This window comes from Crotalus tigris, unplaced genomic scaffold (assembly GCF_016545835.1).
Source record: "Crotalus tigris isolate CLP2741 ecotype Arizona unplaced genomic scaffold, ASM1654583v1 scf7180000017667.1391209, whole genome shotgun sequence".
NCBI classification, from domain to species: Eukaryota; Metazoa; Chordata; class Lepidosauria; order Squamata; family Viperidae; genus Crotalus; species Crotalus tigris.
In genome coordinates this window covers 839,615-911,703 of record NW_024096553.1, presented here as the reverse complement: position 1 = coordinate 911,703, position 72,089 = coordinate 839,615, and the positions used below count along the sequence as shown (strand labels likewise).

The 72,089-nt window shown below is 41.4% G+C and overlaps 1 protein-coding gene across 3 annotated transcripts; it reads left to right on the top strand.

The window, feature by feature from the left end:
• The first annotated feature begins 12,679 nt into the window (after positions 1-12,679).
• CAV1 (caveolin 1) lies at positions 12,680-65,461 on the top strand. Of its 3 annotated transcripts, none has more exons than XM_039337011.1 (3): positions 12,680-13,031; positions 14,797-14,961; positions 61,116-65,461. In XM_039337011.1, the coding sequence occupies exons 1-3, from the start codon at positions 13,002-13,004 to the stop codon at positions 61,455-61,457; spliced, it is 537 nt and encodes a 178-aa protein (XP_039192945.1). In that variant the 5' UTR covers positions 12,680-13,001; the 3' UTR covers positions 61,458-65,461. The 3 variants fall into 3 exon arrangements, with proteins under 3 accessions (XP_039192945.1, XP_039192947.1, XP_039192946.1); XM_039337013.1 differs by having other exon boundaries at positions 12,691-13,031; positions 14,731-14,961; XM_039337012.1 differs by lacking the exon at positions 12,680-13,031 and adding an exon at positions 13,193-13,372.
• The last annotated feature ends 6,628 nt before the right edge of the window (positions 65,462-72,089 follow it).

Here is a 72,089-nt window from a genome sequence, read left to right as displayed (position 1 = left end):
AATGACAAAGTAAAAGATTATCTTGAAGCATTATTCTTATAATCTTGCCAAATGGTTATTCTAAAAACATGGGCTGCTTCAGCCAGTGGTCTGCTCTAGAGATCTGCCTTGCATGGAAAGACAATTTCATGCATGCAAGATAGAAAGAGCAGGAGAACCAATGATATTGAATTCTATAAAAGAACCAAGCACAACACTTATTGTACCTGATGAACCAAGTATCTCACAAAGAACTAAGAAATTTGTAGATACTCCTTTCTATCCTAGGTGTGCAGATACTTAATCTACAAGCTATGCTCTTATTTTGTGCAATATCTATATACATTTTAAACACAAAAGTGTTCAATTAGCTGTATTAATCAAAGAGCCTTTGATTAAGTTATATAAAACCTCAGTTGAAATGCACAGGGGCAATTAAAAACATACACAAGTTCTCTTATAATTTCCCTTTAATGCTGCAAATAATCTGGCAAACAATTCTACAGTATGTATTTTAAAGATTATTTTTATTAAAGTGATTAATATAACATTCTTTTTTTCTGTCTTTATGGTTGAATATAAATACTGTACTTCTCATAAGAAATATATTACTGACAGAGTCAGAAGGATGTTCTCTTGCAAAAAAAACATTTATTTAAAGTTTATTATAGTCATAGACAAACATTGCAGAAATAGTTATGTCAATTCAATTGCCAAGTGGACTGACTTTTAACAAAGTTACATTAAACCATCGATTAGCAATATAATGCCCATGACCACCTTTACCAAAGTGTCAATGGAATGTTGGGCACCTGTCAGGATCCCTTTTAAACCTGACTTAAAACAAAACTGAATGATTGGGAGAAAAAGATGATCAGATATATTATGATAGGCCAGTGTATGCCATGCTTAGCATATATTAGCACAAGAATCTTGATGCCTAGGCAGTCAAGTTTCATGCTGGCAACATGGATTGTTCTTTCTTTTAGGCAGTTCAATGTCCTGGACAATCTTGTCCAGTCCTAGGTTATAATATTCCTCTTATTTTCACTTGACATCTACTTTGGAAGTGTTGCATTGAGTCAGCTGGCTGATAAAAGCACAGTATAAGCCAAAGGCACCTTGTTTTGCAAATGCTCACGTGTACCTGCATTTACAAATCAAACTCTTGGCACCCAAGTCATGTTAATTTCTTTTAGGACCTGAATCCCCAAGTACCACTCTTTGAGAATAAAAGAATATAGTGACACATTAAGTGATTTATTCTTGCCTTACATGGCACATCAAATTGGTGCTTGAGGAACAATTAATGGGCAAAATGACTATGATTTTAGAAAAAGCAATTTGTGTGGATATCACTTTACAGTGTATTCATACACTGCAAAAAATATGCAGAATGTTTTAAAAGGCATTCGAAAATCAATCAGATTGGATTTGACCTCCAGGTCTAATATAGACATGAAATATGGAGTAATTTGTATTTTCAAAATCCTTTTAATGAGAATATAAAGTTCTCATTAACTGCAGTAGAAGGTTTTATTTATATATTCAACAAAACAGACACCAATTGAAGTTAAATTTTTAACATAGAACATTTGTATACTACACATGCTTTCCATGTGTTTGAATAATGCATATCATCTTTGGTTTCTAGGATAATAATTTGGGAATTGGCAGCATGTCTTCAGAATCGTCCTTTTCTGTCAAATTAATCACTGTCAGAATGATATAAAATGAGATGTCAGCCCTTTAAGGAAAGCCAAACAAAAAATATATATTAAAAAAATCAAATGTTGGTATCATTTCTACTTATGACCCTCTGAATGTTGCTGAACTAGAATTCCAGCAACCCCAGCTAGCAGAGACTACAGTAGGAAATAGTGGGAGATGAAGTTCAGCAAAACCTGGACAATTATACATTCTCCAGTCCTTTGGGGCCCTAACTAAAACATCACTGAGAGTGACACTTTCCTACAGCATGGTGGTAATGTAAGGAGATTGGGAGAAATATGAGCATCTGGTTTAACTTGTTGTCTTCTAGGCCATGAGGAGTACAAAATCAGTGTAAATTTGCTCTGGCAACAACACTGACAGGTTGCACCGGTTGGGTATCATTTAGCTGAAGCAAGCGGATACTTTCACTTAGCCAATGTTGCTGGCCCCTCCCTGTCCACCGTCTACTGATGCACTTGCCAACATGCCACACAAGGAACCTGATATTGTAGCTTCCTTCCAAATCTCCTATGCAACCATTTGACTTGACAAGAGTTTCTGATTCCCAGTTAGGTATACTCTAACAATATAAAGTGAAAGTGAAGTTTATTTGTTTAGTTGCTCCAAATAGAATAACTGGGTTAGTTATAGAAGCACCTTCCAGAATGGAAAGGAAGAGTGGCTGCATCCTTGCCACTGTTCCCTTCATAGGGTTTTTTTTCTTATTTGAACTTCTTTAATGTGTTGTTTATATTTTAATTACTGGCTGGATCCAGTATTTCTCTATTCTAATTTAGTATTATTTTATTAGGCATACCTATCTGCTGAAAGAATGGTATTCATCAGAGAAGAAAAAAGTTTGGAGGGAGGAACTTGTTAAGTGATTTGTTACAGTCTTTTTCTAGGAAATTCTTTGACCTCCAGTCTATCTTATTCTTCTGATATTGCTTGGTGTTCTCCCATCAAACATAACCATACTAATTCTGCTATCTCCAAAGCCCAGACAGGATCATCTAGAACAGTGCTTCTCAACGTTTGTGTGACGGCGACCCCCGTCACACAAACGTTCTGCGCATGCGCCGGGCCGCATGCATGGGGGTGGGGCCCCCACGTGCGGTGCGCATGCGCGGCGCTGCCCCATGCGTGACGGCCCCCCACGTGCGACGCGCGTGCACGGCGCCGCCCCCCCATGCGCGACGTGCATGCACGGGGCTCCCCCATCCGCGGCGCGCGTGCACAGCGCCGCCCCATGCGTGGCGCGCATGAGCGGCGGCGCCCATGCGCGGTGTGCGCGCGTGGTGGCGCCCCATGCGCGGTGTGTGCGCACGTGGCGGCGCCCCATGCACGGCGCGTGTGCGCGACGGCGCCCCCATGCGCAGCGCGCGTGCACGGCACCGTGAAAAATGGCGGATCGCCGCCTTTGGCGACCCCCGAAAAATGGGCGATCGACCCCAAATGGGGTCGCGATCCATAGGTTGAGAACCGCTGATCTAGAATCTAATACAGCTGTATCTAGTAGTCAGTGCTATTAGGATTTCTATTAAGATCCTGACCAAAGATGCACCCTCTCTAAAATATTCTAGGCCCGCATCACTGTTGCTGAACTATCTTCTAAGTGAATTGTGATATAGAAATGTGATAAAAACACAAATGTGGCACCTCATGATTCTACTGTGTTATCTAGTATGCCCCTGTACACCCCAGGGACCAATTCCATGGAGAAAGATTTTTCTGCGGACCGGAGGGGGCGTGGTTTCATGTACTGCCTGCGTCCCTCTGTATTGACACCGGTCCATGGCATGCCAGAAACTGGTATGCGCAAACAAGCAAAGACCCATCCGCGGGACGCAGGCAGTACATGAAACCACGCCCCCTCCGGTCTGCAGAAAAATCTCCATAGAATTGGTCCCTGGTGCCCAAAAGATTGGGGACCTCTGATCTAGTAGATAAAACTATTCTGTTAACTGCATCTCACAACTCTCTGCAATGTATAGCAAAGGGGCCCCAGAAATGGATTTACTACATTATAGCAATTGTTTGACTTTGTTGGATCCAAAGAAGCTGACACTCAGTTTATTGAAGAAAGGACAATCCATGCCCTTAGTCATATCTTATTCTATTTTCAAGGATGTGTTATGCATCTATTATTTTTCCTTTGGTAAATAATTTGTAGAAAAGAATGGAAGCATTTTCATAAAGGTGGTTTTACAGGCTGCCAGTTCAGAGGCATTCTAGATATGAAAATGTGGGTTAATGCAACTATAACTGCAACTGCCTTTCTAGATCTTAGTGATGTATTTCATTTATCACAAGTTGTTTCAAATATCTGCGTTTCTTATATATCCATATTTCACAACTGAGTTTAATAGCTACATTTGACCACTTTACCAGACATCACAATTCCTCCTAACCTGTTCTGTAATTCATCTGACTGAATATAAACTGTGCCAGCATGTATGTGACAAGCCATGAACTGTGTCTTGCAATCTTGCATGGTTATTACAAAAAAACCCCCACACCAAACGAAAAACAGTTACATAGGATTTTAAAGTTCTGACAAATATTGTTTACTGAAGAGACAGATGGCATTGTTATGCCTAGTGCAAATAAGTAAATAGGGAGGGAGGGAGGGAGGGAGGGAGGGAAGGAAGGAAGGAAGGAAGGAAGAAAGGAAGGAAGGAAGGTTTTGAAATTCAGAAATTCAATGACAAAATTAGGATGAATGAAGGTTGCCTGGATCATGTTTTTCCAGGGACCCATCACGGTCTTCAGGGAAAGCACTGGTTCAGATATTCCCTTGCCCATGAAACAGGGCTTGAAATTCTTATGATAAATGATTTTTCAGTATTTATTACTGAATATTTGCATCTGAGATGTGGCAAAATTCTCCTGCTTAGGAGCTGGAAGAGATCAAGTTATCATAAATAAAGACACTCCTCTGGACAATTCCAATAACTTTTTGGGCTAAAACTCTTCAAGTATGAACCTGCCTTTAGACATTATTTTAAAATTTGCAGAAAGGCTCTGCAAACCTAGACTTACTCTCTACTCTCATGATTTATGCAGCTTTATCCTTTTGGGGGTTGGTGGGAAGGATGAGCATAGCAGGGCTGGATGCAATTGAGGTTGGCTACTGTGGAAATACTGAAATTCACAATCCTTTTGTATCCACACACTGGATTCAATTTTGATACAAAGAAAACAGCAGCAGTGAATCTGAAATACCAACACTGGAACATATGAAAGGGAGTGGTCTCCTAAAGAATGAGAATTCTGGAATATATTGAACTAATGAAATAGATATGCAAAATAATTAGTGTGGTCTAATGTTAGTCTTATTATCACCAGACTATTGAAGTCAAGTTTGTGCATGTGTGTTGTTTTGTATGATTTCTATTCAGTTTTGACTCCTGGTGACTACAAGGGTATCCATGTACAGTAGTTTTCTTGGCAACATTTTCAGACATTACCTTTTTCCTGGGACTGAAAGAGAAGGGACTGGCCCCCAAATCACCCAGCTGGCTTCTCCATGCCAGCTGGGTGAATTCACAGTTTTAGACCAATGCACCAACTTGGCTCTCATTACAGCCAGCAGAATGACTGAATCCTTAGCAGCTTGTTTATCATAAGCAAGACCAAATCATTGCCCAATGTATATGCTAGTGTAGAAAGAAAAATCTTCATCAGGGTCCAGTCCAAATTGGGAATAAACAACATGGAGACTGCTTTAGAAAGAAGGTTGTAGTTTATTGAAGAGAAGACCCAGACAGAAAGATAGCTCTGGAAAAACTGACCACATGGAGCAAAATGGTGGGCTTTTATACCTTCTGGAGCTCTTGAGGTTGTTTCCTGTTCCTGTTTGAAGCTTTGTATTTCCTGTGTGTGAGGACCCACCCCACTTTGCATCTTAAGAAGACAGAACTCTTGGAATAATTCTTCCAACAGGAATCCTTTATTAAGAGAAAATGGTTGCAGGCATGCTAGACAGGACTTGGGGTTCAAGCTCTCCCATTCAAGGTTTTAAGGGGTTCCCCAGTAGTCCCACCCAATCAACCCCCCTTCCAGTGATAGTTTCAAGTATCACAATTCCATCCCCTTTCTTCTTCCGTCTGGATGGAGACTTCAGATAACTACATGAAAGGCAATTACTCTTCTTTGATATGTTAAAGCTTAGAGGCCACAATAAACACACATTCAGTCCTTTGAAGTGTGCTGAAGGAAGTGAGGGCCATAAAGCCCCTTTGCTCTCCCCCTTTTCTCCCTCTTATGGCAGAATCCAGAGAAGGCAGAATTGGGAGTTTCTATGTTTGATAATTAAAGATGAAATATAATTGGATTCTGACATCCGGCCCCTCTTAACAATAAGAGAGATCCACCTGAAAGAAAACACAAGTAAAAAATTTAGTTAGGCTTGTTAGGATACTCTGTGTGAAACTTCTTCAATAGCTTCGGGGCTCTGACGTGACGTTTATGGACCCACTCATTTTGTGAGGCAGGGAGGTGTTTCCAGGCAACTAGGTACTGAGTTGTTCCACGATATCTCCTAGAGTCAAGGATCTCTTTTATTTCGAAGTGTTGTTCCCCCTCCACCATGATTGGAGGTGGTGGGGGGGGGATTTTTGGCCGTAGAGGTGACTGATGCTCTCTTTTCAGCAAGCTGCAATGAAAAATTGGGTGTATTTGCCTGAGGTTTTTGGGTAATTCTAATTCTACTGTTACTGGATTTATGATCCTTTTAATTGGAAAAGGTCCTATATATTTTGGTCCAAGTTTTTTACAGGGCTGTAGGGACTTTAGGTATTTTGTAGATAAGTACACCATTTCTCCTATAATGAATGGTGTAGGCTCAACCCTTTTTTTATCGGCTTGTGCTTTGTATGCCCGCCTAGCTTCATCTAGTGATTTTCTGACTATTGGCCAGGTGTTTTGTAGGCTTTCCATCCATTCTTTCAGTGAAGGGATCGTTGGTTCTTTTGGGGTTAACTCTGGCATAGGGTTGAAACTTTGGCCGTTGGCTATTTGAAAAGGAGTGTAGCCTGTGCTGGAGTGGACTGCATTATTGTAGGCAACTTCTGCAAAAGGAAGTAAGTCCGTCCAATCACTCTGTTGGAAATTTAAAAAACATCTCAAATATTGCTCAAGTACCGACTGGCAGCGTTCCGCTTGTCCATCTGTCTGAGGGTGATGGCTAGATGTCAGTCCCTGAGTGGTCCCTAAGAGGGATAAAAATTCCTTCCAAAATGTAGACGTAAATTGCACTCCCCTATCAGAGATGATGCGTTGGGGTGCCCCGTGCAATCTGTAAATGTGCTGGATAAAAAGTTTTGCTAAGGCCTTTGCAGTGGGAATTTTTTGGCAAGGGATAAAGTGCACCTGTTTGGAAAATAGGTCCGTGACTGTCCAGATAACAGTATTCCCATTGCTTTCAGGCAATTCCACTATAAAATCCATGGCTATTTCCCTCCAGGGGGCTGAGGGACTTGCCACTGGTTGTAACAGCCCTGGCGATTTCCCTTGCAACCTCTTTGCTGATGCACAGGTTGGGCAGCTGGCAACATAACTTTCTATGTCCTTTTTTATTGATGGCCACCAAAATTGCCGTTTAATTAAGTGTAAAGTTTTTACAAATCCAAAATGCCCTGCTGATTTTGTGTCATGGCAAAGTTGCATGAAAGTTAGTCTTTGAGTTGTTGGTATATATAACTTTTCCCCTACCCAAGGCAATCCGTCTCTCATTGTGCACACATGTTTGTTTTTCTGGAACCAATCATCTGTTTCCAAACTTTTTCTGAATTCAATCCCAGTTTGGCTGTCCAGTTGTGGTTTTATTTTGGCTTGGGTTCTTGTGGTTACTGGCGCTGCCAGTTGTGATTCTGCCATTATTGGTCTAGAGTCTGTGGTTCGTGCGCTGTTATATTGGGGCATGCGAGATAGTGCATCTGCCAGGAAGTTCTTTCTTCCTGGTAAATGTTTGAGCTTAAATTGGAATTGGTGAAAATGCTGGGACCAGCGGGCTTGTTTGGGATTGAGTTTCCTGGAAGTTTTCAGGGCTTCTAAATTTTTGTGATCAGTCCATACCTGGAAGGGGATTTTGTTGCCTTCCAGGAACTGTCGCCACGTGAGTAATGCCCAACGTATCCCATAAGCCTCCTTCTCCCATACGGGCCAGCGCTGTTCTGTTTCCGTGAGTTTCTTAGATGTATATGCACAGGGTTGCAATACTGCATCATCATTTTCTTGTAATAGCACAGCCCCCACTGCCACATCACTTGCATCTGCCTGTATTATGAAGGGCTTGTCCATATCTGGGTGCCTTAGTACTGGTTCGGCAGAAAAAAGTCTCTTTAGTCTCTCAAACGCTGCTTGGCACTCCATTGTCCATGTTAGTGGCTGGCTAGGTTTTACTGAGGATGTTCCCTTCGTTTTTAGTAAGTTGGTGAGGGGCAAGGCTATCTGTGCAAATGAGGGGATGAATTGGCGGTAAAAATTTGCAAAGCCCAGGAAACTTTGTAGTTGCTTTCTTGTGCGGGGTGGTGCCCATTCTAATACTGCTCTGACCTTCTCTGGGTCCATTTCAATGCCCTGTGGGGATATGCGATAGCCTAGGTAGTCTATCCTTTCCTGGTGGAATTCGCATTTTGAGAGTTTGGCATATAGGTGAGCGGCTCGCAGCTTCTTTAAAACCGCTCTGACAAGTTTGACGTGTTCTTCTTTTGTTTCGGTAAAGATAAGAATGTCGTCCAAGTAAACAAGGACCCCCTTAAACAGGTGCTCCCTTAGAACGTCATTGATTAATTGCATAAAGACTGCAGGGCCCCCTTGTAATCCAAATGGCAAGACTTTGAATTGATAGCACCCCATGGGGCAGTTAAATGCAGTCTTCCATTCGTCCCCTTCCTTGATTCTCACGCGATAGTAAGCTTCCCTTAAGTCTAGTTTAGAAAAAATTTTCCCTTTCGATAGGTGTGACAGCATGTCTTTCATGAGGGGCAGCGGGTATAGGTTGCTTTCACTGATTGTGTTCAGGGCCCTATAATCCACGCATAAACGTAAAGAGCCATCCTTCTTCTCTCTAAAAAGGACCGGGGCAGCCACTTTAGGCTTAGCTGGTTCAATGAAACCTCTCTCCAGGTTTTTTTTTATAAATCTTTCCATTTCCTCCTTCTCCTTTGGGCTCATGGAGTATAATCTGGGCTTCGGGAGTTTTGCCCCAGGCTTGAATTCAATGGTACAGTCTGTGGGTCGGTGGGGGGGAAGCTCATTCGCCCTCTCCTCACTGAAGACTTCAGCAAGGTCCCTATATTCCTCTGGTATTTCTGTTAATCTTTTTTCCTCTCCTATGGATGCTTTTTCTATTCTTGATTCTGGTAGCCTCTCTTGGGGTTTTAAGTCCATAGGGTCCCCCTTCGGGAATTTGATTTCTGTCGTCCTCCAATTTACCCAGGGGTTCCATTTTTTCAACCATTCCATCCCTAGAATCATTGGGCATTCCATACCTGGGGTCACCACAAACGTTAAGTCCTCTTCATGGTTGCCCAGGGAGAGGTGTATTGGCAGAGTGGCTAGGGTAGCTGGCACCCCCCCTGCTATGGATCCATCTAGCTGGCCAAATGAGATTGGTTGTTCCAGTCTCCTGGATGGGATGCCCAGATTCCCCACTAGTGTTGGGCTAATGAGGCAGCGGGTGCAGCCAGAGTCTATTAAGGCTTTCACCTTCACAGCTTCGGGCATGGGGGGGATTAATATAGTCACTGTTTTGAAGATGGGTGTGATGCGTCCACTTACCAGGGGTTCGCCTTCCGAGCTGTCATCTGAGGCATCCACCGTCCCTGTGGTGTAGGCTGGAGTTCTTTCCCCTTGGTGAGCAGAGGTGGGGTTTTCTGCAATTTCCATCATTTTCATGGCTGTTTCTTTTGGCTTAGCTGAATACCCTCTGGGTTTGTTGATTGGGGATCTGTCTGGGTTGTGCTGGGGGGCCTTTGAGCGGCATTCTACAGCTCGATGCCCTTCTCTTCCGCACTTGAAACACCCCATCTGCTTCTTGGCTGTATCCGATGATTTCACCGGTTGGTGTGTCAGCTCAGGCGGGGGGCGGCTCCATTGTTTTCCTCGGCGATGCCTCTTCAATATGTCGATCTCTGCTTCCTCTGCCAAGACGTACCATTCCTCAAGTCGATGTGGGTCTCCTCGGGGCAGGCAAGCATCATATAGATCATAGTTTAGTCCGTCTTTGAAACGGCCAAGGAGGATGTCTTCTGGCCAATTCAGTTTGCTGGCAATGGCTCGGAATTCTTGTGTATACTCAGCCACTGGGCGTTTGCCCTGCCTCATCGTTGTTATTCTTTCACGGGCTTTGCGATCAGCCAGGGGGTCTTCAAACCGTCTTCTCAACGAGGACATGAAACGGTTGAAGTTACTGAGTTCTGGGGCATTGGAGTCATGCAGGTTCACCACCCAATCTGCAGCTGGTCCATCCAGGGCAGATTGCACGATCCGGATGCGGGCTTTGTCGCTGGGGATGTCCTGCCCATATTCCTCCATGTAGCTGAGGACTTGGGTTAGGAAAAACCCCAAGCGTGTTGGCTCCCCTTTGAATTTCACCTCCAACGGTGGACGTCTTGGAATGGATCGGTGCCTCCATTGTGGGTGGTAGTGTCTTCCGTCCAGATTTCCATCTGTGGTCCGGTAGGGGGTGGGAGCTCCTGGATCAGTAAATGTCCCTGGGGTTGCAGGTTCCACGTCCCCCTCGGTGTCTCTCCCTTTGTGGCTCCAGGAACTGGGGCGGGCGTAGGGCTCAGGAATCTCCTCTCCTAGGGAGCTGAGAGTTCTCTTCATCAGGTCAATAGCTCTCTCTAGGATCCAGTCTGAGTACGGCATACAGCTTCCTCCCTCTTCACTTGCGTGCAGGGATTTCTCCATCTCCTGCTTCCATTCTGGTTGCTTGGTTCCCCGTCTCAGGGTCACTTTTCTTGATTCCTTTCCCCACTCGCTTTTCTTTCCAACGCCCATCGACCAGCGAGGCTTGTGGTCCTGTGTCTCCACCACTTCTTCTTCTGAGAAATCTGGCCTCTCGGATCCCAACATCTGGCAAGGTTCCAACTGGGTCAGCGGCTCTCTTTCCAGGGAGTTTTCTCCCTCTCTTGCTTCGTTGTCTGACATGGTAAATTTTTGCAAAATCCCCCGGCAAGGGTCTACCTTCCAGGTGGATTAATTTTGCAAGTCCTGTCTAATGTAAGGACCCACCCCACTTTGCATCTTAAGAAGACAGAACTCTTGGAATAATTCTTCCAACAGGAATCCTTTATTAAGAGAAAATGGTTGCAGGCATGCTAGACAGGACTTGGGGTTCAAGCTCTCCCATTCAAGGTTTTAAGGGGTTCCCCAGTAGTCCCACCCAATCAACCCCCCTTCCAGTGATAGTTTCAAGTATCACAATTCCATCCCCTTTCTTCTTCCGTCTGGATGGAGACTTCAGATAACTACATGAAAGGCAATTACTCTTCTTTGATATGTTAAAGCTTAGAGGCCACAATAAACACACATTCAGTCCTTTGAAGTGTGCTGAAGGAAGTGAGGGCCATAAAGCCCCTTTGCTCTCCCCCTTTTCTCCCTCTTATGGCAGAATCCAGAGAAGGCAGAATTGGGAGTTTCTATGTTTGATAATTAAAGATGAAATATAATTGGATTCTGACACTGTGTCATGTACTTTGACCTGAGTCTGAGTGTGTCCTTTTGGTATTGTTGGGTTAATCCTATTATGTCTCCTGTTTTTAGAATCTGGGTGGGGGGCATGTAGATTTTAGGTGTCTTTGTCTTCCTAATTGCTAGCTTCCTGGCTCCAACCTTCCTGAATGGATTATTACATCTGCATTTCTAAAAGCTGGTTTCTGCTGAGTTGTCTGGGGGGAGGGGGGCTGTTTCTGCCTTTTAAAAGATCTCCATTATTCCTTTGGGAAAATATATTCTGCCTTTTTAATATTCCCCAAAATATTTCTTTCTCTGGATTCTTCCCACACTGGACAACCAGATGTTTGATTAAATTTCCAGGATTTTGCTGGAGGATTGGACCCAGTGCCCCAACTGTCCCGTTCTAAGTCTCTATGTACTTTGATTTTCTATTTTGCTTTCTTGAAGCTCCTTACACTTTATTTTGCTGCCAGCAACCACACCCTGAATTCCATGCTTTCAGTATGAGCAAAACAGTTTGGAGTCTCTCTTCGCTTCTCTGGCATTAATGCCCTTTAAAATACCTGTGCATTACCATCCAACCCCATATGCCCTTTAAATGATCCATTTCCAATACCAATGCAATCCAGGTGGTAAAACCTTTGTAAGGCAACACATTTGCTATTTATGGTATCATCAATAGTTTATGTTTAATAAAACACCATGAAGAACAAATCAGCTCTTTAATATATTCAAATGCATACTATACTAATTATGGAGGCAGGGGTTTTTTGGGGAGGGGAAGAAAGAACCAAGCAAATAAAAACATTTTGAAATGTAGCAGCCATGAACGAAGGTCCCCATGTCGCTCAGAGGAAAGCCCAAGTTTCTCGCTCAGAGGAAAGCCCGAGTTTCTAAACATAGGTTTTTCGCGCAGAAGCTTCGTAATGACCATCAGCTTTGATCCAGCTGGATGGCCAACTCTTTCAATCGTTCCGCGTGATTCCTCGTCTTGGGATAGAAGCCCCAAGGCAGCCCCGTGACTTTTGCACACAGCTTTGACAGCAGGAGAGAGGCAGAACAGTAGAGGACTCTCTCTCTTTTATTTATTTAAGCGTTAAGGAAAGACCGCAACCCCAGTGACGAGCAATTGCAAACAAGGAGACCGTGTTCTTTTGCTTCCCCCCCCCCCCACCTTTAGCCGGAGCAGCAGGATCGCTCAAGAGGTAGAGCCGGCGCGTGGACCCGGAGACTTTCAGGGTTGCTGGGACTGGCCAAAAAAAGAAGCATCGCCTCCGGCTTCCAACTGGGGAATAAAGGGAGGGGGGAGAATCTGTTGGACGTGGTTAGGCTGTCCTGTAGTGGGTGGCATTGCCCCGCCCCGCGCGCCCCCGCATCCTTAGAGTTGTGGCTCGAGACCTCTCAGCTCTGCCCCAGAGGTAGCAGCAGAAACAAACTCTGGCGGGCGGCCAACCCGGCCACTTGGAGATGCTTCCCACTCGGCAGCCGCCTCTGTGTGTGCGTGCGGGTGCGGGGCGGGGGGAATCGTGTGAGCTGCCAGCGTCAGGTCCCGTCCCTCTTCGGATCCTACAATTTATCCATCAGAAACATTTCTGCATCGCCTCGAGCCAGCCCAAGACAGCATGTCTGGGAGCAAACACGTAGATTCAGAGGTAGGAGCTGCTTTGCATTTTTTAAAACTGCTTGACATTCCTGGCAGCCGGTACCTGCTCCAGCCGTCTCGCGAGCCCTCTTGGCTCGCCTCTTATCTCGTTCTCTCCACCTCGGAGCCCCTTCCCGAGAGGGGAGGAAGCCCGGACTTTTCCGGGCAAGGGGAGGTTATTCGTGTCGGTGGTGGCCGTAACTCGATCTCCTTGGCTGGGTATTTCTCTTTCCTCCCCCCACCCCCGGAGCTGGGTTGCTCAGTTTCTTTCGCCCCGCAGCAGTCGAAAGATCGCACCAGCTAGCTAGGGCGTCTCCACCCTGAGGCCAGCAGGCAAACGGCTCTCGGCGCGTAAGTGCGGGGGGGGGAGGCTTTGCTGCTCTGCAAAATCTGTCGGATGCAGGACCCCCGACACACACACACACACACACACACACACACACACACACACACACACACACACACACACACACACACACACACCGCGTTGTGGTTATTAATTAAGGCGGGAGAGAGTATTTTTGGAGAACGCAATTCCCAAGTCCAGCGGCCACACGTCCGTAGAGGGGTCTTTAGCTCTTAGGTGGAGCAGGTCTGTTGCACCCATCCAAAAGAAAGGAGCGCGAGGTTGGGATTGCCTAAACAGAATGCTTCGGGTTGGGCCCCCACCAGAGAATTTTCACGCCTGAGTACTGAGGTTTTGGGACTTTTTTTTTTTTCAATCCTTTGAAGTAAAACCGACTGGGCATAGGAAAAGCCGATTTCCTCTTCTATTTTAGGAACATCTCCCCAGAATTCTGCAAGGTTGCAAAGAGTTTTCTTTTCCCTGGGCACCATCAACCAGGCAGCCTTTCCGACGTGGTCCAGTCTAGATGCAGTGACCACGCTGGCTGGGTGCTGGATATTAGAGTGCCAAGACTTTTTTGACAGGCTCAAAGTTGGAGAAGGCTTGAAACTTCACTTTTCATTGTCAGTTTACTTCAAATCAAATATTTTGAAGTCTCGTTCATCATTCCGCGATGTAATGAATAGTTAATTATCGCTCTCTTCCTCCCAAACCTGCCTGCGGGAAAATCGGACCAAGACTGTCCGAAGTTGTCCTTTTAATGATTGCTACGTGGTCTCTTTGTCACCTACCCTAATTCCTTGGAATGCCCAACTGATGCCAACCTAAGATCCTGCCTGGATAGTCCAAGGAGCCATGTTTGTAGCGTATCTTAGAACAAAATAAAAGGAGACTTTAGGCGATGCGTTTCCTCGAGAGTAACTTTATCAAAGGGGAGTTCATGCACTTTGCAAGATGTCGTGGGCTCTGAAGTCAAGAACCTCCGTCTAACCAAAGGATCGATGAAGTTGTGTCTGGTTTTCTCCCACGGAGGGGTGGGCGGGTAATTTTGGCATTGATCGGCCATTTCGGCGCCCGGAGCCTGGAAGCGCCGGAATTCAAGGGCGAGGTAGCCGCTCCCTGCCCCGCGGAGCTCGCCTCGCCCTGCTTCTGTCGTTAGAAGCCCCCTGGCGGCGCGCGGAGGAATTGCAGCTCAGGCAGGTTCGCGGAGGGGTGTGGTGAAGGTACTTTTTTAAAAAACCCAGCCTTGAGGACAGTGGCCGCATGAAGTTCCTCCTGGTTTGATCAGCTCCCCAATTCAGTCAGCAGCTCTGAATCGTCGCGGGAATTTTTTTCCCACCCCTCCCTCCCTTTCCTTTCCCAGGGACGCTCAGTTCAGGCAGCGCGGCGGACTGATCGTTTTCCCACCCATCCCCGCTTCCCTCTCTAGGGTTTTCTGTACACGGGGCCTATCCGGGAGCAAGGCAATATCTACAAGCCCAACAACAAGGTCATGGCTGACGAACTTAGCGAGAAGGAGTTCCAGGACGTCCACACCAAAGAAATCGACTTGGTTAACCGGGATCCCAAGCATCTCAACGACGAGGTAGTGAAGGTAAGAGATGCAAATCCGTTTCTGCGCTCGACCTCCCCCCCCCCCCGCCGAATCGGAGTGGACGGAGGGAGTTGGGAAATCCACGGAAGGTGCGCAGGCATATTCCCTCAGGGAAATTGATGACGGTTTAGCTCGGGCTTTCATACAAGGCTAGAAGTTTGCATAATGTCGCTCAGGACTCACTTTTTTAAGGGCGATGGGTAAAATCTGATGCACGAGCCAGCAGAGAGATGCAGGATGTACACCTTTATTACAGTTAAACAATTTTGATCGCAGAAGGAATCGGTTAACATGTTTAGAACGAGAAAAGCACTCCACTGCATGCATGAAGCTTCTTAATGTTTACCTTCCTAATGATGCTTTATTTGAGTATATTATTACCTTTTAGAAATGTGACTTATTCCGCAAATAATCATCCAGAAAAGCTGCATGCAACTGATGTGGGTCTCTATTTTCTAGCAAGTTAATATTTGAATGACTTGTTCATCACCTTAAAATGGAAACAGTGCTAGTGATAAGAGTGCTAAAACTATGAAAAAGTAAAGTATCACAAGATACATAAAAAAGAACAGTAAATCTTGTAGAAAAGTATTTTGGTTTTGGAGGGGGGTTGGATATCCTCCATAAAGTTTTTGGTATTCTACATGGATTAATATTTAAGATGCATGTAATTCTTTCATTTTTTTTATACTGGGTAATTTTAATTCGACACTCACTTCTCAGGGCTTATTGTTGAATAACCACTGCATTATTTTGCAACATCTGCTCATAGAAGAGAAAACAAGTTGCTGCCTAAAATAAGTTTGGGAGGGTGTATGTTTAAGAAGAAACATGCATTTGAATATTTTCTCGTTAAACATAACATTGTTCAGAAGAGCCTGCTGTCAGAAGATTGGAATAATTAAAGGGGGGTGAAGGGGAGAACCATGAATCCATTGATAAGCTAAACTAATGGAAAAGATTAGATTGCAATATTATAATCACTTTTGGATTATTTAATTCTAAAATGATGAAATTAGGCAAATTGTTTTTTTTAAAAAAAATAGGTATTTTCAACAACTGTAAATAGGGAGTGCCGCTTTAGAAACTTATTCCACTTTTACTGTCACCAAAGGAAATGCCAGCAATAAGATGATATTTGTTAAAGGGGTAAAAGGACAAAAGGAAAGCAAGGATGTCAGGAAGTGTATTTAGACATTTATTTATTTATTTATGAAATTCCTGTAATGTCCATCACACTTGCATGAATGACTCTGGCAGTTTACAAATAAAATAAAATAAAAGCCACAGTCAAAAACAAAGTTAAAAACAGGAGTTAAAAAGAACAATTGCAAAGTTAAAAGGCACACTTTGAGATGTGTATTGGAGGCCACACATAAAGTAGGCAGAGCCTGCCAAAACAAAAATAAAATTTGAATTAAGTTAATTCTTAGGACACCTTTCACTTCTTCACCCTTTCCATCTGGTGGAAACTTCTGGAGATGGTCTAGAAGTCTCATATAAATTTTTTTTGGGGGGGTGCATATGGTCTTACATTAAAAGCCATAAATATAGCAGTGGTGACATTTTGTTCTTAACCATTGCCCAGTACAAGTAAATTTAGAATGTGATTGCATGCAGATTGGTCTTAGAATAAATCTCACCAATTCTGGATGCACAGTATTAGACTCTGATTCAGTTTTCAAAGGGTTTTCTTTAAAAACCTCACTCAAATGCAGTTAGCAACAACCATATTAAATTTTCTTTTAAGTATAAAGAAAGGGTGGGACTTGTGTTCCCACAAAAAAAATGTCATGGTCTCCATTTTGTTGCTCAGAGATTTCAGTAAGTTTGTTGCTGATTAAGAGGTCTGCAGTTTGAAAAAAATTGTAAACCCATGCTCTAAATCATTAAAGGATGGTCCAGATTTCTTTAACTGAAAAAAAGATTTGAAAATTTATATGATGTGGATTTACGGTTGAAGAAAACACTCTATTTCCTAGCTTCAAGGGTCAGTATTTCTGCTTGTGCAGGCACTGTGGCATCACAGATGGGATAGGGTGGGGTGGCAGAATTAGAATTTGTGGAAGTACAGAAAAGAACAAATCAAACCAAAATAGTGGAAGGAGGGTAAAAACAATGAGAGAGAAACAGGGTTTGCCACAAAGTGGCTTCATACTAATGCCTATTAAAAGTGGCAGCAGCAGACATTTGCACTCAATAGAGTGAGTCAGAGGAATGCTGCCACTGCAAGGGCTGCATGGTCTGTGGAGGAATCAACCAATATGGGTGTTGGGGAGGGGGGGGGCAGATAGATAGGAAGGAGAATAAGGATAAGGTTCAATCTGCCCTTCTTCCTCACTTTTTCTCCTCTGATACCTGAAGCAGCCAATGTACCATATGTCTACAATAATGTCCAGGTCAGACCTGAGGCCATACATTAGAGAAGGCTGAAAAGAGTCTGGCTGGATTCTATACTGTCACATTGTGCTGGAATCCCATTTGACCTGTAATGCTTCCATTATGTTGACCTGGATTGCAAGATGTTTTGCAAAAGAATCATTTCCAACTTCATCAGTTCACACTGCACCTGTAGACATCTTTCCCTGTTAAAAATGTGTCCCCCCCCCCAAAAAAAGAGAAACATTACAAGAAATGACAGAGCAGAAGGCTCTTTTGAATCTGTTGTTGCTTTGGTAGTCAGACTTGGTCCATTCCAACAAATCTGGGTCAATAGAAATTACTGGGGGGTGAATTATCAAAGAGAATTCTGAATATTTGCATTTGGAGATAAGACTATTGAGGGTGAAAGAGATATAATTGAAGTCCTGTTGGTTTAGGAAGCCTGTCCTTCTGCAGTGTACTTGACTTAAAACTGAGACATGCAACAGCTGAAAGTTTCACTTGGCTTTTCGATGGAATGCCAGAGACTGTATGCTGACGAACAGGACCCAAAGGGGGAAAAGCTAGAAGGAAAATGGTTTGGTTTTTTATTTAATGTAATTAATTAAAACCCATTGAAACTAATTAAATATAGTTAAAGTGATTCCTCTCAGTGTATTGTAATTTTAATGTTTTTCCATGAGAAATTGCCATTTGGTGATAAATTTGGGAAGAACTTTGAAGTCTCAGTTAAGGCTGTACAGTTCTATCAGGGCTGAAACCTATTTATAAGAGAGTTACACAGCAGTGTTCCGTAATGTATATTTTGTAAGGGGGAAACCTGAGTTTACACTATTGTTAGAATATTGGAGTAGGCAAGATTTTTCTAGTATTTCTGAGGAAGGTTGATATACATGAGAAAGCTTTGTTGAATACTGCCCAGAGTCACTTTTTTATGAAATAGGCAGCTATGTAAATTTGACAAATAAATAAAAGTTTTTTTAGGCCAACAAGTAACTGAATTTGTGCTTCTGGAATTTAATTTTTCAAGTTTCTATGAAGGACTTTTATGAAATTGAAAGGGGGACTCAGGTTGATTCTGGTTATTTGTGTTTTAGTTAACTTTATAAAATTGTAGGTAATTTGTAGTAGAACAAGAGTATATAAATAGTGACATCTGTGAGGAAGTCAAATAATCAGATGGTGGTTATGTCTACATGACTGAAGCTCCACCACATTTGACATGCATGTCACATCAACACATATACCAAAAGCCTCAGGGCTTTGATTGCAGAGTTATGACCTCCATCTTGATTTCTTTGACTCATCCTGCAAACACCCCTGGTCCCTGTATATATATATGGAGCATCCATTACAATTGAATAAACAGATGCTATATAAAATATCAAAGTAGATATTTTTCAACTGAGATTCAAAATCTAATATGTTCATATTTCATAGGCTTGAAGTAGTTCTTAAGCTAGTTCATATCCTGAAAGGAAATTATATCATTCACAGTGTTTTGTTCACAATGTTTTTCTCACAATGTCTTGCTTGCATTATTACATTTATTTTGTCTCAAAGTTAATTCAGATGTTTGCATAGCACAAGTGGTTCAGTGAACTGGTTAAGAACATATATTACTTAAGAGATTGTATATTTGGATGTTTCTGCATGTTTATATGTTTCCTAATGCCAGAACTCACTTCCCTGAGATTCTGTCAAGGATTTTCTTTTAATTGATTGCCAAATGAGCAATTATCACTGTCTACTATATCTGTATTCTGTAGTGGTACACTGAAGTGAGCCTTGACACATTTCTCCTCTGGGTTTCCATTAATGCTTAATATTTACGAAAAGGATGGGAAACTTTCACTTTGTCCATCAAAGAATCCTTGATATGATTGGCCAAAGGGCCTTCTAATCTAGACCCTTCCACCAGTCACTACAATGTAGGTAACTCTTCTAAACCCAAAATCATCCAGCAGAATTTTCCCACAAGTCAAATATTCTGATTTCAGCCATTGCAAATCAAAACTGAGAGATAATGTTGAATCTGAGACTGTTCTAGTATACTTTTAGGTGGAGCTAAGCACCACTAAATAACTGAATTTCTTTTGAAGAACAACACACTGAATTGGATTTCGGTTTTTCACCATAAGGCAACATTGTCTTAATAGTTAATATTTCTTGCAGAACAGTGCATGAGAAAGTAGCTTAATAATAGCTTTTTTTTAAGTTGGGAAGAGAAAATAGGCTTAGAAAGAAGGGAGCGTTTCGGGAATTCAGAGAACATACTTCCTAGCTTGTTCTTCAGAGCAGCTGAAGGTTACAAAGCAAGAACATCTTACAAGGCTTAGTGATATAAGGAAGGCGGGATGGGATCTACATTGGTCTCTAACAACATATCCAAACAGAAATAGATGGATACTACTGGGAATAAAAGGCAGTTCACACGAAAGAAAAATAAGAGCAAAAATGCATATTTTAGAGGAAATGTTTGCAAACTTTCCTCTAGAGGGAAATCAAACATGTCAGTTACATCCAGTGTGTCTTGAAGAAAAATGGGAATGCTACAAATAGGTTCAAATTATGGATCCATTAAATACAAAAGGTTTTCCTCTCCCATCTCCCTGTGCTCACATGCTACTGGTGAGGCATTTCACAAGTATAGTCTCATCTGCTGCTTTTTAAAAAAAAAAAAAAAAAAAAAAAACTATCGTGTTGGGGGATGGAGGTTTGCAGCATTTTCTTTTGAAGATAATTGTTCTTTCATTCCGATAAAATAGCAGCCAACTTTTCATCACCTTTTTTAGAACCAGATCCAAGTTACAAATATAAACTGGGTGATGTTATGTAAAGCTTATTTCAGATTGCAGTGATTAGGGGACAGATCTAATTTGTGGTAAAGTTTTGCATCCAAATTGAAAGTTGCCATTCTATGCAATTGCATCAGGACAGGAGAAACTTCAAAATCAAGAATAGAATAGAATAGAATAGAATAGAATAGAATAGAATAGAATAGAATAGAATAGAATAGAATAGAATATTGGAGGTCTTCTACTCCAGTCCTCTGCTCAAGCAGGAAAACCTATACCACCTCAGACAAATGACTGTCTAGCCTCTTTTTAAAAACTCAGACAAGAACAACTAAGATGAGCAAAGGCCTGGAGACTAAAACATATGAAGAATGGCTGCAGGATTTGAGTTTGGCTAGTCTAAAGAAAAGAAGAAATAGGGGAGACATGATAGCAGTATTCCAGTATTTGAGGGGCTGCCATAGAGGGGGTCACGTTATTCACCAAAGTACCAGAGGGAAGGACGAGAAATAGTGATTGGAAACTGATCAAAGAGAGAAACAACCTCAAATTAAGGAGAAACTTCCTGACAGTGAGGACAATTAACCAGTAGAACAGCTTGCCTCCAGAAATCGTGGGCACTCCATCACTGGAGATTTTCAAGAAGAGACTAGACAGTAACTTGTCTGAAATGGTAGAGGTTCTTCTGCTTGAGCAGGGGGCTGGACTAGAAGACCTTCAAGGTCCCTTCCAGCTCTATTCTATTCTATCTACAAGTGGTTGCAGACTTACTTTCTGCCCAGTCTAATAGGGATCTTGAAGTAAATGTTACTTTTGAACTGCAATTGTTTGGAAACCCGGTAAATACTTTCAGACCCTGAGTAAAGAACAGAGAAAAAGTTCTCCTACCAAAGTCTGGAACAATAATAGGGCAAATTTGCTGTCTTTTCAAATGTATTTCAATTTCTCAATCTAGCCACAGCTTGATTATTTTCTGATTGTCTCCTATCTATCCTACCAGCAGATACCCTCTTTCAACATTTACCTGTAACAGCTCATTCTGTAACTGACCAGGCCCAATCCTGTTTAGCTTTCAAGCCCAGACTAGGTTAGTTGGGTGTGGTCCATAGCCAAGTAGGTGAATGTATGTAACTTGCTGCAAATATACCCATTTATCTAAGAATAAGCTTCCTTAAAATGACTGGGTTCCAGTTTTAAATAAGTATGCATGGGATCGTTAATTAAGTTAAATAATAATAAAATACATAATTTTTTAAAAAGAAAGTTCTAGCAACTGTCACATATCTCATTGACTTGAAAGGCACAATTCCCTTCTTGTGAGAAATTTCTGCTTATATACATGTCTCTCTTTTTTGCAATTATACTTGTTTTAAATTAACATGGATCTTTAAGGCACAGAGTAGACCCTTATTTGTCTTGTTGTGATGTTCTTGACTTCCTTGAATATTTGATCCCCCACAGCCATTTCAGGGTTATGGAATTACAGATGTGATAATCATTCAGCATGGCCCCTCCAAAAATATGCTTTTTGTTTTCATTCCAATTACAGGGGCAGCTTTTGAAGGTAGTCCTGTCAGTTCATTTTTCATGTTTCCTTCATAGGCATCCATTGTAAGCCACAAAGTTGTTTAACATAAGGGCATGCATATTATAATGCCATGATGAGAAATGATGCAAGTACATCTATTTATTTGAGTCCTTCCTTTATGATTTTTATAAACAATTCAAGGCAGCAAACATATCTAATTCTCCTTTCTCCTCCTATTTTTGTAACAACAACAACCCAGTGAGGTGAGTTGGGCTAAGAGAGTGTGACTGGTCCAAGATCCAACAGCTGACTTTCATGGCTAAGGCAGGATTAGAACTCATAATCTCCTGGTTTCTAGCCCCCCCCTCCCTCCCCTTCTTCCTCTTCCTCTCCCTCCTTTGCAAGATGATATCAGCATTCTTGTAACATTATTTCCTGTCCCTGATCTCCTATCATCCTATGCCTCAGTTCCTTTATTCAGCAAGTGATACCCCTGTTTCCCTGAAAATAAGACCTAATCAGAAAATACGCCGTAGCATGATTTTTCAGGATGCTCATAATATAAGCCCTACCTCTAAAATAGGCCTCTGTTAAGATCATCAGCCAGACGGATGCATTTAGTACTGCATTTCCCAAAAAATAAGACCTAATTGGAAAATAAGCCCTAATGCATCTTTTGGAGCAAAATTAATATAAGACCCAGTCTTATTTTTGGGGAAATACAGGTAGCTTAGCTCATGCTGTAACTTAGAAAGTGGTGTTTGGAATTTAAAAGAATATAGAGCAAAAGTGGCGACAATACTTGGCCCACTGTTTATGTGTTCCTATAAATCATAGAATTGGAAAAGACTGCAAGGATCTCTTAGTTCAACCTTTTTGCAGCCCACAGAACCAATATGATCTTCCTTGAGAAGTGGCTATCAAGACTCTTCCTAAAACCTCTAGAGATGGAGAATCCAGACCTTTCATCAGTACACTGTTCCATTGTTATTTAGACATAAACAATTTTATTTTCTTACTTACACTTAAATGAAATTTTAGAAAGCATAATTCATACCTATTGTTTCTGATCCTAAGTTTCTGTTTCAACAGAAAATATATTTCATGGAAGCACCTTTGAAATCTTTATCATTACAAAGTAATTGTTAAGGTCTGTATTTAGAATCTATTGTTTTGAAGATTGTGCCCCCCCCATCTCATGAGGGATCCTGGGCCACCCTGCTCAATTTCCTACAGTACTCTAGAGCAAAACCATATCAGTCCAGAGGGCATCATAGAAATTTAATAAATAAATAAAAATAAAATAAATAACAAAGGAACCAGTTTGGACTAGTAAGGAGGCAATTTGGTCTAGTGCATGGGTTGGCAACCTGCAGCTCCAGAGTCACATGCGGCTCTTTCAGCCTTCTCCTGCGGTTCCCAGCCTCCTCCGCCATTTCTCTCTCTCTCTCTCTCTCTCTCTGTGTGTGTGTGTGTGTGTGTAAAAAAGAGTGGCCTTACGCTGTTCTCCAACAAGCTGACAAGCTTAATTGGGCGGGGCTCCTGCCTTGGCTGCGTCTCTGCAGGAAACAGGAAGGGCAGGAGAGAGCCTGCCTAATAAGAATGTGTGTCAGCTTGTTGGAGAACAGCTTCAAGCCAGCTTGCCAGGTGAGCAGAAGATCAGAGAGAGGGAGGGGGGGGAGAGACAGAGGGAGAGAGAAAAAGAGAGAGGGAGAGAGAAAGAAGGAGAGGAAAGAGAGAGAGAGAGCGAACTCATGCACAGCAGCCTCTATTTCTTTTTAATTAAACTCTTCAATAAAGCCCCCCCCCACGTGCATGCGCAAGTTTTGTGGTTCCCAGAGTTTTCTTTTCTTTGGGAAATGGGTCCAAGAGGCTCTTTGAGTGTTTAAGGTTGCAGACCCCAGGTCTAGTGATTAATGCACCAATTTAGAAACCAGGAGCTGTGAATTCTAGTCCAGCTTGAAACATGAAAACTAGCTGGGTGATTTTAGGCCTGTCTCTCAACCCAACCCAACTCACATGGATGTTGTAGTAGAGAAAATAGGAGGAAAAAGTTATGTTTGCCACTTTGAGTTATTTATAAAAACAATAAAAGCAGGCTAAAAAATATATGCCATATAGCATTGTGAGAATTATAAAATAGCAGCCCCACACCTGCCTGCTACCAGTGACCCATGGTCTGTGTCAATAATGTGTTCTCTTGGGTGCTTATGAGCCAATATTTTCTCAAAGATGCCTGTGCGGGTGCCAGGTCTTTTGCCATGCAAGTAAGCTTGTTAAAATGGAAAGGGGTTTCCAGGTTTTCTTGTATGCCTACAGGGGAAATGGGAAATCAAGTTATAAAGAATACATTAGATTAATAATGGAAGATATAAATATGTAACTACTGCTAATAGATTTACACTCTTCAAAGTCACATTTTTGCATGTATGGGATTCCTGGCTTATTCCAGTTAATTGGTTTATTTTATATTCTGTGCATTGTAGCCATTGTTAGGATTTTTGCGTTGTGTTTTCCTAATAGAAATAGCACTTAGACTTATATACCGCTTCACAGTGCTTTACAGCCCTCTCTAAGTGGTTTACACAGCTAGCATATTGCCCCCAACAATCTGGGTCCTCATTTTACCAACCTCGGAAAGATGGAAGGCTGAGTCAACCTTGAGCTGGTGAGACTCGAACTGCCAAACTGCTGGCAGCCAGGAGTCAGCCTGCAGTGCTGCATTCTAATTATTGCACCACCAAGGTTCCCTAATGTCAACACCTACATAGAAGCACAGCCCAATACGGACAGATGATTAAGCAAAAGCCAAGGAATCTGCTCTGTAAGCAGTTCTTTACATGGCTTCAGTATTGTTTCACAAAGTGCCTCGTAAAGTTATGTATTTGTTCATTATTTGGGGGTGTCAATATGTCATGTGCCAAGTGCATAAATTTCATGCCAAAGGGAACAGAAACATTTACAAGGCAGAAAGTAACAAACACGCAGAGGGAAGTCTCAGAAGGAACTAAATTTAATGTTGCTGGATAAATGTTGCTGATTTGCATGGACAATGTTGAGTTGCTGACACTGCCTAAGCTCCTTGGCTCTCTAATGGAATATAACACAAGAATAATTCACACAAAATAACACAAGTAAGGAATTCTTCAGATGATTATGTATTGTTTCCAGAACTGTTTTGCAATCTGTGAAAAACAGTGGGTTTTTTTATAATTTTACTATTTGTATCCTCTGTATAAATAGTACAGATTTTGGATATGAAGTTTTGTTACAGTGAACTAGCAGTAAGAAACTCTGAGCTAGTTTTTGGTAAAATCACTGACTTGGGCTAAGAATTGTATTAATCTATACATCTAAGCTATAAAAATCTAGACATCCATTCAGTGACCGTGGAGTTAGAATTTTCTGTTTCACTTGTTTACCATCTAGCAATTATCTGGATTCTTACACACCTCATTAAACCCGAATTGGGGAAGTTTGAGTGACCAAAAGCCATAGTTAGCATTTCTGGAGCAAAAGTTAATGGGGTGATAATTCAAAATAAGCGAGTCCATTATCTTCTATTTTTTCCTGTTTGGAAGACTTTAGAAGCCCTTTTTAAAATTGTGCAAATGGATTTATGCCGTCATTTTTGTTCCCAATATCAAAATAGTAGAAACCATAGTGTAAATCAGTGTTTTCAACCCTGTCTACTTAAAGAAGTGTGGACTTCAACTCCCAAAATTGGCTGAGGATTTCTGGGAATTGAATTCCACATTTCTTAAAGTTGCTAAGATTGAGAAATATTAGCATAGATAATTGGTAATGGAACGTGGGATCTGAAGCTGTAAAGAGAAAATTGAGCTGTAGGTAGCCCTTAAATGTTGGATTTCCATATATGCATTAAGATGTAATTTAATAAGAAACCATTTGATTTCCACAGTATTTTGCATTTAGCAATATGTCAAAGCAAGTTGGCATTTTTTAATCCTGCTTTTTGTGGAAACTTACTTTTAACAAATTATACAGGCATGAATATAATTGGAGAAAGCAGCTTAAAGAAATCAAAAGGCAATGAATTAAACCATTTTTTCTAATATTCCCTCTCCTTTATCACTTTTACATATTACCAATGAATGTTATATAATTCACATTTAAAAATGGCTCTTTGAAAAAGTTAGATGGTGTTTCTCAACCTTAGCAACTTTAAGAAGTGTGGACTTCAACTTGTAGAATTCCACAGCTGGCTGGAGAATTCTGGGGGTTGAAGTTCACATATTTTGCAGTTGCTTTGAGACACACTGCTTTAGAAGAGAGGCTTATCACCACTAGGCTGTGATAGCTGAGTATAGCCCAAATGGAATCCGGGATCAAAGCAGCTACTTGTAAATAATCAGAAATTTGAGACAGAGGATAGAAAAGGCTGTTAATTTTAAGCAATTTTTGGAAACCCTGGACAGGGTTGAAAGCAGGTATTTTGATCAGTTACTGAACAGAACCTTCAGCCCCTTCACACGTGAAAAAAAAGCGCCAAGTAGCTCATGCTGGGAAGTTTAAAGTTTAAATTCTCTTTAAACTTCTTTAAAAGCTTGCTCAGTTATAAGATGGTTAGTTCCCCATAAACAGTCTGTTGACAGTTTATTTTTCTTATAAAGCAGCATAGCCTCTTCACTTTTTATATATCTTACAGTCATAATATACAGTCACTAGAACTCATAGAACTGCTTTAGAATGGGAGAAAATGAATATTTGTTCACTTTTGTCTGAACGTTTTAGCATCCAATGCCAGCGAGAATAGTTGAAAACTGTTTAAAATAAATTAAAAAAATCTAAAACAGACATGATCTAATGAGAAAAAAAACCTTAAAATTATAACATTAAATATGTAAAGAATACACAGGAGAGAGAGAGAGAGAGAGATTAATCTCATTACACAGAGTCCAGAGGCTATGTGCCCTCTTCAATGTATAAAATAGTTATGACGCTTATGCACATAATTCTGTATGTTAGGTTGGAATCATTCAGCTTTTTTTCCAATGCTTTTTTGTTTCTTCCCCAAGTATAGCCTCTCTTTACACCCACATATGGCCTTTCTCTGAATCAGTAAATATTGCCACAGATGCACCAACAGATTATTGTTTTCAGCCTGCTTGAGCACAGCCCGCCAAATTATGCTGCCTCTCAAAAGGGTGCAGCTGAGAGAAAGGGGCCTTGTATATGTGTGTGCCCTTTGCCAACTCCTACTCATGGTTGTCTATAACTTGTTTCCTCTTAGTTGCTTTTTAAACTAAAATTATCCTCTACATGCTTACTGGGAAATAAATGCCTTTCCAATTGGTTAATATTAACTTCCAAAGAAGACGAGGATCTGGCTATTAGACCCTTTACACATTTGTTTTCATCAGAAGCAATCAAGCCATTAAAAACATTTGTGGAATGGCTTGGTATTACCGAGCAAAGATCAGCAACATTAAGCCATTGCACAAGTGCAGTTTTGTTATTCAGATCATTCACTTTTATCAACTCTTTCAGCAGTCTGGTATTAACTCTCATCAGGATTACACATAGTCCAGATACTTAGATTGGAGATTAATAAACTCTTGCCAGCCCCAGCTAGGTATGTTGGCTTCTGGAATCAATCATATTAGTTACACTTCAGTGCTGATCAGAAATGTTGGGTTATGTATTTTAAGAGAATAACTGCTGAAGATGAGTAAAGTCAGGTTGACTGGTTCAACTGAAGGCATTATTCACGTTAAAATAATGCCTAGAACTACAGTTTCAAATACATTGGGAATGTAGAACTGGTTTATTATTGCTGTTGGAATTACTGATGGGAGTACCCTCAATGTTAGCCTTTGCATTTAACTGATGGGCATTTCCTCAAGATAATCTCTTGGAAAATAATACATTAGTTGGACTGCTATAGCTCTGGTTTTACAGATGGGCTGATAAAACTTATCTTCTGCACCAACAGCCCATTCAATTTCAAACTCCTTCGTAATGCACCATAAATCCAGCTTGCTTTTCCTTCCCTTTCTCCTCATCTACAGCAGATCACAAAAACTTTGAGGCTCCTGCTGCCACTGATTGAATGACAATCAAATCAAATTAAATCTTAATTACATTCATAGATGGCATAAATAACTAAGAATCATGAGTTGGGCAGGCATGGATATGGCAGGCAGGCAGTGTTTCCAATGAAAAACAGTACACTGGAGAAACATGCTGGAATGTGCATTCCATCTGACACAGCAGCACGGGATGGGGGAAAACCCAGCTTCCCATAATAATAGAGTAAGCTTTTTATTTGCTGCTTGCATTGTACCAGTGTTAGAATACTGCTGCGCTATCATTGATGGGGCATATCTTGCAGCAAATAAGGTATAATCCTGTATGTCACGGCTGCCATAGTCAGGGTCTATGGGATATGTGTAGGGCCGACCAAATAGGTATGATAGAACATAGAACAATAGAGTTGGAAGGAACTTTGGAGGTCTTCTAGTCCAACCTCCTGCTTGAGCAGGCAACCTTACACCTTTCCAGATAAATGGCTGTCCAGTTGTGGGGAGCACCCACAACTTCTGAAGGCACGCTGTTCCATTGGTTGATTGCTGTTATAATTAGGAAAATTCTTAGTTCTAGGTTGCTTCTCTCCTTGGTTAGTTTCCATCCATTGTTTCCTATCTTCCTTTTGGTGCTTTGGAATATAGTTTGACCTCCTCATCTTTGCAGAAGCCCTTCAAGTATTGGAACAGTGCTATCATGTCACCTCTAGTCCTTCTTTCCATGAGACTGATTAGTCTAATGAAAAGTCCTTTTCATTAGTCCTTCACTAATGAAATTAACTTTTCTTTTTTTATATAAAGATTTTATTAATTTTCTCTTACATATATTAATTTTTCAATCAACATGCTGTCTGAGTATAACAATGCTAATACATATTCAATTTCTAATCATTCTTTCTTCTAGCTATTGATAAAATAGATCCCAAGTTTGATAATATTCTGTTTCTTCTTTGTCTTTCAATCTCATAGTTAATCTCTCCATCTCTATGCATTCATTTTTCTGATTATTTCTTCTTCTGGTGGTAGTCCTTCATTTTTCCAATATTGCACGAAGATTAACTTTTCACTAACTTTTCACTATTTGTTCTTTTCATTAAACTGACCTCAAAATGCACAGATTATGAATATATATTCCACTCTCTTCTAATTCACAGATATAAATAGGTATTCTTCAGAAGGGTAGGGAAACAATATATGAAGTGAACACATATCCGAATGAAGGGGATTTTGTAACCATTACAATATCATTTTCTGATTCAGAGAAAAAAGAGATAAGCATAGTAATTTAAAAGTTACAGGACCGTATGCCAAGCAGTGTACCTGTTCAGTTTGCTCTTCCTTTCAGAACATTTCTGTTCATAACTTTAAACTGTGACTTTGCTTGAGTAAAGGCCAAATTCATTCAGGATGTAGAATTACATGGGTTTGGTAAAAATTACATGCAAGATGAAAATGATGCAGAGCTCTGTTTATATCTGAGGCACTTGCTTTATTTTCAACAAAGTGGGGCTGATAAGGTCAGTCCCTCAAATACCAAAGAGAAAGATTCATCACAGCTAAGGGTAAAATTCCTACATTCTTTAGTAAACCTGCTTCCTACATAAGCAAAGATTTTTAAAGGACATGTTCTTTTTTCTCTCTATGCAAACTCTGTGACAAAAGTATATATTTGCAGCAGGCTCTGGATGATGCATCCTTGAAATGACAGCATATAGGCCAGGGTTCTTCAAATTTGACCTTTTATGACTTGTGGACTTCAACTCCCAAGAATTCCTCAGCCAGGCACACTGGCTGAGGAATTCTGGGAGTTGAAGTCCACAATCATAAAAGGGCCAAGTTTGAAGACCCCTGATATAGGCAATTTTGGCTGATCACAAAAATAAAAGAAAAGAAAAGAATCTGTCCTTACAAATTTCAGGACTTTAGGCTAAACTGAGAAGTCAAACAAACTATCCTGGAAGAAGGCAGTGGCTTCTGTACTGTCACTAAGAAATCAGATGGACCAGGCATCACACTCAGTTGCAAGGAAATTTATTTACTCACTTTATTTACAGAAGAATAAGCGAAAGAAAGCATTGACATATAGCTCCTGAATCAAACTCTATCCTCAAGTGTGCGTGTGTAATGTGTTTATGACTGCTGTGCTTGCTTCTGATTTAACACTGCCTATCAGCTGAAGCTAGCATAGTCTCTTTATTTGTAGAAATGGGATTTAAAAGACTGGAAAAAGATTGGTGATATAATAAGATGTCTATAAAACATTTTTGGGAGATGTTGGCGTCTATTTATGCTGCTGGTCTAACCTTCATTTTAACAGTAAACTCGACAAAGAAAGGTCCACATAATGAAAACTAGAGAGTAAAATTGGATCTTGGATGTAGGATAATCCATCTTCTCTGCTATGGTCTTCCAAATCCAACTTAATATTATGGTTTGGTCCTTTACCTTAGTGTAATGTGCATACAGTATTTGAATCTATAAGGCTAAATGGTGTTATATGCAAATTATATCACTCAAACCTTGGTTTAAAAATCCTACTCATCAATGTAATGTGTCCCTACAATTAGTATCAGTTGAGCAAAACCATTACAAGGAACCACGATGACTGGGATCAAGAATATTTAGATATGGCTGCTCAGTGTGTTGACCTTTTAGAACAGTGTTTCTCAACTTGACAATTTTAAGATAGGTGGACTTCAACTCCCAGAATTCCCCAGCCACTATTGCATGTCTTCCTGTTGGTTAATATTATGTCAACTGGATCCATCCACTCAGAAAGAGCATACAAGGATTCCTTGTGCAAGAAGATTTTCATGGCCTCAGTTTATTCTTTCTATCTTAATCCCTTGAATCAGTTCCTGACACTGCTTCAGCTTCATGATACTGAGTTGCCTGTACAACCTCACATCCACTTCTAAAAGATAAAGGAATTCAAACAGACTGTTGTCTTTTTTGTTAGCCACTGAACTATAGAGCAGTATTGCTGGCTTGGTAGAACTTGGAGAGAGGGAGAGGAAGAGGTGTGTGTGTGTACACAAGAATATCTACTTGCATACATATACACAGAGAGAGAGGTATGTGAGGGGTTTTGTGTAGAGATTTACAAGGCTCAGTAATATTTGCCAGCTGCAAATTATTTTCATCAGGTAGTTTAGCACTAAATGTTTTAGACACAATCAGACCCACACGTTTGTCCTAAACGTTATCTCTTGCAGCCATGTGGACAGTGACCTATCATGGTTTTCCTCTTCAAATGCAATGTTTCTTTGATAAGTAGAGTGAATGTCCGGAAATCTGTGAGTTACATGTATATTCAAGGAAGTGGAAAAGTGCTGGTCAGAGAAACTTTTGCTAGTTCCATTACTTTTTCAGAAATTCTCTGTAGCTTTTTGAAAATTTAGGTCCAACTTGCAAGGTTCTCCAAACATTTTAATGTCATTGTCATTATCATCATCATCATCATCATCTCAGAGTATCTCAGAGTTTATGGATGAATCCCTTTTAATCTGGCAAAAATACATTTGATGTCTTCCTCTCCTCCCCAAATGTAGATTTGTAAGAATTACTCATGACCATTTTATGATCAAAGCCTATTTGACCCCTTTTAATTGTTATAAAAGGAAATCGGGCTATATGAGAACATGACTATGATAACAATCTTTCTCTATTGTGATAAACTTAATCTGTTTTCAGCTGTACAGTTTGGGACATTAAACATTCAAAGACATTGGCCTTGACATGACCAGTTTCTATGATTTCAGAAAACAAGTTTGTGTCGAGTCTTCAAATAGATTCTCATCCACACACAAAAATAAATATTTAAACAGTTTAGATGATTGTGTCAGTAAAGAGTTGGATAATCATTTATGAACAATATCAGTTCCCTGAACATGAATTCTTAATCCACAGCATTGCTTATTAAGTACTTTAATAATGTCAATATAACATTAGATAATCTTTGCGTTTTCTCAAAAGATAGGTCCCAAAATGTAAAAAGGTGTTATTCCAAGATAAATAGATATAAGAATGGAGATACCGGCTGGAATAGCGGTGAATTATGCGGGCATATATCATAGACTTAACACAATTTCAAAGGCGAAAGATTTTTACACTTCTGTTTTGAAGGCGGGCTCTCCATCGTCTTTGCGACCTGAGATTACAGAAGAAAAGTCGGAAGGGCAGCCGGTTGAAGGTGTTATGTTATTGGATGTAGGAGACATACAGGCTGAACCTCTGCAGCAGTCTCTTGTGACAGAAGATTTTTTAAAGAAACCGAGAATGACTTGTGCAGCCTATAGACGTAAAGTAAAAGAACAGCAGAAGGCGGATGTTGGAATAAAGAAAAGGAAATGACGAACTTTTGTAGTAGTTTTTAAAGATAGAAGATGTTTTAAAGGAATACTGAATGATTTGTATAATATGTAGAAGTAAAGAAAAAGAACAATAAATAGTATGTTTTAAAGGAATAGTGAATGATTTGGGTAATATGTAGATGTAAAGAAAAAGAATAATAGAAGGTGACGATTTAGTGGAAAAGTTTAAATATTTGGGAGTATATATATTATAAAATTTTTAATTTAAAGTGTATAAAAATAATTATGAGATATTATGGGTAAATGTGTTAAAGAAATTCTAATGATCTCTGTTGGTGAGAATTTTAGTGATTAAGATGAATGGTTTGTTGAAACTTCTTAAGCAGGAGGGTATTAATAGATTTACTTAGGGGTGGGGAAAAAAGCAAATAGCCAAGTTTATGGAATGTAAGTTTGTTGGTTGGGTTATATTGGAAGGAAAATTTTGTGTTTATTATAGATGAATGGTTGTTTTAAAGAAATATACACCTCAGCATGGAGAAGATGAATAAATTACATGTAGAGTAAATAGAGTTGATATGGGATTAAAAAGTATTATTTAGATTATGAATAATTTTTAATTTTTTAATTTGGAATTGCTTATATTGTTATTTTTGTTTTTTTGTTTTTTAATATATATATTTTATTTGCTTAAATTTGTTTTGTATTCGAGTTAAAGTACATTATTGATTTTGTTATTTGTATAGTTGGATAAGTTTATTTAGAATTTGTTTGTTTATTTGTAATCCTGTAACCAGCTCTGGGAAGTGAGGGGGGAGGGAGCGAGGGGGTTATTTTAGGGGAGGATATTGTTAAAAACTTGTATAAAACTTTTCAATTTAAAAAAAAAAGAGTGGAGGCATAAGACTGATTAACTTCCCTTAGTCAAATTTACTATAGACTAAGATAATTATATGTTGTCAGCTCAATGTGATTTTTTGAGACCACATACACCAGTGGTTCTCAACCTTTTTAATGCTGCGACCCCCAACCGGTCGTAAATCGAGGACTATCCAACCGGTTGTAAGTCGAGGACTACCCAACTGGTCGTAAGTTGAGGACTTTCCCTGCCCGGGAGCACCGCGCATGCGTGGTGCCGCCCCCTGCACTGGCCAAGGCGTAGCTGGCAAGCGGCAGAGACAGAGCAGGCCGACCACCGGCTGGGCCACCAGCTGGCCCAGCCCAAGGGAGGTAAGGCACCCGCCAGGCCCCATGCGCACCAGCAACCCTCCCTGCGCCCACCGGCCTCCCACCCCTGACCCTCTTTTACTTACATTTTTAGTAGTTGCTCAGCAGGGAGGGGTGGAAACTTCCAGACAGCTCGCCTTCGCTGCAGACAACTTGCAGCACCATTTGTAGAATGGGACTTTTGGCGGGCTCAGCAGGGCAGAGGCAGCCTGGACAATTCCTATTGGCTTTTGAAAGCCAATAGAATTAGACTCCATTCAAGAGAGCACAGCTAAGGAAAAGGGGGGAAAATGGCAGACTGCGTTACTTGGTGACCCCCGTGAAATGGTTGTTTGACTCCAAATGGGGTCGCGACCCACAGGTTGAGAACCGCTGACATAGACCTTCTCCACAATTTCTTGATTCCCAATCTGCCCCGTCATATTTTCCAAAGGTTTTTCCATTGCCATTATAACCAAACCATCCTATATTTTCCCTTCACATTTCCTAGCTATATGGACTTCACAAGGGAGCTAAAATTTTGCATAATATATTCAAAATATAATATCAGCCAGATCATTTGGGCCTTAATGATCTATAGAATGATTTGTTTTATGATCCATTTATTCATTTTATTTCTATTTATGGTATTATCAAGTCTCTCTCCACCACTAACATACAAAAGAGTCAATCTTTTTTCTATTAGACTTCTTTAATATTCAACTTCGATTTCTATAGAGTTTTATGGGGAAAAAAGTCTCAGTCCTATTCTGATCTTCGTATGTATGTATACGTGCATGTGTGTATATATTTTGTTTCCCCAAAAATAAGACCTACCCCCAAAATAAGACCTAGCTTGATTTTTGGGGTGGGCCTAATATAAGCCCTACCCCAAAACTAAGCCCTAGCATTGTGGTTGCCTGGGAGGTGGCTAGCTTGACATCACTCACATGGGACATGAGGGAGCTCAGGCGGTGCTGGGGAGGGGAGGGACAGGAACTATGGAGTTTTGCATGTTACAAAGGAGGTAGAAGATATGGTTACCACAGCCATTTAGTTCAAAGTGATCACTGAATGTGGTTTCAGCTTTTACACTGTCCCTTGACTAGAAAGGGTCTAATTCAGGGATCCGCTCCCCTTTTCCTTCAGCCCGGCCCAAGTTCCCCGCACTTCTTTCCAATTCTGCCTCAAAGCCTCAGTGATTCACTTCTCTCCCTGCATTCCCAGCATGCAAGCCTAACCCCACCCCTTACCTTCGTCTACCATCTCCTCATTTACCTATTTCCACTCACAAGGAGCAGGCTTTCTTTCTCATTGCTTGTTCTTCTCCAGGAGTGTTTTCTTGCAGAGTTGACTTTGAAGCAACAGCTGTTGAGTTTCAATTGCCAGGTATGGCATCCCGATGCTGTGAGTTCACTGTGCTGCAAAAGTTTTGCTTGTTTACTTTCTCAGCAGCAGAACACCCCCCACTCTGAAAGGAGAGGTTTTTTGCTTACGGAAGGGCTCCTCTTCAGCCTGGTATATGCTGGATGCTGAAGTTCTGTCCACGTGAGGTTTAGCAGGCCAAGCCACTCTGCGGCCCCTGACTCCATGGGGGAGTCGCGTTTGCTCCGTGATAGCAGCAGTGGCAGCAACAGCATGCCAAATCTGCACTCACCGCAGCATTCGCTGCCAGCTCTGTTTTATTCTAACTACCTGTAGCACACTTACCTTAGGCAAAATAAAGCAGATGTCTCAGTCAATTTATTGGTTGTATCAGAAAATGACAACAAAATACGTTTTAACATTTACTTTATTAAGATATTAGGTGTAAGAAAAGTGTTTGTGGATTTACTGTCTCTGTGCTAATATGGATTCCACATTCCAGCCTTTGGAGCCTTCCACGCTGCCCAGTCAGTGGATAGTTTAAGTGCTACTACTGAATGCCAAGATAGACTGTAATAAATGCCCCTGCCTCCAGCTCTTAACAATAGATAAGAGGGCTGACTTGATGCACATCATCAAGATCTGGTCAAACACAAAGGGGATTTCACTCTTGGAAATGAGCCATCTTTGTTTTGAATGTGTCACCAGCTGCATTCCCAGGAAGGGTGGGATATGGCTATATTCTTATGAGAATGGTTTTCAGAGGCATTGCTCTTCAAAGAACTAGATGTGAGATTTTGTGAAGTTAGATCAAGGATCAGATCAGATGGCACAGAGCTATTGTATCAGCCTTCCTGCTGCAAAGCATCTTCCATTCTTGGAGTACTTCATGTTGTGGCTGTTTGGTGGTAGAATTCCAATTTGTCTTCTCTAAAGGCAGAGGTAGCTCAGGAATTCATGGCAACCATGGACCTAATGATGTTATCATTAGTTAGTATCAGATATTGTCATGGTCAGATCACCTGGTAGTTTGGGGGTTTTCTGTAGCTGTTCCCTGTCACAGGGAAGAATGGTAGCTAGGACTGGTGCTCAAAGTTCTAGCCACTGCAATACTCTACCCCCACCCACATGATTGTGATCAGGGTAGTTGACAATGCCTTTGTTCTTAAACTAGTTACCAAGCACATCATGGTCATGTGATTGACATTTTGAACCTTCCCTATTGGTTATAATGGTATGTGAGAATAATCTCGGGAGATGGGAAAGATAGATAATGAGGAATGCACTTTCCTTGACCCTCCCTTCTGCACCCCTGCCCATCCCCTGACTCCGTCTCCCATCCACAGCAGCCATGTACTTGCCTGCAGACTGGGGACTTTGATTGTGGGAAGCCAGCTGGAAGTTGCCTCCCTAACAACTATAGGATTCAGAGAATGGAGGTAACCAGGACTACAGGAATTGCCATCAATGCGGTTGCACTTTATGACCACATCACTTAGTGACAGAAATTCCAGTCCCAATTGCCAGTAAGTTGAGATCTATCCGAATTTAAATAGGTGATGGCCTCCATATGGATGCTGCATGCTGTAAATTAGTTATTGTTTTATATTTTTATAGCTTTTTACTCTCAGTTTTTGAATGCAGAAATCTATATGCTCCTGATAAATAAGTAAATTGCATGCTCACAAATAAACTTTCCATCATGTGATATTACATGAGGGATAATAATCTCATTTATTTAGCAGTATGCACTGCAATGTGATAACTAAAACTGTATACTGCCAATCAAAATGCCTTGTTAACTGATTTTCTTCAAGGAGAGGTGATGATCTTTATGACAAAATTGTGCATAGCCACAGATATTCTGCTAACCATATACTTTGGTGATATGCACTGCCACAAGTGTGGTATCTGTTTAGCTAGAATCATGTTTTTACATCAAATCCCTGTTTTCTACCACAGTTCTTGGCTGAGAGTCTAAACTTCAATTTTCACGCAAGAATGCTCATGTTTGAAACTGCCCTCGTTAAAATACCAGAATTCACTGCATCTATTTAAAAAAAAAAGGTAAATCATGACCCCAATGCAACACTAGCTTTTAGTATTTTATAGCAAAAGTCAACAAAAGACACTGTAAAAATAACAAGCCCAAATTCAATAGTGGGAAACAAAGAAGTACTGAGATCAGGATATGGGCTGCAAATGAAAAAGTGAAGCTGCTGCAGTTTAAAATCTTTTGCCCAAACAAATGGTTTTTACAAGCTTATTGGCTCTAGTTAAAGTGTATTTTCTTTACTTCCTATAATTTATTATAGTATGATTAGCATTTTAAATGTCCAGGTTACTTCATAACATGTATTGATGCTGCAAAAATTATACATAACTTATTTAGTTGGTGTATCTTATTCTGATTGCATATAATTTATACATTATAGGAATCTGTTATTAATAGATATTGACCAAATCTGAATTGGTCATACTACTAGGGAAAAATGTACTGCATTTCTGTGATGAAGTTGCTAGAACAGCCTCTTCAGTCTGAAGATCTTCTAGTGATTATTGCACTCCATTTTCATCATCTTCATGCTAGCTGTGGAATAGATCATCAAATTTATTTTTAATTTGTTTGTTTGTTTATAATGCTTTTATTATTTTTACAAATAACTCAAGGCGGTGAACATATCCAACATACCTTCCTCCTATTTTACTCACAACAACCCTGTGAGGTGGAGTTGGACTGAGAGTTGGGCCAGGGGCAGCAGCGGGGAACCCAACGATGCTGCTGTGCCGGAGCCGCTGTCTCCTGTCCTGCTCCCCCTCCCTGCCCGTTCAGCTGAGGACAAAGGTAAAAAAGGAAGTGTTATCTTCATTTTAGATATCAAAAGGGTTTTGCAACTCCCAGTGTTTTTTTTTTCTGTGGGAAACAAGTCCAAGTGGCTCTTTGAGTGTTTTGGGTTGCCTACCCCTGCACTAGACTAAACTAGAAGACTCCAAATTAAAGAATTTATCACAGTAAACTAGGGAGGTATTGGTTTAAATCCTTATTCAACTGCAGGGCTTTCTGTGTAATCTTGGGATATTTATGAATTGAGATCAAACCTAAGACTAAAATATAGTGTGGTTGTTTGATTTTTGCTTAGTTTGTTTAGCCCTATTAATTTCCTCTGATAAAATAAGTTGTGTTGGCACAATGTGTGAAGGGGTGTTGTCTTACCTGAATGCCTTTTCTCAGCATGATGATGTAGAATCCACCGGTAGGCTGAGATCACTGGTGGGTAATCTCATTTCCTGGTCAGATGAGACTAAGTCAAAACTTTAGCCACGCCACCCTCTGGGTGTGTCTTCCCAGTTATTGACGAGTGAAGCATCCATGACGAAGTCTGATGCAATGGCTCCAATTACTATGACACCTGCCTAGACTGCCGTGAAGGGAGGGTGTGGATTCTACATCATCATGCTGAGAAAAGGCGTTCAGGTAAGACAACACCCCTTCTCCAGCATGATGAATGTAGAATCCACCGGTGGGACATACCAAAGCCGCTCATGTCCCTACCGGGGGGGGGGAGGAAGAATCTAGGCTTGTGTCCCCTGAGAAGAAACTACTTGTTATAGAACCCTCCTACCAAACGCGGCATCCGCCGCCGCAAACCTATCAATCTTGTAATGTCTTACAAATGAGGAAGGGGAAGACCAAACTGCTGCTTTACAGATCTCCTCAACAGATGCCTGGGTAGACCAGACTGCTGATGCAGCCGCACTGCACGTAGAATGAGCAGTGATGTGTGTAGGAACCGGGAGAGACTGAGAGAGATAGGCTCGAGCAATGCATGCTCTGATCCATCTACCACTAGTCGAAGAGGAGACCTTCTGACCCATGGAAGAGGGCTGGAAAGACACGAACAAGGCCTCTGACTTACAAAAAGGCGAAGTCCGCTTAACATAATGGTGCAGAGCCCTGCGCACATCTAATTTATGCCACTGTCTCTCCAGACTATGTGACGGGTTAGGGCAAAAATCTGGAAGAACCAGATCCTGGGACCTATGGAACCAGGTATTGACTTTTGGAATAAAAGAAGGGTCCAATTGAAGGACCACCCTATCCTCAAGAAAAGTACACAAGTCGCTCCTGACTGAGAGTGCGGCCAATTCCAAAATTCGTCTAGCCGATGTGATGGCTACTAAAAAGGCCACTTTTAGAAAAAGAAAATGAAGTGAACAGGACCTGATGGGCTTGAACGTTGGAGAAGTCAGAGCTTGCAGCACCCTAGGCAAGTCCCACGAGGGATAATGATGCACCGCAGGTGGTCTAGCATTAACCGCCCCTTTTAGAAAGGCACTAATTGCTGGGTGCTGCGATAATGGAACCAGGTTGTCACAGGTAAGGGCCGTTGATAAGGCCGCAACCTGTCTGCGGATGGTGCTAGGTGATAATCCCTTATTCATACCTTCCAAAAGATATTCCAAGATGTTAGGAATGGTAACTGACAATGGTCTGAGATGCTGCTTAGTACACCATGTGCAAAAGTTCTTCCACGTGGCGTCATAAATCCTATTAATCGAGGGGCGCCTTGAGGCTTGGATCATTGAGATCACCCTGGATGAATAGGGTTGTCTAGCTAAACTCCCCCGCTCAAGTGCCAGGCGGCCAGCTGGAGCCACTGTGGATCTGGATGTTGAAGATTCCCTTGACTGAGAGCAACTCGGTCCGGGGGAATCCTCCACGGTGGTGAGAGCAACAGATCCACAAGGTCGGCAAACCACAAATGCCTCAGTCAATGTGGAGCAACTAAGATTATCTCCGTCCGTTCTTGAATCAGTTTGCGGATGGTTGCCTGTATCAACGGAAGGGGAGGGAAAGCATAAAGCAGTTCCCCTGGCCACTTGCAGCAGAGACCGTCTGTTCCCTCCGCGCCCCCCCCCATGACGGGAAACTGGTGAAGAACCTGGGGAGTTGGGAGTTTATCGGGGAGGTAAAGAGATCTAATTGTGGATGACCAAATCTGATCGAGATTTCCCTAAACAGTGCCGGGTCCAGACACCACTCCAAGTGGTCGACCGTGACCCTGCTCAGGAAATCTGCTTGTCAATTTGCCTACCCCGATATGTATTCCGCCCTGATGGAACCCAGATTGGACTCTGTCCACAGACCCAGATCCAGAGCCTCCGGCATGAGTGACCATGACCGGGTCCCTCCCTGTTTGTTGACGTGAGCCTTGGCTGCCACGTCAGAATCAGGACGTGTTGTCCCACCACTAGGGAGGAAAACTGACAGAGTGCCAAGTGTATGGCTCTGAGTTCGAGCCAATTTATGTTGTGAGTTAAATCCGAATGGGACCACTGACCCTGCGCTAAATGAGTCTGGAGATGGGCACCCCAACCGAACAGACTGGCATCTGTGGTCAAGGTGAGCCTGTGAGCTCTTTGAAGATGGTCCTTCTGGTCATTGCTGATGAAGCCCACCACGGAAGAGATAACAGGGTGTGGTGTGGAACCCTCACCCTCCTTGTGGATGAACTGACGTTCCGTTTCTGGAAGGGAAGGAGAAACCACTGCAGGTTTCTGGAGTGTAGTCTGGCCCACGGAACGATTCCCATGCAAGAGACCATCTTTCCCAGCAGTTGAGACAGCTGGACCAGAGGAACTATCTTTTCTCTCCGAACCTGGTGAACAAGCCTCTGGATGCTGATCCGGCGCTCCTGTGAAAGATAAACCTTGCAAAGATGCGAATCTATTATCGCGCCTAGATGAAGGAGGCAATTTGAAGGAACTGTGTGGCTTTTCTTGAAGTTCACGGAAAACCCGTGATCCTGAAGAGTATTGATCGTGATTTCCAGGTCTGACTGAGCCGACTGGATTGGACAGGTATATCGTCCAGATAAGATTGTACGCGCACCGGGATCATCCTGAGGTGGGCTGCCAATACTGCCAAAATTTTTGTGAAAACCCTTGGGGCTGAAGAGAGACCAAAGGGAAGGGCCCTGTACTGGTAATGCCGATGCGCGTAACAAAACCGAAGGAACCTGCGGTGTTCTGGGAAGATCGGGATGTGCAAATACACCTCTGTCAGATCTATGGAGGAAAGGAAATCCCCTTTCCTGATGCTAGCCAGAATGGACTTTAGGGTCTGCATCTTGAACCTCCTGTAGGTTAAGAAATAGTTCAGACCCTTTAAGTCCAGTATTGCCCTCCATCCCTCCGAGGTTTTGGGTACCACGAACAGAATGGAGTAAAATCCCTCTCCTCTCTGTTCCGGAGGCACTGGCTCTATGGCTCTTATTTCTATCAAATGGGAAATAGCCGTGGATACCAATTCTGCCTTGGTTGTGTTTCTTGAGAAAGGGCACTGTATGAAATGGTCTGGAGGATTTGAAAAGAACTCTATGGCGAGACCATGTCTTATAGTCTCTCTCACCCAAGAGTCGGTGGTAGTAACCTCCCAAATGTCGCTGAACAGCGACAAGTGACCACCTATGGGAGAGTTCTCCTTGGTGTCACTTGGTCCGTCTGTAAGGACGGCCCCCAGGGCCTTGGAAGGGGAGTTTGGACTAGTATTGGCCCTTGGCTTCAGTATTCTGGCGATCCTGTTGGCGATCCTGTCAAGGGGGAAAGGATAGAGAGCCTCTGGGCCATTCCCAGGACTGCCCGGCCCGAAAGGGCTGCCTTCACTCCCAGGCACCACTTGAACGGAAAGTCTGTCTATGAAAATCCTGTTGGGGCCATCTATCTGACTTCTTGGAGGGGTGTGCCAGAATCTTATGCTTGTCTTTGCCCTCTATGAGGTACGGTTCGAGAACTGGACCAAATAAATGCGTACCACTGTATGTGGCTGTCGACAGACGCCACTTAGATTTCAAGTCGGTCCGCCACTGTTTTAGCCACAGCAGCCTGCGAGACGCAACTATGGCTGCAATAGATCTTGCGGAGTACCTGGCAGAGTGAAGAGATGCGTCTGCCATTTATTCAGACGCTGCCACTAACTTTCCCAATGTCTGGTGTACGCACACCTGGTCAGGAGGAATGAGCACCTGGAGTTTGCGGAGCCACATGATGGATGCCCTCACGAAAAAGGAAGATGAAGTCGCTGCCTTAATTGCCCATGCCGAGGCCTGGTGAGCTCGATGGAGGGAGAACTCGAACCTCTTGTCCTCTGCCTTCAGGGCCTCAGCCATATCTCCTGGAATTGTGGATGTGGAAAATAATGAAGTTAGTGGAGTGTCCACAGTAGGCACTTCCAAAAGGGAAGAAAATGGGGAAGAAACATTGAAAAGTTTCTGTTCTGTGCTATTGGGAGAAGGTAAGGTGGCCAGAGAGGACCACTGTTTCTCCACCGTAGTGCGAAAAACATGCAGACAAGGAATTTGTTTCTCCTCCACTACTTGCTCTGAAAACAAGGGATTAGACTCCTGAGTATTGGAGGTGGAAGATTTAGCTTCCTGTTCCGAAGTGAGGTTGGCCATAGTACAGGCCTTCATGAGGTGTGACCTGAAAAGGGAAGGATCAAATAGACCAGAAGTTGGCACTTGTTCTGGTGCCGCCTCCTCATCCTCTGACTTTGGCATGTCGGCTACCTCCAGGTCCACAGACCCCTCCTTGCCTAATTGAGAGGATGTCTCGGAGATGCCAGAGCCGGGAACCGGAGCACACCCCATTTGAGAAAGAGCATAGATGAAGGTGGTGATATTTGTGAGGGTCGTTGACCCATAAAGGAGGCCATAAATTGTGTAAATGCATGGTGCATAAATGCCTGGAACTGATCTGACCATACATCCTGTTGGTCTATAGAGCAAACACCAGCTGCAGTGGGAGTATATGTGGCTTCAGGACCCTGTTGTGTTGTGGAAGAGGAGGAGCAAGGGGGACCAACCTGTTCAGTTTCCCCCTGAGGAGACCATGCCCTAGGGGCCTCATGGGAAGGCGCATATGGAGGCTCAAATGGGGAACGGTCCAGTGGAATAGGGGGAACCACTTCAGCTTCACCGGACATGAGCCTTTGAACTTTGGAGAATTCCCTCTCCAGCGCCTGATGTCTCCTCGAGCCTCTCACTCGGCTGCTTTGGTGGGCTCCTTAGATGATGAGGTCTTTGTCTTGGCCTTTTTCTTTTCCCCCGCTTCCAAATCATATGATCTGTGCTTTCCTTGTGTGGGGGGAATATCAGAGCCCTGTGATGCCTGGGGCGAGGCACTGTCTGCCATTGTACTCTGAATATTCCGGGTAGGAGATGTCCAGAAAGGGGGGGAAACCAAACATGCAGATCTGGTTGTCAGAGAGGGAAATCCCGCGCTCTGAACAACAACAATGGCAAACAGCCAGACAGTTCACTAGAGCTGCCTGACTAGGCCTTGTGGCACAGCGCCACAAACTAATTGGAACAGGTGGATTCTAATATAAATTCCCCCTCGCTAAATTAATACAAGTAGCAAAACAAATGAAATGTGTGCTTCAATGAGTAGTTAGATCAAACAATGCAAATACCAAATGGCGACAGCCCCTTTTGAGTGGCCTGATAATGTACAGAAGTGCCCTGAAACAGCGTTGAAATATGTCCCCCACTAGGAGCCTGTCACACAGGCTGAGGTGGCAAATAAAGCAGGCCCAGTTGTACTCATGAGGAAGACAAGGTCCCTATAAAATGGCATCCGCACCTGAAAAGGCATTCAAAATGGCATCCGCACCTGAAAAAGCGTTCAAAATGGCGACCACGCCAGTTCAGGCTGTCCCAAAATGGCATCCATGCCAAACAAGGGCGAAAATAAAGGCTATTTGGGCCCCCTGGAAGGAAGAGCTCTAAGGGATCCCAAAATTTAGTCTAAGGCCTCTTCTCCCCCATTCGTCAGAACACTTGCAGTTGAATCGCGCAGCTTCCGCTGTGATCCGAAAAACCGCCTGCTTCAAATGGAACCTCGTGGTGCTGAAAACAATCCGAGAGAGCCCCTCTGGTCTGCCCGAGCTCTGAGGGATTCCTAGGAACCACAAGCCAGCAATTCTGTTGATCCGACGCTCCCGCTGATCAGCTGGACCGGAGCTAGAAACTGCTTCAGAGCGGCCTGGTTTCGGCTCCACAGGAGCTTGCTAGGCTCGTTGAAGCCTAAAAGGCCTGGGCAGCAATCCAATGAATTTGCCAATTTGAATCCAAATTTTAAGAGGAATAATTTACAGTAAATTTAGAAGACTTCTGAATGCAAAGAACTCAATTAATGAAATCCAACTAAATAATTAACCTAGTCTAACTGAGGAGCCAAGAAATTTGTGTCCTACTGAGCTGAGACTAAGTCAATAACTGGGAAGACACACTCAGAGGGAGGCGTGGCTAAAGTTCTGACTTATTTATTTATTTATTTATTTATTAAAATTTATAGACCACCCCACTCCCGCAGGACTCCGGGCGGCCAACAATAAAAACACAGTATAACTTAACAAGACGAACAATACAATAATATTCATCCAGGGGTCAGATTTTATAAACCCCAGGCCTGCCGGAAAAGCCAGGTCTTAAGCAGCTTGCGGAAAACCAACAGGGTGGGAGCGGTCCTAATCTCCGGGGGGAGCTGGTTCCAAGACATGGGCGCCATCACAGAGAAAGCCCTCTCCCACGGCCCCACTAAATGGCACTGCTTGGCCGACGGGACCTGAAGGAGGCTCAGCCTGTGGGATCTAACTGGACGAAGGGAACTATGAGGTAGTAGGCGGTCTTGCAAATAGCCTGGCCCTGAGCCATATAGAGCTTTAAAGGTAATAACCAACACCTTGAATTGGACCCGGAGACCAATAGGCAACCAGTGTAGCTTAGTCTCATCTGAGCAGGAAGGCTGAGATTACCCACCGGTGATCTCAGCCTACCGATGGATTCTACATTAATTATGTTGGAGAACAAAGCCTTTCTCTTCATTCTCCTCAAGAATAGGAAAGTACCACATAGACTACTTTGAAACTTCCAGAGGGAAGAAGAAAATAAATTAAATGTATAAAAAAAGTATTCCTATAAAAACCTAATAACCAAATTAAGAGCATAATTATAGAATAGTTATAATAAAATTGCCACAGATTTAGCATTACATCCCTTCAACCTAATGCTATTTTATTGATATAAATCAAAGATAAGTGAGATCTCCGGTTTAAAATGTGCTGTCAAGTCTTGGAAGTCTTACCCAGCTGTTTATATCAGAAATGATTTCTTCTGCTAAGTGTTTGGATAATATTGAACTAAAGAATGTCTTTGCTGACCGCGTTCTCCCATTTATTTATTCCCAAAGACTTATCATAGATGCATTGTGGATCAATGCATCAGAATGTATAATCTAATAGTGTAATGCAGACAATGACATGGAAATTTTTTGACTTCTTGGTCTTGGCCTTCAAAATGAATTACGTATGTTATTATGATACTATAATTTGGGGGGGGGGTAGGAATACAAATAAGCCTCAGTAGTTGTATTAACATTTGTTAGACAAAGCATTTTGCAGGACTTGATCTATCTCTTAGCAAAAATGATCAACATTTATTAAAGTCAGTCTATAATCTGGAATATACTTAGCCTATAATTGGTTTTTGTAGATTCTCAAGACCAAGGATATGTAACTGGTACAAAATTTATAGTATGTATAACAGATGCAATGTTTAACATAATTTTTTTTAAAGCAGACTCTCTTTCATATACATATTGTCTTGAGTAGCACATTGATGTTTTATGCTTACTAGACTTGATATTAGCAGTAATTTAGTCTTTAACCTTGCATTCACTGCAAATTCGTTTGCTTTTTTCCAGATTTTCTAAATATGGAAACCTAAAATTTTTCGATCCCCATATCCAACATTCTGACTTACATGTATGCATTCATCCATCCATTTCCTATCCTTTGTGTATCCTTTTTATTCTTTTCAACAAAATACAATTAAAAAAATTCTATGTAAAGAGAGTCAGAAATCTACCTACCTACCTACCTACCTACCTACCTACCTACCTACCTACTACAGAATAGCATTTTGGGAGAAAAAAAAACCAGGCTAGGGCTATATGGTATGATGGGAAAAGCCAGCAAAAGAACTAAAAGTGGGTTAGAAGGGGCTTAGGTCTGCAGAAAAAATAATTCAAAAAAAAATCTCATAATGGTAGAAACAATTAAACAGCAGCTCAGAATATTATTGACTATTTGCCTCATTTCTGGTCATGTGACCCAAAGTTGAGCATATGTAGCCTGCTCTATGCTTTCCAATGTACACATATACATACAAGCATAGATATAACAAGAAATGAAAGCAGACACATAGAAAAAGAAATGCAATATATTATTCTATTAGACAGAAGAAAGGAGAGGCCACCTCCCTCTACCACAACACTACAATAAATCATTGATTATGTCATCATGTTGTTGTTGAGACTTAGCAACCACATAGATATTACCCATAATAATACATACACAATATATCTCAAAAATATGTACCCAATATATCTCATACAATATATAGTATGCTAAATCATTACAATAAAGAACTTAAATTGTAGATTTCTTTGTGAAATCATCCTTTTTTTTAACCAAAAAAGTCTTGATTTTCCCTACACAAGTAACGGATTTTTCATAATGCAACCCTAAACAATCTTTTTGACCAAATTCAGCACTGTTTGATAGTCCACTTGAACCTAGAAATGTGAAACCTATCAATAAAAGACTATTTTTACTGAAAAAAAGTAATCCATCAAGATTGTGGTTCAAGATATATTTTTTAAATTAATCAGAGAGTTTTATAAACTTGTGTACTACATCAAAGTATCCATTCTAATTTATGATTCATCTTAAAGTATAAACTTTTTATCACTAACAGATTGCCAGAGGAAATCCTTTGCTGAAATACTTTTTTTTTTTTTTTGGATATTCAGCACAGAAAGAATAAAACTCTTGCCAACTGAGCAACCTTATATCAGTTTTACATTTTTAAAAATGTTTCCAAAAGTTCAAAATTTTCAGATATGTCAAGAAACTGCTGGAAATCTTGAGCAAAGTTTTTTTATTGGCGTACAAAGCAAATATAGTGATCACCAGGTCCCCAGCTAGAAGTAGCAAGAACCCCAAACTTTCCAGTGAACAAATATATAGAAAGGGAGACTATAAATGTGTCACCAAGATGTCATGAATAACTAATTTATGACTGATGGAAGCAATGCTAATATGGGGCAAGCTCAACCAGAAGACAGCGGCACCTCTACATCTGAATAGGTTTTCTCTAGCCATATCTTTATACCAGCAACACAGTGTTTTTCTCAATTAACTAAATTTTATTATGACAGTAGGGATGTTCTTTACTTTTGCCCCATGACATGCCAGGTCTAGGTCCAGTATTTGTCTCCTAAGCCATTACCCAGAATTACTGATTCACCAGAAACATAACACCCAGCATTCCTATAGGAAATATTACAAAAGTAATTAGCAAGCTAATTATAAGATCTTTAAGGAACATGGTCAGTACTAAAACGTCACGGAATAAAAAAATCTTAATTACTATAAATAAAACAAATTCAGTCATATGCATCAAGCCATCTCTTATTTTTTATCAGTGATTATATAACATGTTGATGGCAGGAGGCTTCTCATAGTTTACAACCAGAAGTTTCATTCCCTTCTTACTAGTTGTACTGGTTTAATGTTTCCCATTTTAATATTGCGATCCTGAAAAAAGTGTACTAAAAATGATAGGGATTATCACTGAATTCACATAGATCATAGGAAATTGAATTACAGCAAGTAACTCTTTAATGTACTTAGTCTAATATTATGTCTATCTTGAGTAGAAACTATTTTCCAGGGTATGAGCAAAGAGAGTTTTACCCTAGTGTTTTGTGGAGATATAGAATACAAATTAGTTGCAGTATTTCTCTTTCAGTAATATTCATCTTTTCAATTGAGTTTCTGCCTGGGGAGAGGCAAGCTCAGACAGCTGCTGCCAGTTTTGGGCATGGCAGGCATGGATCAAGCGGAAGGAAAGAAAGGGGGTGTGGGGGTGGTTGCTGTGGCTGTTGTCGGAGAGAGACCAGGTGAAATCGAAGAGGGTTTTGAGGTTTTAGCTGATCCCTTTCTGGGAAGGAGAGACAGAGTGAGAAGATGGAATTTTACTGCTTTCTTTCGCAGGGGGGGATATCCCGAGCAGAGGCAAGAAAGAGTGAGGAAAAAGAAAGTTGCTGGGGTTGCTAAATTCAGATTTTAATAATAAAGGAAATGGGGGAGGAATTTTGACACCGACGAGACCTGAGACTGCAAGCGACGACAGATGACAGAAGAGAAGGAGAGGTTGGTCATTACTGCTTTGGAGACTAGCGGCCATCCAAACTTTGATTATTGTTACTTGTGCAAGTTATAGACATTGAGGGGAGTTGCCCTTGTGGGGCAAGCTGTTACTTGAGAACGCTGAGTACCTTCGTTTGTGTTCCTATCACTGCCTGGAGCCGGGGGTTTTCCCCCCCCACTTGTTTCCAAACTGTTGCTGTGAAATCATTGACTATTGTTGCTATGACTGCCTGGGACTGTTAAACACCATCACACATTGATTATCAGGTATAGGGGCTGGTCATTTTTGTTCCTGAAAGCCCTTTGATGAGAGTCTGCCACCTCTTCACTTCACGTGAGCTTCTGCTAAAAAGACACTTCACGAACGTCTTGAGCAGAGCACAACGGAGGGGAGCGGGGCTGGGAGGGCCTGGGCTTTGGCGGCCTCTGAGGGGGTAAAGCTACAATAATATTACATTATTCTGGTTAGTTGCATAGTCAGCCAGATGTTTAGACTGGTTTTGGCATTTTTATCACTTGTCAAGTCTTTATTAAGGACCTTGGATAGGCAGGTATTGTTTGATGGTGTTAGAGCACGGGTCGGCAACCGGTGGCTCCAGAGCTGCATGCGGCTCTTTGAGCCATCACCTGCGGCTCCGGAGCCTCCTCCGCCATTTGCAGAGAGAGACAGAGAGGCACTTTCGCTTCCCTTCTCTCTCTCTCAGGTGGACATCTCCTACAGGGCTCTTGATTGGCCCTGTGCCTGGGTGCCCCACCCCCTGGGAGAAGCGTGGCCAAGGCCTCATGGCCTTGGAGCTGTCCAGGGAAACCCCGGGATCCCTGCTGGGAGCAGCCCGCTGGAGGCTTTGCTGAGCGGGCCAGCCCTCCCGCAAGCCGCGGCCCAAGGGAGACCAGCCCCTGTGATCCCCAGCCAGCCTGACCATTGGACCCGCTGGCTGGGAAGGTGTGCCGGAGTCCAGGCTGCCAGGAAGGAAGAAGGAGATGCAGCAAAGGTAGGAGAGGAGAGCTGCCTCCTGGTGCCCGGCAGGGGCGGCTGCTTCCTTGCCCTCCTCTCCTTCCTCCTGTTGCCCCCCAGGGGCTCGGGCGGGCGCTGCCTCCACCGCGGCTCCATCGATGGGCGGAGGGTGAGGCCGGGCAGCGTGGAGTCCCGGCAGGGGTGGCGACCGGGTGGGGGGCAGTCGGGACCCCTGACAATGCTGCCGTGCCGCCGCCAGAGCAACTGCCTCCTGTCCTGCTCCCCATCCCCGCCCGTTCAGCTGAGGATGCGGCAGGGACGGCGGCCGGGCTGGGAGAACCCCGACAATGCTGCCATGCTGCTGCCAGAGCCACTGCCTCCTGTCCTGTTCCCCCTCCCTGCCGGAAAAAGAGGAAAGAGAGACAGAGAAAGAGAGAGGAGAGGAGAGGGGGAGAGAAAAAGTTAGAGGAAAGAGAGAAAGAGGAAAGAGAGAAAAGAAAGGAAAATGAGAAAAGATAAGAGAAAGAGAGAGAAGAGAGAGAGAGGAAAGAGAGAAAGAGGAAAGAGAGAGAGAAGAGAAAGAAAGGGAGAGAAAGAAAGGGGAGAGGAAAGAGAAAAAGGAAACGGAGAAAGAGGAAAGAGGAAAGAGAAAGAAAGAGAGGGAGAGGAAAGAGAAAAAGAGGAAAGAAAAGATGAAAGAGAGAGAGGAAAGAGAAAGGAAAGAGAGAGACAGAGAGACCCTTTTGACATCTAAAATAAAGATAACACTGCATATATCCTTTTTTAACCTTTATTTTATATGTACACACACAAACACATATACATACATACATACATATTTTAAAGGTAAAAAAGAATATATGTAGTGTTATCTTCATTTTAGATATCAAAAGAGTTTTGTGGCTCCCAGTGGTTTTTTTTTTCCTATGGGAAACGAGTACAAGTGGCTCCTGGAGTGTTTTGGGTTGCCTACCCCTGTGTTAGAGGTATTGTCATAGTATGTAAGTTATTCCAAGTAAAGCTGCCTTTTGCAATTGCCTGATGGTGATTTTGCTCAAGTGGTTTTGGGGCTGTACCCAAGAAGCCTATTACTATTGGTACTATATTTGCTTCCTCTTTTTTTGCCACAAACATTCTACTTCTGTTTGCTGGTTTTTGTATTTTGAGATTTTACCCATTCTTTCTCTTCTATTCTGCTATAAAATAAAATATTAATTTATAATGTTATAAAATAATTTTACAAATTCATATAATATTTTAATTTGCTATTGATTAATCTGTCTTTTATAAAAATATTTCTCTGAGAAAAAAAAAATAAATGGTAGAAATATCTTAAGTATCAGTAATACATGGATTGATTGTTTAAAGAAATGTAATAAAGCAGACAGTAAATAATTCCAGAACTATTGCTTCCTTCCAGTTTTTTAGGACATTTGGGGTAATTCTTTATGAAATCTGTAGAAAGTTTAACACACATTCATCATATTGACAGATTTAATTGAAGCTTATCTGAGTATTGAAAAAGGGCTTTCAATACTATAATAATGCATATCAGGATCCATCTTGAATCTCCCTATCTTCCTGAGGAAAACTAAAATATCATCAATGGACACTTAAGATTTGGGAAAATGTCATATGATTCTAGTGCCAGTGTATCTGATATCCTCAGTTCTGCACTTTCTGTGAGTCAGTTTTACTGTTGAACATATTAAAAATGCTTTTTGAGGATGTGGAAGAGTATATCTGCTATGAAGCAATATAGAACAGGAGACCCCAGCCCCTGGTTCATGGCCCTGCACTGGTCCTCAGCCTGTTGGGAACCAGGACATGCAAGGGACAAATGAGCACACAAAGCTCCATTTACACAAAGCAATAGGAATGTGTAGGAAACCATCTCCTCCCTCCACGACTGCCATCAGTTTCTGATCCAGAAAGGTTGGGGACCACTGATACAGAAAGTTTCAGACAAATGTAACACATTATACCCATTGGTGGCAGAGCACCGGCAGAGCACTGGTGGGTCGGGGAGGGTGCTGAAGTAAGCTGGTGTCCTGTCTTAGCACCCATGCCAGTTGTCCCTTCTCTGCCAGAACCAGAATGCCACCATGTTTACCATAAGTGCTGGTACCGGTAGATGCCGGCCTTCTGTCTGGCAGGCCTGGGCAGCTGCTAGAGAGAGATGGACCTGTTTCAGGCCTGGCACCCTTAGGGGGTTTGCCCTTTCACTCCCCTTCCAAGCCAGACTGTTGGCACTTTCGATCACCTGGCCCACTTTGCCCACACAGCCACTGAAGTGCCAGGTGGAGCACCAGAGCTGGAAAGCGTCACGTATTTCTGCCACTGTGAAGCTGAAGAGCTTGCCTCATCCACCAACACCCAGATGCCCTCCCTTCCCAAAACATTTCTTTGCTAATCTTCTTTCCAGCTCTGATGCGCTCCTCCACCGCCATGGGCAGTCCCACAAACAAAAGAAGTTTGTGGGACTAAAAAAAAAAGTGGAGACCGTGTGCATGCCTGCCTCACATCCACCATGCTCTCCACAGTGCTGCAGCTGATCCAAGGCATGGCGAGCACAGCTGATGGGTGAGTGTATAGCAGGTGCGCACACAGACTCTGTTGTTTTCAGTGGCACTTCAGTGCCTGGCCAGCCACTTCAGGTCAGCTGCAGCGCACCGTGCAGAGCATGGCGGACACTGGACGAGCACAAGGCAGGTGCGCACATGGACTCCGCTTTTTTCAGTGCCCTCCCAAGAGGCAGCATGGTGATTGGTTGACAGACACATCACGAATGGGAATTTACCACCACCCCCAAACCCTGCCGAGTAAGAAGAGGCACCAAAACCAGAGGAGTCCATGTGCCTGCCTGCCACATACTCACCCTGCATTAGCCGTGCTCTCCATGGTATGCTGCAGCTGATCTGAGGCGTGGAGAGCATGACTGACATAAGGCAAGCATGTAGCAGGCGCACACACAGACTCCTCTGTTTTCAGTAGAGCTTTGGTGCCTGACTGGCCGGGATGGCCCCACTTCTCACTCGGCCATTTTTCCTCTTTCTTCTCCCCACTCCTCCTTCCCTCGCACCATCTGCTTCACTTCCCGTCTCTCCATTGTAACACTGGGATCTACTTTCACAGCAGCAGGGTCTGGGGGATGGTGAATCCCCATTCATGGTGTGTCCACTGACCAACTGCCATGCTGCCTCTCAGGAGGGCACCAAAATAAGTCCATGTGCATGCCTTCCTCATACTCGCCTTGTATCTGCCATGCTCTCCACAGCATACTGCAGCTGACCCAAGGCGGCTGGCCAGGCACCAAAGTGCCGCTGAAAACAGAGTGTATATGCGCACCTGCCTTGCTTGCATCAGCCATGCTCTCCATGGTGCACTGCAGCTGATCCTAGGTGGCTGGCCAGGGACTGAAGTGCTGCCGAAAACAGCAGAGTCCATATGCGCCTGTGCTACACACTGACCCATCAGCCATGCCTCGGGCAGCTGCAGTGCACTGTGGAGAGCATGGCTGACGCAGGCAAGGCAGGCGCACACACAGACTCCGCTCTTTTTGGCGGCACTTCAGTACCTGGCCAGCTGCCTTGGGTCAACTGCAGTGCGCCATGGAGAGCATGGTGGATGCAGGGCGAGTGCAAGGCATAAACTCTGCTTTTTTCAAGTGCCATTTTAACAACCAGTTTGCCGAACTCAAGAGAAAGTAGGTAATGGTTCTGCTGAACCAGTGCAAACCAGCCGAATCCCACCACTGATTATACCACTTGTAAAGAACAATAAAACAATTTGGTGAATTCCAGATGCTTAACCAAGAGTAACAGATTATGAAAATTGTCATGACCTCAAACAGCTACTACTATATTGTCTTACTTAATTGCAGTAGTTTCCCCAACTATCTGTAGCTCCTTCTCAGGAATCTGAGAAACTTTGACTGAAGAGTTTCTCAGAAAGTCTATTGTGCACATGTTTAGTGTACCAGCTCATTAAATTCAAGATTCTGTGTTATGTTTTTTCCTGTGGACTTGACATACTCTATTATTTGGTTATTTTAGCTGCAATAAATATCCTGTGCTGTGGATTATATCAAAGACATGGTCATGTGATACATAGAGTTGATCTTTTATCTCAAGCTGTTTCTGTTAATTTTCTATTTGGAAGTGTTATGACACTCCTGAGATATTTTGGCATTTCATTTGAATATGTACTTCCTTGGAAAATATTTCATGGAACACCAAAATTCAAACTCCCAAAATTTAAAAAAAAAAAACCCTGGATATTTCTTCTTAATAGTCAAATTATATGTTTGCCTATCAAAACAAGATCCAGTATTTCATATAGGAATATATTAATACTTCCATAATAAAAGCATGAGTCACACAAGTTATTTAGATTATTTTTATGCATGACATTATTTCCATAAATAATGTTAAAATAGTAACAGTGTTTCTAAAAGGGGTTGGATGGTCATCTAGAAATTTGGAATTCAAAATTATTAGCACACTGATGGACTGTCAGAATCCAATTATACTTCATCTCCAGTTATCAAATATAGAAAACCCCAATTCTGCCTTCTCTGGATTCTGCCATAAGAGGGAGAGAAGGGGGAGAACAAAGGGGCGTTATGGCCCTCACTTCCTTCAGTATACTTCTAAGGAACTGAATGTGTGTATTGCAACTTCAAAGAGTTTGAATGGGGTTAGCACCAAAAGGTCTTATCATAACAAAGGAGGCTATTTACCTTTCATGTAGTTTATCTGAAGTCTCCATCCAGACGGAAGGAAAAAAGGGGGTGCCTGAGACTGTCGCTGAAAGAGGGGGTTGATTGGGTGGGGCTACTGGGGAAACCCTTAAAACCTTGAATTGGAGAACTTGGACCCCAAGTCCTGTCTAGCACGCCTGCAACCACTTCTTCTTAATAAAGGATTCCTGTTGGAAGAATTATTCCAAGAGTTCTGTCTTCTTAAGATGCAAAGTGGGGTGGGTCCTTACATTAGACAGGACTTGCAAAATTAATCCACCTGGAAGGGAGACCCTTGCCGGGGGATTTTGCAAAAAATTACCATGTCAGACACTGGAGCAAGGAGGGGGGAAAACTCCCTGGAAAGAGAGCCGCTGCCCCAACTGGAACCTTGCCGGATGTAGGGATCCGAGAGGTCAGATTCTTCAGGAGAAGAAGTGGTGGAGACACGGGACCACAAGCCTCGCTGGTCAATGGGCGTTGGAAAGAAAAGTGAGTGGGGAAAGGAATCAAGAAAGGTGACCCTGAGACGGGGGCCCAAGCAACCAGAATGGAAGAAGGAGATGGAGAAATCCCTGCACGCAAGTAAAGAGGGAGAAAACTCGGCACCGTACTCAGACTGGATCCTAGAGAAAGCTATTGACCTGATGAAGAGAACTCTCAGCTCCCTAGCTCCTGGAGCCGCAAAGGGAGAAACACCGAGGGGGAAGTGGAACCTGCAACCCCGGGGACATCTGCTAATCCAGTAGTCCCCACCCCCTACCGAACCACAGATGGCGATCTGGACAGAAGACACTACCACCAACAACGGAGGCACCGATCCATTCCAAGACGTCCGCCGTTGGAGGTGAAATTCAAAGGGGAGCCAACATGCTTGGGGTTTTTCCTAACCCAAGTTCTCAGCTACATGGAGGACTAAGGGCGGGACATCCCCAGCGACAAAGCCCACATCCGGAGCGTGCAATCTGCCCTGGATGGACCGGCTGCAGATTGGGTGGTGAACTTGCATGACTCCAACGCCCCAGAACTCAGTAACTTCAACCGTTTCATGTCCTCTCTGAGAAGACGATTTGAAGACCCCCTGGCTGATCGCAAAGCCCGTGAAAGGATAAAGACGATGAAGCAAGGCAAACGCCCGGTGGCTGAATATATACAAGAATTCCAGGCCATTGCCAGCAAACTGAATTGGCCAGAAGACATCCTCCTTAGCCATTTCAAAGACGGACTAAATTATGATCTATATGACGCTTGCCTGCCCCGAGGGGACCCACACCAACTTGAGGAATGGTACATCTTGGCAGAGGAAGCAGAGATTGACATATTGAAAAGACATTGCCGAGGAAAACATGGAGCCGCCCCCCGCCTGAGCTGACACACGAACCGGTGAAATCATCGGCTACAGCCAAGAAGTAAATGGGGTGTTTCAAGTGCGGAAGAGAAGGGCATCGAGCTGTAGAATGCCGCTCCAAAGCCCCCCAGCACAACCCAGACAGATCCCCAACCAACAAATCCGGAAAGTCTTCAGCTAAGCCAAAAGAAACTGCCATGAGAATGATGGAAATTACGGAACCCCCCACTTCTGCTCACCAAGGGGAAAGAACTCCAGCCTACACCACAGGGCCGGTGGATGCCTCAGATGACAGCTCGGAGGGCGAACCCCTGGTAAGTGGATACATCACACCCATCCTCCAGACAGTGACTATATTAATCCCCCCCATGCCCGAAGCTGTGAAGGTGAAAGCCTTAATAGACTCTGGCTGCACCCGCTGCCTCATTAGCCCAACACTAGTGGGTAATCTGGGCATCCCATCGAGGAGACTGGAACAACCAATCTCATTTGGCCAGTTAGAGGGATCCATAGCAGGGGGGGTGCCAGCTACCCTAGCCACTCTACCAATACACCTCTCCCTGGGCAAACATGAAGAGGACATAACATTTGTGGTGACCCCAGGCATGGAATGCCCAATGATTCTAGGGATGGAATGGTTGAAAAAAATGGAACCCCTGGGTAAATTGGAGGACAACAGAAATCAAATTCCCGAAGGGGGACCCTATGGACTTAAAACCCCAAGGGAGGCTACCAGAATCAAGAATAGAAAAAGCATCCATAGGCGAGGAAAAAAGATTAACCGAAATACCAGAGGAATATAGAGACCTTGCTGAAGTTTTCAGTGAGGAGAGGGCGAATGAGCTCCCCCCCCCCCGACCCACAGACTGTACCATTGAATTCAAACCTGGGGCAAAATTCCCGAAGCCAGATTATACTCCATGAGCCCAAAGGAGAAGGAGGAAATGGAAAGATTTATTAAAAAAAACCTAGAGAGAGGTTTCATTGAGCCAGCCAAGCCTAAAGTGGCTGCCCCGGTCCTTTTTAGAGAGAAGAAGGATGGCTCCTTACGTTTATGCGTGGATTATAGGGCCCTGAATACAATCAGTGAAAGAAACCTATACCCGCTGCCCCTCATGAAAGACATGCTGTCACACCTATCGAAAGGGAAAATTTTTTCTAAACTAGACTTAAGGGAAGCTTACTATCGAGTGAGAATCAAGGAAGGGGACGAATGGAAGACTGCATTTAACTGCCCCATGGGGTGCTATCAATTCAAAGTCTTGCAATTTGGATTACAAGGGGGCCCTGCAGTCTTTATGCAATTAATCAATGACGTTCTAAGGGAGCACCTGTTTAAGGGGGTCCTTGTTTACTTGGACGACATTCTTATCTTCACTGAAACAAAAGAGGAACATGTCAACCTTGTCAGAGCGGTTTTAAAGAAACTGTGAGCCGGCCGCCTATATGCCAAACTCTCAAAATGCGAATTCTACCAGGAAAGGATAAACTACCTAGGTTATCTCATATCCCTCCAGGGCATTGAAATGGACCCAGAGAAGGTCAGAGCAGTATTAGATTGGGCACTACCCCACACAAGAAAGCAACTACAAAGTTTCCTGGGCTTTGCAAACTTTTACCGCCAATTCATCCCCTCATTTGCCCAGATAGCGTTGCCCCTCACTAACTTACTAAAAACGAAGGGAGCATCTTCAGTAAAACCTAGCCAGCCACTAACATGGACAATGGAGTGCCAAGCAGCGTTTCAAAGACTAAAGAGACTTTTTTCTGCCGAACCAGTACTAAGGCACCCAGACATGGTCAAGCCCTTCGTAAGACAGGCAGATGCAAGTGATGTGGCAGTGGGGGCTGTTCTATTACAAGAAAATGATGGTGGAGTATTGCAACCCTGTGCATATACATCCAAGAAACTCACGGAAACAGAACAGCGCTGGCCCGTATGGGAGAAGGAGGCTTATGGGATACGTTGGGCATTACTCACGTGGTGACAGTTCCTGGAAGGCAACAAAATCCCCTTCCAGGTGTGGACCGATCACAAAAATTTGGAAGCCCTGAAAATGTCCAGGAAACTCAATCCCAAACAAGCCCGCTGGTCCCAGCATTTTCACCAGTTCCAATTTAAGCTCAAACATGTACCAGGAAGAAAGAACTTCCTGGCAGATGCACTATCTCGCATGCCCCAATATAACAGCGCACGAACCACAGACTCTAGACCAATAATGGCAGAGTCACAACTGGCAGCACCAGTAACCACAAGAACTCAAGCCAAATTAAAACCACAACTGGACAGCCAAACTGGAATTGAATTCAGAAAAAGTTTGGAAACAGATGAATGGTTCCAGAAAAACAAAAATGTGTGCACAATGAGAGACGGGTTGCCTTGGTTAGGGGAAAAGTTATATATACCAACAACTCAAAGAGTAACTTTCATGCACCTTTGCCATGACACAAAATCAGCAGGGCATTTTGGATTTGTAAAAACTTTACATTTAATTAAACGGCAATTTTGGTGGCCATCAATAAAAAAGGACATAGAAAGTTATGTTGCCAGCTGCCCAACATGTGCATCTGCAAAGAGGTTACAAGGGAAATCGCCAGGGCTATTACAACCAGTGGCAAATCCCTCAGCCCCCTGGAGGGAAATAGCCATGGATTTTATAGTGGAATTGCCAGAAAGCAATGGGAATACTGTTATCTGGACAGTCACGGACCTATTTTCCAAACAGGTGCACTTTATCCCTTGCCAAAAAATTCCCACTGCAAAGGCCTTAGCAAAACTTTTTATCCAGCACATTTACAGATTGCACGGGGCACCCCAACGCATCATCTCTGCTAGGGGAGTGCAATTTACGTCTGCATTTTGGAAGGAATTTTTATCCCTCTTAGGGACCACTCAGGGACTGACATCTAACCGTCACCCTCAGACAGATGGACAAACAGAACGTTGTCATTCAGTGCTTGAGCAATATTTGAGATGTTTTTTAAATTTCCAACAGAGTGATTGGACGGACTTACTCCCTTTTGCAGAAGTTGCCTACAATAATGCAGTCAACTCCAGCACAGGCTACACTCCTTTTCAAATAGCCAACGGTCAAAGTTTCAGCCCCATGCCAGAATTAACCCCAAACGAACCAATGATCCCATCACTGAAAGAATGGATGGAAAAACTACAAAACACCTGGCCAATAGTTAGAAAAGCACTAGATGAAGCTAGGCAGGCATACAAAGCACAAGCCGATAAAAAAAGGATTGAGCCTACACCATTCATTATAGGTGAAATGGTCTACCTATCTACAAAATACCTAAGGTCCCTACAACCCTGTAAAAAACTTGGACCAAAATATATAGGGCCTTTTCCAATTAAAAGGATCATAAACCCAGTAACAGTAGAATTAGAATTACCAAAAAATCTCAGGCAAATACACCCAATTTTTCATTGCAGCTTGCTGAAAAGAGAGCATCAGTCAGCGTTACGGCCAAAAATCTCCCCACCACCACCTCCAATCATGGTAGAGGGCGAACAACACTTCGAAATAAAGGAAATCCTTGATTCTAGGAGATATCATGGAGCAACTCAGTACCTAGTTGCCTGGAAACACCTCCCTCCCTCACAAAACGAGTGGGTCCATAAACGTCATGTCAGAGCCCCGAAGCTATTGAAGAAGTTTCACACAGAGTATCCTAACAAGCCTGACTAACTTTTATACCTGTTTTGGTTTCTTTCAGGTGGATCTCTCTTATTTTTAAGGGGGGCCGGATGTCAGAATCCAATTATACTTCATCTCCAGTTATCAAATATAGAAAACCCCAATTCTGCCTTCTCTGGATTCTGCCATAAGAGGGAGAGAAGGGGGAGAACAAAGGGGCTTTATGGCCCTCACTTCGTTCAGTATACTTCTAAGGAACTGAATGTGTGTATTGCAAAAGAACTAACCATAAAAATGGGGCCATTTTCCTTTCATGTAGTTTCTTTGAAGTCTCCATCCAGCCAGGCAATAATGAAAAGGGGGGTGGAAGTGTAATGCCTGAGATTGTCGCTGAAAGAGGGGGTTGATTGGGTGGGGCTACTGGGGAAACTCTTAAAACCTTGAATTGGAGAACTTGGACCCCAAGTCCTGTCTAGCACGCCTGCAACCACTTCTTCTCAATAAAGGATTCCTGTTGGAAGAATTATTCCAAGAGTTCTGTCTTCTTAAGATGCAAAGTGGGGTGGGTCCTTACATGGACCTTAGCTCTTCTGTCTCTTCTTTCCATCTGTAGGTTCTTGACAGGTGCCTGGAGTCTGTATTGGCTAGGGTCCAGAAATTAAAACTGATTGCAGATAAGAAAGAGGTGGTGTAAGATGGGTGGTTTTCAGCCTAAGAAATTAAAACCTGGCCTTTGTATGTGTGTGTGTATAGCAAGTGGGTAAGGTGAGAGTTATCAGAGGAAATGGGTGTGCTCTGTGTGCAGCATTAGTTCTGAAGTACTGTAGTAAAGTGCTTCAGAATTGTGGTGGACACTTCCTTTGTATCTGCCAGCAGCTCCATAAAGAAGTCTTATTTTTGCTTAGCTATTCACAGTATCCATACAGATTCAGGAAAAGAACTGTCTGAATTCAGAAGGCATTTATAGTTTCTCATACCAAGAGAATTTATTAAAGGTATTCTTGAGGAATGTCTTCAAAATTGTACTCGAACCAGGTTCTCTTTTAACAATTAGTAGAAGAATCCTCCTCTGCCATCTTTACCAGCTTGGCAGAAGTTCTAACGGCTACCCACCATCCCCGCCACAGTCAGATGACCACACTTTGGGGATTCAGCAATCAGCCTGGTTTTATACTGTTTTGCAGCATTCCGCAGTCACAGGACCACAGTTTGCAATGTTTTTGCCAAAAACCAGCATCTTCTTCCAGTTTCCAGCAAAAACACCCTATAGTGAACAATTCACTTAATGATTAAGTACAGGTAGTCCTTGAGTTATGACCACAATTGAGCCCAAAATTTATGTTGCTAAGTGAAACATTTGTTCAATGAGTTTACCCCATTTTATGACTTTTCTTGCCACAGTTGTTAAGTGAATCATTGCTTTATTAAGTTAGTAACATGATTGTTAAGTGACTCTGTCTTCCCCATTGATTTGGTTTGTCAGAAGGTTGCAAAAGCTGGACATATGATCCCAGGACACTGCAACTGTCATAAATATGAACCAGTTGCCAAGCATCTGAATTTTGATCATGTGATTATGGAGATGTTGCCATGGTTGTAAGTGTGAAAAACAAGTCATGTCACTTTTTTTCAGTGCCATTGTAACATTGAATGGTCACTAAATGAACTGTTGTAAGTCGAGGATTAGCTGTATTTGCTTTACAACTGCTGAAAAAAATATTGTAAAATTGGGTCAGTTATGTGATGACCAACTTTATGGTTGTCACAACCTATGACTGTAATTGGCCAGCTTCATTACGTTGTAAATCGAGGACTACCTACATTTTTTTGGTTGACCTGCTGAGCTCAGAGAATTGTACTCTAAACATGTTCTTGGCTCTTGCTGATATTGAGATTCAAGATATCTTCATAAATCCAGCAAGTCTTCCTCTTCATAACCATTTTAAAAGCTCCAAAATGTGCAAAGCAGCTTGGTAAGATGTCAGTAGAGGATCTGTTTTTCTTCCTAGAGTTGTCAGTGCAGAAATCTAAGCTGGATGGCACTCTATTCATCCTCTTATTCAATGCTGATGCATAGAAATTTTGCTGAAAAGCATGATTGAACTTACTGGTTTGATCGTTCTACTATAGTTCCATCCCTTTAGCATTTCAAGTGTAAAAAGAGTGAATAACTCATGATTGCTATTTTGATCTGCATGCTGCAGAAGATGTAAATGTAATTAGCTTTTCGCATATAAGTAAAAATTCTGGTGTGGAAGACAGAAGATTTGAAAGGGAATATGGAGCATGCCTTTCTTTTCCATATGTACCATTGAAATGTTTGTCTGTTTATTGAGTTAGTGGCCAGGGGCATCCTCAGCAGAGTTGAAAAAGGTCTGTATTATCAACATTCATAAAAAAGGAGTGGGACTTCAACCTCATGGTGGGAGCTGCCAACTTGACCTTTTTGGCCTCCACTTGTGGATACCCCTGATTGTAACTTAAAAGTGTCTGTGTTGGAGCCTTTGTTATGAGTTTCATTCTAACTTATGTCATCTTTTGTGTATAGATTGACTTTGAAGATGTGATTGCCGAACCTGCAGGAACCCACAGTTTCGATGGGATCTGGAAGGCCAGTTTCACCACCTTCACTGTGTCAAAATACTGGTTTTATCGCTTATTGTCTGCAATCTTTGGCATTCCCATGGCTCTTATCTGGGGAATTTTTTTTGCCATTTTGTCATTCTTCCATATCTGGGCTGTAGTGCCGTGTATCAGAAGCTACCTAATTGAGATCCAGTGCATTGGCAGAGTTTATACTATCTTTATCCATACCTTCTGTGACCCATTCTATGAGGCTGTTGGCAAAATGCTGAGCTCTATCAGAGCAACAGTACGAAAGGAAGCATAAATGACATTTCAAGGAGCTGAAGAATGAGGGGTTTTTTTCCCCCTTCTTTCATATTTTGGTGCCAGTCTCAAGGCTGCCATAAATTAATAAAATGACTGGCACTTAACAGCATCACTCAAAAAACAACAACAATCAACTTGAATGCAGCAAATAATTCCTTTTTAACTTTCTTTGCTATTTAATCCCTCCTGGATTTATGCTATTCACTCTTTTCAGGAGGAAAGTCAATTTGCATTAAACACAAACAAATTAAATAGCTGCTTGTCCATTTTACCTGCTTGTTGTTTTGCTGACCTGTATTGTTCTGTTTACCCCTTCCATTCATTTGTTGCAAGTTAAACTCACATTGATTATAATGCAGAACTGCAATTATGCTTTCCAGCACTATCACACTGCTCTTCATTTTACTGTGAGTAAAAGCGGTATAAAAGCTATTGCAGCATAATGTACATGGCAACAAGCTGGCAGATGTCAACAGAATGTTCCTTTTATAGATGTATTGTCAGATGACTGTAACGTTTTACTGTAGTGACTATATCTAATTGCCACACACAGATTTAAAGAAATGACTACTGTAACATATGTGCTGAGAGAAAGAAATCAAGTGTCTTTAAAAAGACAAAGCTTTCAATTCAAACAACTAGGCATGTTGACAAAAAGCTGTTAGTGCTGCTTCTGTCTTATTTTGTAGTCCCATGACAGATTATTTGGATTATAAATATATAATATATGTCACTAAGAGAAATTGTAAGGGGTGACCTTAGTGCTTTTCTTTAACCAAAGAATTTATGAAATCCTGATGACACTTGCGTGAGAAGAACGGACCCTTTACCTTGAGGTCTTCTTAACTAGAAATGACAGGATCTAAACAAAGAGCTTTTTAGAAATACTACACAATTTTATCTCTGAACAAAGCCTTCTAAAAAATTCAGTATATAAATCAAAAGTCAAGGTAGGAATATGGTTGGATTTATTTTCTGAAAATGTTTCCATCAAAAAAATCCTTATGGCATGCACATATTGAAAGTTAATTTATCCCTAGATTAAAATAAAAAGAACACTATTATATTTATTTTTTTAGCATCATTCTTAAATACATATGTTCTAATTAATTTAAACAAAACTTACTTCAAAAGGACTAATTGTTCTCTTAAAAGTAGATAGCAAGGTAGATACAAATTGTTTTGAATCATGCCAACTATAAACTGGGTTTGTAAGAGTGATTTGGCCATTTTCTATGAAGGACAGCTTTAAATCAAATTCATTAAATCTAAGCAAGTCCCCAGGGTGCTAGTCCAGTTTATACATTGCCAACTTTTCCCTAATCATACAAGTGTTTTGGGCAGCACTATGTTATGGTTCACTATTATCCTCCCCCCTTCTAAACTGAGCTGTACATAATTCAAGGAACCTTCCTGGTGCATAAAACTCTCTGAAAAATACAGAAATAAAGCATTTATAGCATTATTTAATATTGTGATGTAGAATCTTTAATGTCACCATGGTGACAATGAAGTGAGAGAATAGCTTCAATAGTTTTGTTTGAATGTGCTGGTTTTTTTATAGCTATTAACCAGGATGAGCTTTCTTAAATATAAACTGAGGAATTTCAAAATGTGTTCTGCTTTTGTTAGAAACTAGTTACAAGGAGGGCTTACTTGGATCTTGAGTATCTAGAATAGGTTCCAGATACAGTCCTAGCATAATTAACATAATGCCCTGGCTAGTTTTTTTAAACTGATTGCTTCAGCCTGTCTATTTTTACAGTGCAAGCCTAAGCATATTCACTAAGGGATTGGTATCCATCAACTGAAGGAGGCAAATGCTGATCCCAAATATGTTGCTTATCTGAATTGGATCTCAAACGGCACTTCTCTTCTCCCCCCTGTAAAATAAAAATAAAAATCCACTCATATCTCCTCGACACTTCATCCTGCTACATGATAGGCCCAGTCCTGAAGAGGACCTTTTCATGGTAACTGAAACTAACATTATACCAGAATTGCTTGGATAGTCGTATATGCCTTCCTTTTTGCAAATCCAGGTTTTACTAAGAGTAACCTTGATGTCTTTCATTAAGTTACATTTCTACTATTTTAGATAATTAGCTAATTAGATTTTCATGTGCATTGATACAGAATCATAGCAGCCCATTATTTTGAATAAATGCTGAGCATTTTATTGACAATAGGCAATTGTTGCAGTAAGTACAGGTGTAGCATCATTTTTTCTTTTATTAGTCTCCTAGCTAACAGTATACACACACATACACACACATACAAATGCAAGTAGGTATCACTTCGGTTGAAAGGTAACAGTGCTCTGTGATGTCATGCTGGCCACATGATCACGGAAATGTCTTCAGACAATGCTGGCTTAATGACCTTGAATCGGAGATGAATACCACCCCCTAAAATCAGCAATGACTAGCAGAGTAAAATCCACAGGGACTCCTTTACCTATGCTAATAGTATAGAGGCGGAAAAAATCCAGAAGAGAACATTACATACCACATTATTTCAAGAAAACTGTGTGGACATATGAAACTGAACTTCAGAATGTCTTTATTTGTACAATATATGATATATATTCAACAGTATTTTGGCTAATATTTTATTGCTTGAAAAATGCAATGTGCCAATGGTGGCATTTATTTATTGGCTTCATAGGGGTCAAAAATCTGTCCCATATTTTGGATTACCTATTCAGAAATCACATTAATTTACTAGAAGTAGCTATTGATAACATTGTTATCATTGATAATGAAACAAATAGTGAGCACAGCAGTCTCACTTTCCATTCTCTCAGAAAAAGTGTCTTATCATTTCATTTAGGTTTGATCTCCCAATGCTTTAGTCAGTTCTTTCTAGTATGTAATCTACACTTAACAAAGTTTATCTCCCAACTAAACTTTGTGGGGAGTGAAATAATCTTTCCTAAACTATTACACTTAGCATGTTTTAAACTCTCACTTTCCATAAATTCCAGCCCCTAGAATGCAGGTTAGGAATTATGGAAACTGAAGTTCAGGAGTTGAGGATATCAAACTATGGAACACTGGTATGGAATATGGAAATAATGGTGTTTATTCATATATTTGTTCAAAAATGGTTAATATAAAATGTATTCATTTCATGAAAGAGAAAAAGAGTGTGGTTGAATATGTAGTCCAGACCATTAAGATCAGCTTGAAATCACATGAAGTAATGAGAATGTAATTATATACAGTTTGCTCAATAAATGTAAAGTAGCAAAAACTTTGTTGGCCAAGAAATTAGTACAGAAGCTCTGGTAGTGCAGTGGTTAAAATATCAGTATTGTAAACAAACTCTGACCACAGCCTAGAGTTCAATCCTGACAGAGCTCAAGGTTGACTCAGTCTTCCATCTTTCCAAGATCAGTAAAATGAGGACCCAGATTGTTGGGGGCAATATGCTGACATTATAAACCGCCCAGAAACTACTGTAAAGCACTATGGTGCGGCATATAAGTCTAACTGCTATTGCTACAAGTGCTGCAGAGTATTACTCAGGAGCAATTCCGTATAAAATTTCAATCAGCTTTCAGTACTGTAACTCTAAACACTACCGTAGTAGACATTTTATAAAAGTGCTTTTTTGTGTTTTGAACACAAGTTTTTGAAATATAAATAACTTTATATGTTTTCCTTTTGCATTTAAAACATACACTGGTCTGGCCATAATTTTTATAATGTACATAAATGAAATATATTATTTAGATATATATCTATATATGTTGTAATACAACAACATCATACTTTTGGTGAGAATGTAAACATATTTTAATTTTATATAATTAAAAAAACACTTTGAAATATATTGTCTAGAATGGTATATTCAAGAAAGTGCATTCCAAAGCAGATAACATTATTGATCCAAGATATTCACATATGCTTACAAGTTGTAACTGGCATTTTTTTTTTTATTCTGCATGTTCAATAGCCATGGTTACAATCTGCACAATAAAAGTTGTTTTAATACAAACACTGGTCTGAATCACTCTTCTCTTTAAAAATAAGTTCTAGCTACTTAGTACAAGTTTTCAGATAGTTTCAAGAAATTTAGTCTGTTCACTACAGCTCCCATATGGTACTTTGTCAAAGTTTGAATAACTATGCAGATTGATTGGGTTCACACTTTGATGCAGAATGGCCAGGTTAACACATTACACTAAGCCATGGTTTATTTAGCTATGGTTTACTCAATAAGCCATACTTGTCTGATTGACCCAACATACCACAATTGCTGATTTCATACAACACACAGCTAAAACCAACAGTTCACATCATGAGTTAAGACAGTGGCTCAATTTCCCAATTTTGGGAAGCTGATCAAAACATCTGGAATTTAGAGAATGTGGAACGTTCCTTCTTGGATAATTATTGCTGTATTCAAAAAATTCTGCCTGACTTCTATTATACTCTGCCTTGCTTGAAGGAAATGAACTATCTGGACTCATTCAGTTGGGTTTCAGACTGGAGTACAATACAGAAACAGTATTGGTTGCACTTGTTAAGCTGTGGCAGAAGTATGTGGAACACATTTTTGTGTTCCTTGACCTTTTTGCAGCTTTCAATACCACCAACCATGATATGTTTCTGGAATGGTTTGGTTTGGGATGGAGGCCATTATCTTACAATGATTTTCATTCCTCTGTGGCCAGTTGCAGTTGGCACTGACAGAAAAGATGTTGTGTCTGCAGTCCTTCGTTTATGGGATGTCTTAGGGCTCAATGTTCTCCTCCCTCCTATTTACCATCTACATGAAATTATAAAGTGAAGTCATCTGTCACTTTGGAATCGTCTATCATCAATATGCAAAGAATATTCCAAAATATGTCTTAACCCTAGGCTGTCGAGGTGATATTGTGAACATCCTGATTCAGTATCTTAAAGTTGTATAGATCTGGATGGGAAGAAAGAAACATGGGCTGTGTTTAGCAAGACCAAGTGGCTGTGTTTGGCCCTTCCATTTGACCAGTCCATATTTGCTTTCAGATAGAATTTTGCTACCCTATTTTAAAAAAGGTGAGCAATCTGGCAGAAAAATAGAATAAGTATAAAATGTGGTTTCCAGTCTTTTTCACAGCAATTATAAGTCCAATTGTAGATTTACCACTTACTCTAAAGTTACATCATGACTATCATCTTTCTATAATCTATCCTATTTAATCATCAAAACCATAGAACATGTTTATTTTTTCTGTTTAATGCAAGTAAGCCCATATAATGTTTCCACTCAGCAATAAACATGATATTGGTCTTTTCTTTAATCAATAAGTTTTATCATCTTCACTAAATATTCCTCCATTTGGATATTGCCAAATCTTTCCAACTTTATGCCTATAATAACCCAACTGCTGTTTCCCTATATAAAAATAAATTTCTCTAGTGCACCAATTATAGTGTCCACTTTTTTCAAGGTGTTTATTCATCAGTCCCTTATATATCAATCTTTAAAATCCGCTGAAACAGTACTGTATATGGATTTGAACCCAAAATCTTCTAGCTTTTTTGCATGTCCACCAAGCATAGTAAAAATGACCCTGCTTATTATTCACATTTCCAATATAGATTTGAACCACTTTTATACAGGACATTCTAGATAATTTTTCTGGTAATCATATATCAAATGTTACATCATTTAATTATACTAGAAGTCTTTGAAGACGGTTTTGTTCTCAAGCCTGGGGTTAGGGCAGGGGTAGGCAACCTCGGCTCTTTTATGACTCATGGACTTCAACTCCCAGAATTGTTGCTTAGCTCCTAATGTAATTATTTTAGGTTTTTTGCTGTGCTGTGTCTATTCCCAAACATGTACAGTTCTTTTTTATGTTATTGCTTAATGTTTTTTAGAAGTAGCAAACCAGAGTCATCTATAGATTGGACAGTCTCCATATAAATAAATATAAATACTCAAATAGATAATATGCTTGAACAAGAACTACATCATGGATTTATCTGTGCAATTGTGAACTCCACGAGCAGGCATAAAAAGGAATAGGACTGAGGAAATACATTCAGCTTAAGGTGAACATTGGAGACACTGCACACCTAGAAAGCAAAAATGATTTTCATACTCTGGATTTTTTACACAGAAAAACACATACACAATAGATAGAAAATATTGAACCATTGGAAAAGGAACAAGGGAGCAGAGGAAGCTGACAGGGTAAAGAATGGAATCTGCTGCTGGTGAATAGAATATAATGGCAGAGGCTGACTGAAGTCTTGCAATAATTGAATAGTTAGCTACAATACAACAGTCATTGTCCAGAATGGTCATTTATAGGCTTCACTAGGCTGCCATTAGGACATTGGAGAGATGCCCATTAGCTATCAACAGAGAAGGTTAGTTACAGCTAGGATTGGCCCCAAGAGTATCCATGCCACTATTGCCAATGTCAAAAATCTCTCATGCCTCTCCAGTTGAACAAATGCCAATCTTTTACTGTGCCTCCTTTGATCTTCTAAACTGGCTGCATATGGAAAATGTGTGTTCTGTTGATTTGATGTTTTCATTTTTTAAAACATTTACACATAAATAAAAGCCAAGATTCAAGATAGGATTTCTTTTTGTTACAGTACTATTGTTAGCTAAACACACCAGAAGTGCATTCCAATGAATTTTGCATGATTTTACTTCAATATACTAAATCACTACCTTAATTCACTGAATATCCATAGGCAAAACAGCACCATCTGTACAGAAGTGGTGAAGTAGGTGGGTGGGGGAGTTAATTGAAAAACAAATTTCCAAATAGATCAATGAAGGCTGCATACTTTTAGTGGCTACAGAATTTTATGTTTTTGCTGGGAAGTGAATGAAGAAACAAATTCAGGCAATGGTCATGTATTTATAACAGTTGCAGTGTCCCTGGGCTGTCTAAGTTTTAATCACATGATTGTAGGGATACTGCAACAGTTATATATGCAAATACTGGTCGTGAGCCACTTTTTTTTTAGTGCCACTGTAACTTTAAACACTCACTAAATGAACAATTGTAAACTGAGGACTACCTGCATTACATGCATATGTATTGCTCACTTTTTGTTAAAATCTAACTATTCCCAACTATGGGAAACTGTTTTTACCTTCCCGTCTTTGTCTAGCTATCTTCCCCCATCTAGAGTTGGACATACTGCCTAGGAATTAGGGGCATTGTGGTCCAAAATGTCTAGACAAACCAGGCTGCATTGAGTCATTTAATCATATAGTCTGATATGTTCAAAGGGATAAAATATAACTTGCTAAGCTTTTGCAAACATGATACAGCCTTAATAGACAAGTCTTGATAATTTGAATGCAGATGTTGCCATCTGGTGGCTGTCTGCTAACAGGATCTCCAGAAATGTATACCAGTATATACAAAACAAAATAAAAAGCCTTTGATCTTGAATGGCCTACTAGTTTAGGACAAACTTCATCTGATACTACTGTCTTACTCTACCAGAAAATATTGTCATGAAGAGATTGTCTGGAGTGCAACATATTCCAAATGTGTAAAATAACCAAATTGAACGTCAAAGGGTTTTGAAGGGGCAGAGCAAGTTTCTTAACTATTTTATACACTAATTATAATTTTAATTAATCTAATTTCTGCTACCCAGGAGCCATTTTAATGGTTTAGTTTAATTTAATAGCTTATTTAATTTGCTTCATTGTATACTTTACACTTCTGAATGCAACCTACTTTTTTAGTTTTTGAAATATTTGTAAGCCTCTCTTGAGAACACGTGCTTTGAAGGATAGCCTATGATTAATTAATTTCAGTAATTTTTTAACTAGCTGACTGTTGAGGTAAAATAGAATAGAAATGAAATGACAGAAAAAAAACAAATATGTACTAGAAATCTTATTTCAACCCAGAAATTATTCAGCAACTCAGGCAAACAGCAATCCAACTATTAGGAAAGGAGGGAGAAAACATTCAAAATGTGCCCAGAATTTTGTTATGTTCTCCACAAAAAGCTCAGGTTTTGGATATCACTGGGAAACCACTAATGTGAGCTCCAGAGATCTTGACACAAGCATGTCTAAACCCAGCTCTTCTCCAGCTGTTCTTTAGAAGAGCCATATAATGTTAAGGCAGGAGATTTCACATCAATAGCACCTGTGCCTTGACCTCTGCTCCAGGAGGAGGGAGGAGGAGCCAGGAAATGGAAATAAATGCCAGACAGATGTTCAGCATCAAATTATTTCTCTCTTGCAAGAAATACTGACATTGTTATTCTTGAGATAATTTGTTACTAAAGAATTGTAGCACTGGGAGGTTGCATTATGGGAGCCAGTTACAAAAAGTTCAGCCCCCTCCCACAGAAGAACTTGAGAACTTGAGGGTCTGATCAAATGGGTCAAGGGCTTGAAGATGATTAAAGGAGTTTTCATGGCATGTAATTTATTGTGCCATATTAAATGGCTGCACCATATGGACATATTACCTATGCATATTAGTCTACAGATTGTTCCAAACATTTCATGTAGGGTAAGCCCTGTCAAGCCCTGTGCTTTTATAAAGTTTCATATGTTACACATTTTTCACAAGTTTAGCAGTAAATTTTCCAATCTCCTTGAAGTGTGAACTTTTAATGAAGAATAAGCCAATCTTCACCCTCCGACTTCCAAAAGAGTGTGACATTATAGCATCTTCTGAGCACTACAGATTCCTTCAGTGATCTCTGTATATTTTTTCATCTCACATTTTACAAGGAAATATACTAAGATATTATTCCAGGTAGTATAACTTTCATCTAAGTGGGATCAAACCAGACTAAATTCTTTAGTGGAATAGCCTTGATTTTCAGGGTATATTAATATGTTACACTATATCTGCTGAGTTTAGAATTGGTTATATCAGGTAACTGCAGTGAACAAACTAATTATATTTCAGATAGGCATTATTTGTTTTCTGGCCAGTAGTTATACTGGCTTCAACCAAGGGTGCTAAAATGCTTATCTGGAATAAAAATAATAAGAGTTTCTATTGCTGTAACTAGAAAAGCTACTCTTTCCTTGTCACTGTTGTGAATTGCAATGTAGCAACTGTAAATTGGCATGTAAATAATGTATTATTATTATATTACACTAAAGCACTGTTCAAACTTGGTATCTTTAAGAAGTCTGGACTTCAACTCCCAGAATGCTGGGTCAGGAATTCTGGGAGTTGCAGTTTACACATCTTAAAGTTACCAGATTTGAAAGCACTTCTTTAAAGTGAGAAGAGAGTGTACTGCCATGGTGCCGAACCTATGGCACAGGTGCCAGAGGCGGCATTCCGAGCCCTGCTTTCTTGGGATAAGGTTTTGAAGTGGGTTTTACAACATTGCAATTTCTTGAAGGATGATGATTTTAAGTCCCATAACAATTGTCTTTAAATATTACTTTGCATTCTTTTGTGTCATATTTTATTGGAAGCTAACTGTATTTGTTCTAAATTTGGCACATTCAATACATCCAAAATAGTAATAGTAATAGTAGTAAAGTTGGAAGGGACCTTGGAGGTCATCTAGTCCAACCCCCTGCTCGGGCAGGAAACCCTACACCATTTCGGACAAATGGCTGTCCAGTCTCTTCTTAAAAACTTCCAGTGTTGGAGCATTTACTGTAAATGCTGTAAATGTAAGAAAACCTTACTGAATCTCATTAAAATAAGTTATGCATCTGCTAAAGAAATTGCTGATTACTGTGTCTAATTGAATAAATCTTTCCTTTTTCTTAACAAGGTTATTTGTAGGACCAGAATCAATGTGCATTTCATCTTTGAACCAGGAAAGCAGGGTTGAGACTAATCTCTCTTAATTTCATTATTTACTTACAGATCACTTTTTCCTTGTGATATGATGATTCATTCTCTCTGAAATTTTATTGAGCTGGATTCTATGATTTAGATTTCTTAGGACAATAAGCTGGCAAATAACCAAGGCCATTACAATGAAAGCACTGCCTCTTGCTGAACTAAAATTAATAGATGAACAAATATAGCATCACTCACCCACAAGCAGCTGATTCTTACTATGCCAATTGCAGCATCTCAGGTTCTGATGCTGCCCTGCATCTTTGCATTTGTCTTTGATTAAAGAGGGACCAAAGATAATCAGTCAATCTCTGTAGCACAAAGACAATCCGTTAAGCCTCAGAAGCATTTTTATTAGGTTCTGCTCCTTTCAGCTTCTCCATTCTGTCTTCATTCTGAAAGATGTCCATTTTTTTTCTAGTTTTTTCTTCAGTGGCTCAAGATGACCTTTCTCTTTTTTTTTCACAGAACATTTTATTCATTGCTCTGGGCCCATAACATTATTGGAAGAAGCAATCTTGAGTGTTTTTGGAGAGCAGGAATCTAACCTGAGCAAGAACTCATAAAAGAGTTTTTTTAAACTTAAAAAAAGGAGCTATTGAAAGAAATACCTTGGGAAGGGGAGAACAGGTAAACCCTGCTTTCAAGCTAGCTATATCCTACTAGAACTGGACAGAGGGTCAGGCAGCAAGTGACTGAGAAAGCAAAGGCAGGAAGGAAGCATGAGATTAGAAACAGCAGAGAACTCAAAGGAAATTCCCAACTCTACGTATACCCAATTACTCTTTGTGGTCAGTAGTTTGTAAAATGAAGAAGAGA

Bases quoted from the DNA above. Each gene is read 5' to 3' on its own strand.
- CAV1 (XM_039337011.1), top strand. From the start codon at position 13,002: ATGTCTGGGAGCAAACACGTAGATTCAGAG. The intron at 13,032-14,796 runs GTAGGAGCTGCT...TTCCCTCTCTAG, and splicing joins GCAAACACGTAGATTCAGAG to GGTTTTCTGTACACGGGGCC. The intron at 14,962-61,115 runs GTAAGAGATGCA...TTTTGTGTATAG, and splicing joins TCAACGACGAGGTAGTGAAG to ATTGACTTTGAAGATGTGAT.